Source organism: Ceratotherium simum, chromosome 20, assembly GCF_057802395.1.
Source record: "Ceratotherium simum simum isolate JZ-2026a chromosome 20, ASM5780239v1, whole genome shotgun sequence".
Taxonomy (NCBI): Eukaryota; Metazoa; Chordata; class Mammalia; order Perissodactyla; family Rhinocerotidae; genus Ceratotherium; species Ceratotherium simum.
In genome coordinates this window covers 44,438,947-44,509,713 of record NC_141919.1, presented here as the reverse complement: position 1 = coordinate 44,509,713, position 70,767 = coordinate 44,438,947, and the positions used below count along the sequence as shown (strand labels likewise).

Genomic DNA, 70,767 nt, shown 5'->3' with positions numbered 1-70,767 from the left:
AATATTACTGTTTTGTATTGAAATTTTCATACATGTATATATTATATGCATGCAAAATATATATATGCAATGTGTATTATGTACATGTATATGTTATGCATTTGCATCAGTGGAATAAATCAGTTGTCAGTTTTCACCTGCTTGGACTCTGATTAATTCTGCCTGGAAAGTCTTTGCCCACTCTGGAACCCTATCTGGATGAACCTGGAAAATATCCACTTATCCATCAAGAATCAGCTCACCCAACACGTTTTCTGGGTCATGATCTTGGAGTAACAACTTGGGGCCAGGAAGTGCTCTAGGTGGTACAAGGTGTACAAAGATTGGTAAAACTCTAGTTCTGCTCTCAAGAAGATCACATCACAGGAGTCTATGTGAGTTTTGGCAAGTCACTTATATTTTCCATGCCTCAGTAGCCTCAATTTAAAGTACGAATAACATAATATCCATTTCAGAGGACTGTTTTGGAGACTAGTTAAGAATATATGTAAATCATTTAAAAGAAAGCCTAATACACAATGAGTGCTCAATAAACGTTAGATATTTACAATAATATCATAAAATTAATGCATAAATATCTTTAAGGGAAAATATTAAATATACAAAAAGTATAAAAGAATTGCAATGAGGATTTAAGCATGAGAAAAGACTATAGTAATCATAATCAGTAATTAAAGTTTTTATCTCTGTATATGATAGTCTGAGCTACCCATAATTAGCATTAGTTAATATTAAAAGACTAAATTTCCCTCTTGAATAAATGTTTCAAAGTGACTTCTTCAGATCCTTTATCAAAGCATGCTGGGGTGAGCCAACTCTGTTTGGCAAGCAACATTTGCTCTTCTTGTTTCTTTAACATGTAAAATAACTTACCACGTTCATCATTGCAATAAAGAACTATGTCGGTTCCAGCAACATTCTCATTCCTCATGGCAGCTGATTACAATGTATTCCTAGTTTATTATTCATAAATTTTTCTACATGTTACTGGTCAATTGTGCATTGACTATTGCAAGTAACAAATAATTTATCATCAAACTATGTGTATAGATGCAAAGTCAGACATCTTCTTGAAGCTGCTTGGGTTGAATGACTCACCAGGGTTCAAAGTTGACACCCATTTATTCTTAAGGGTTGCTCTGTGAAGAAAAATTCATGCAGTATTTTGCAAATCGACTCTAAGGCACGTTCGATTTTTGAAAGTTAAATTATTTCTTTTCCCATATTTTCTATTATTATTCAGACAACATTTGAGGAGGAGAACTTTTAAATAATGATAAAGCCAACACCAGATCAAACTTGTGAATTCTTTACTGCAGCCCAGAGCAGTACATGCTTCAGTCCCTGAGAGTTTTCTCTTCTGTTCCTGATCCTGAGCTATGCATCCATTTAAATCTTTCTCAGACTTTACTGAATTAAGGTATTTAAATGGAACTGATGAAAGTGCTAGATGAGAAAAGGACTATAAAGCTAAGGAGCACAATCAAATGAGTTTGCAAAATAAAGACAGGTGGCAACTGTTAGAAAGTCTTTTGCACTCCCTTGAACTACAATGTTCACTCTTAAATTTTGTTTTACAACTGGCTCACTTGCAGATGCACATATGATTTAGGAGGTAAATGTAATATACTACAGTTGCTGTGTATACTTGCACTATGGATTCATATTGTTTCTAGGCCTTTTCAATAATAAAAGCCAGGGCACTTGTACACGTGAGTGCACGCATGCACGCACACACATAGTTGAGATTAAACTGATACAGATTTAGGACAATAAATTTTACTTAACTTCTACATTAGATCTGTATCTACTTTTTTCCCACACTGAGAATTCTCATTTTCTAGGTTAAAAGTATAGTAGAATTAAAATTTCCCATGATTATTCATTTGCTTTCTTCCATGTTATGGGTTGAATTGTGTCTCCCAAAAGATGTTGAAGTCCTAACTTCCAGTATCTGTGAATGTGACTTTATTTGGAAATAAGTCTTTGCAGATGATCAAGCTAAGATGAGGTTATTAGGGTGGGCCATAATCCAAAATGACTGTGTCCTTAAAAAATGGTGAAATTTAGACACAGAGATAGACACACACAGAGGGAAGATAATGTGAAGCCACAGGGAGAACCCCATCTATAAGCCAAGGAGTGCCTGAGGCTACCAGAAGCTAAGACAGAGGCATGGAACAGAATCTCCTTCACAGCCCTCAGAAGAAATCTACCGTGCTGACACCTTGATCTCAGACCGCTAGTCTCCAGAAACGTGAGACAAGAAATTTCTGTTGTTTAAGCCACGCAGATTGTGGTACTTTGTTATGGCAGCTCTGGCAAACTAATACATCCTACAATTGAAAAACACAGATTTGAAATTTTAATATTATGATTACTGTTACTCTCATGATTTCTGAAATAGTTACATTTTTTATACACTCTGCCTGTTCTACCTCCATTTCTTAATAGTAAATGATTTCTACATTATAAAAACACATGACCATTACATGCTATACTCTTTCCCCATTAATTTTCATTGTCTTAGTTTTATAAGTAACTATGTATTTGATATGCATTACCTGATGAAAGTCTATCATTTTGTTTGTCTGAAGCTTCTTATCTAGTAGATTCCTTAGAAAGAGATGATTGAGAAAATATTCCCTGATTTATCTCACTTTGATAATTCTTTGATCCTCTTGTACTTAAAAATAAGTTTTGCTGGATATAAAATCCTTGACTTAAATTTTCTTTCCTTGAATATCTTAAATGTGTTAGTTTCATTTCTTTTGGCATAAAGTGTTGCTATTGACAAGTCTGAATGTTATTTAATTTTTTCCTTATAAGTTACTTTCTATTTTTGCCTAGATGTCCAAAGGGTTTTGTTTCTATGACTTTAAACTCCATGTATTTTACTGGTTATTTACTACAGTATCTCTTGGTGTTGATCACTTGGGGCCAATATTCTCAGGTGTATGATTTGTTTTATCCAATAGGTATGTACATATGTGTGTGTGTATTTATATATATTTTCATATTTTAGGAAAATATTCATAAATAATTTTTAGTTTTTGTTATGGTTTCTTGCTTTAGAGTTCTTCTGATATGCCTATTATGCATACGTTGGATCTTCTTAGCCTGTCTTCGATATTTTCCATTTTCTCTAATCCTTGCCTATTTGTCAAAAATAAAAGGTCAGTTGACCCTATATGTGTGAGTCTATTTCATTTCTAGCTGCTCTTGTATCCTTGAGCCAATACAAACTGTCCAGATTGTCTTACCTTTACAGTAAGTTTTGAAATCAGTTATGGTAAGTTGGCAACTTTGTTCCCCTTACAGAAGTGTTTTGGCTATCCAGGTATCTTTTTTTTTTTTTTTTTTTAAAGATTTTATTTATTTATTTTTTCCCCCCAAAGCCCCAGTAGATAGTTGTATATCATAGCTGCACATCCTTCCAGTTGCTGTATGTGGGACTCGGCCCCAGGATGAACGGAGAAGTGGTGCCTCGGTGCGCACCCGGGATCCGAACCCGGGCCGCCAGCATCGGAGCGCATGCACTTAACCACCAAGCCACGGGGCCGGCCTCCAGGTATCTTATTTTTCCATACAAATTTCAGAATAAGCTCATCAGTAGCTACAAAACGTCTGCTAGGATATTTATTGATATTGTGTTGAATCTATAGGACAAATTGGAGTTGAATGACAGTTTAACAATTTTAAATATTTCAACCTATGAACATGATAACTCTTTCCATTTATTGAGGCCTTCTTTAATTTCTCTCGGCAAAATTTTGTAGTTTTAAGGTCTTCTAAATAATTTGCTAAATTTATTCCTAATTACTTTAGTTTTTATTCTATTAGAACTGATACTTTAAAATTTTAATTTCCAACTATTCATTGTTAGCATAAAGAAATACAGTTGGATTTTTTATATTGACCTGTACCCTGTGATCTTGGTAAATTAATTTTTTAAGTCATGTAGCATTTTTGTAGATTTCATAAGATTCACACGTGCTCGTATCACTTGAAAATTTTTAAAAATTACTGCTTTTTTCAAAACTCTTTCTTAATAAAATAATAAAAATAATATATAAACAAAATACATAAATATATAATATAATATATAATAAATAAATAAATAAAAATAATCTTTTGTTTTTGACTTTTTTCATAGGTTAGGATGTTCAGTACAATGTTCAATAGTAACAGTAATATAATATATGCTTGCATTTCTTATGATCTCAGGAGGAAAGCATTCATTTCCATCTTTAAAGATGATATTAGCTGTAGGTTTTCTACAGATGCTCTTTATCATGTTGAGGAAGTTCTCTAATATTCCTAGTTTGAAGACAGCATTTCTTGTGAATGGATAATGAATTTGCTAAATATTTTTTCTGAATGTATTGAGATATTGATATTGAAATATGTGTTGATCATATGGTTTTTCTCCTTTTTTCAGTTAATATGATAACTTGCATTGATTTATTCTTTAGAGTAAAGCCAACCTTTGATAACGGAGATAAACCCCACTTGATCATGGTGTGCTATTCCTTTTACATATTACTGCATTCATTTCGATATATTTTTTTTTTTTTTGAGGAAGATCAGCCCTGAGCTAACATCCCTTCCAATCCTCCTCTTTTTGCTCAGGAAGACCAGCCCTCAGCTAACATCTATTGCCAATTCTCCTCCTTTTTTTCCCCCTTTTTCTCCCCAAAGCCCAAATAGATAGTTGTATGTCATAGTTGCGCATCCTTCTAGTTGCTGTATGTGAGACGCTACCTCAGCATGGCCGGACAAGCGGCGTGTGGGTGCATACCAGATCCGAACCTGGGCTGCCAGTAGTGGAGCGTGCACTTAACCGCTAAGCCACTGGGCCAGCCCCTCAATAATATCTTATTAAGGATTCTTACTACTATTCTCACTACGAGAGGTAATAGTCTGTGGTTTTCTGTTGATATTTTTACCTGATTTTAGTATCAGAATAATGATGTCTTCATAAAATAACTTGGAAATTGTTTCTTCCTTTTCTATTTTCTGAAAGAGTTCATGGGGAATTAGTATTATTTCTTATACGTTTGGTAGAAATAATTAGTAAAGCTAGAGGACCTGTACTTAACTTTATGGAAAGGCTTTTAACTGCATATACAATTTCTCCACTAGATAAAGAGTTATTCAAGTTTTCTATTATCTGGACTAAGTGTTGGGAGTTTATATCTTTTAAGGAATTTGTTTATTTCATCTAAATTGTGGAATTTATGGCATAGTGTTAATTTCAATAATTCCTCATTGCCTTTTTAATCTACAGGATGGTAATGATGTGCCTGCTTTTATTCCTGATACTTATAATATGTGTCTGCCCTCTGCTTTTCCTCTGTCTGCCTAGAGGTCCATCAAGTTTATCAATCTGTTGCAAAAACCACCGTTTAGTTTTATTGAATCTTTATACTTTCTGTGGTTTTACTTCATTGATTTATGCAATTATCTTTGTTATTTCTTTCATTATGATTAATTTGGTTTCAATTTTATTTTCATTTTCTATTTCTTAAAATAGATGCTTAGGTCACTATTTGATTTGAGACTTTTTCGTTTCTATTGTAAACATGTAATACTAGAAAATTCCTTGAAAAATCTATTTTAGCAGTATTCCACACATTTTGATATGTTTTTCATTCATTTAAAAATATTTTTAATCCTTATTATTTTTCTGTTACTTACAAGTGTGTAGTTTAATTTCCAGATTGTGTTAATTTTCCAGATATTTTACTAGTTTTTATTTCTATTTTAATTCCTTAGTAGCCAGAGAACATACTCTACATGATTTCAAACTTTTAAAATTTATTGAGAATTATTTTAATGGCCTCTCCCATGGTCTAACTTGATAAATGTTCCACGTGTACTTGAAGAGAATATTATTTCTTTGTTTTTGAGTGGACTACTCTGTAAAGGTCTTTGAGGTCAAGTTTGTTGTGATTTTTCAGATTTTTAAAATACTTATTTCATGTCTACTTTTCTATCAATTACTGAGTAAGAAATATCAAAATATCCAACAGTCTAATTTTGGATCTATTTTTCCATTTGTTTTATTTATTTATTTTTTGGCATTATATATTTTAAAGCTCTCTAGATGCACACACATTTGGGATATTATGTCTTCTTGATGAATTGACCCCTTTATCATTATACCACATCCCTCTTTATCCCTGGTAATATTCCTTGTCCTGATATCTACTTTGTCTGATATTAACATTGCCACTGCAGCTTTCTTTTGATTGATGTTTGCATAATATATAGTTTGTTTTTCTATGCCTTAACTTATAGTCAATATCTATCTTGATATTATAAAGTTGGTTCTTGTAGAGAGCATATAGTCGAACCTTAATGTTCACTCTTGGTGTTGTAAATTCTATAGGTTTAGAAAACTGCATGATGACATGTGTTCACCATTATATATCATACAGAGTATCTTCACTCCCCTAAAGATCCTCTGTGTTCTGCCTATTCATCTTTTTCCCCCCACCCCAGCTTCTGCCAAGCACTGATCTTTTTGCACTCTCCATAGTTTTGCCTTTTCCAGAATGTCATATAATTGGAATTATACAGTATATAGTCTTTTCTGATTGGCTTCTTTCACATAGTTATATGCATTTCAGGTTCCTCCATGCTATTTCATGGCTTGATAGCTCACTTCTTTTTATCACTGAATACTATTCTGTTGTCTGGATGTACCACAGTTTATTTATCCATTCACCTCCTGAAGGACATCTTGGTTGCTTCCAATGCTGGCAATTATGAATAAAGCTCCTATAAACATCTGTGTGCAGGTTTTTTTGTGGACATAAGTTTTCAACTCCTTTGTGTAAATTCTGAAGAGCATGATTGCTAGATCGTATAGTAAGAGTATGTTTAGTTTTGTAAGAAACCACCAAATGGTCTTCCAAAGTGGCTGTACCATTTTGCATGCCCATCAGCAATGAATCACAGAGCTTGTTGCTCCACATCCTCATCAGCATTTGCTGTTGCCAGTGTTCTGGATTTTAACCATTCTAATAGATGTGTAGCGGAATCTCATCATTGTTTTAATTTGCATTTACCTGATGACATATGATGTAGAATGTCTTTTCATATGCTTATTTATCACCTGTATATTTTCTTTGGTGAGGTGTCTTTTAAGGTCTTTGGCCCATTTTTTAACTGGATGGTTTTCTTAGTGTTGATTTTTAAGAGTATTTTGTATATTTTGGATAACAGTCCTTTATCAGTTTTATCTTTTGCAAATATTCTCCCAGTCTGTGGCTTGTCTTCTCATACTCTCGACATTGATTTTGCATAGCAGAAGTGTTTAATTTTAACAAAATCCAGCTTATTAGTTATTTCTTTCGTGGCTCATACCTTTGGTGTTCTATCTAAAAAGTCATTGCCATACCCAAGGTCATCTTGGTTTTCTCCTATTTATCTTCTAGGAATTTTATAGTTTTGCATTTTACATTTGGTCTGTAATCCATTTTAAGTTAATTTTTGTGAGGGGTGTAAATCTATGTCTAGGTTCATTTTTTTTACTTATGATGTCCAGTTGTTTCAGCACCATTTGTGGAAAAGACTACCTTTGCTCCATTGCATCGCCTTTGCTCCTTTGTCAGATATCAGCTGACTATCTTGATGTAGGTCTATTTCCAGCCTCTCTGTTCTGTTCCATTGATCTATTTGTTGTTTTGCCAATACCATACCATCTTGATTATTGTAGCTTTATAGTACGTCTGGAAGTCAGGTAGAGTCAGTCCTCCAACTTTGTTCTTCTCCTTCGATATTGTGTTAGCTGCTCAGGGTCTCTTTCCTCTCCACATAAACTTTATTATTACTTTTTTTTGTGAGGAAGATCAGCCCTGAGCTAATGTCCATGCTAACTCTCTCTCTTTTTTTTTTTTTTTTTTGCTGAGGAAGACCAGCTCTGAGCTAACATATATTGCCAATCCTCCTCGTTTTTTTTCTCCCCAAAGCCCCAGTAGATAGTTGTATGTCATAGTTGCACATCCTTCTAGTTGCTGTATGTGGGATGCGGCCTCAGCATAGCCGGACAAGCAGTGCATCGGTGCGCTCCCAGGATTCGAGCCCCGGGCCGCCGTAGCAGAGCGTGCTCACTTAACCGCTAAGCCACGGGGCCGGCCCTCCACATAAACTTTAGAATCAGTTTGTCAGTATCCACAAAATAACTTGCTGGGATTTTGGTTGGGAAGCATTGCATCTATAATCAAGTTGGAAAGAACTGCCATCTTTACACTATTGAGTGTCCCTATCCCTCAACCTGTTGTATCTCTCCATTTTTAGTGCTTCTTTGATTTCATTCCTTTCTCTCTTCTTTTATTGTATGGCGGACATGGATGATACATTTTAGGGAATCTTATCTTCCTCTAAATGGAATGAGTTTTTTTTGGCAGGTACATAAATTATTGGCTGATTACCATGAACTTGTGGAGGTTTGTTTTAGCACTTTGTAGGATGGATTAACTTGTTTTGTCCTTAATCTTCAGGCAAATCCTTAGTCCTTTAATAGAGTACTTACACGTAAAACATGACCCTTTTTGAGTACCAGTGGAAACCCTAAAACATTTTCCAAGCCATTCCAAGTTGGTGATATTCCATTTCCGGACATACTTCTCTCTCATGAACAGCAACTGAAATCTCTGTCCAGATTCTGCTCTGGACCTTGGATTTTCTTCCTATACACAATTCAAGAGTCTTTCAAATATTTGAGGGGCGTTCTATGCAGAGTTAGTCTCCCCTCATCCTGTGGCTCCATCATTTCTGGGATTTCACCCCTCAATTTCCAGCTCCTCTTGTGGCCCTGACCTCTGAACTTTGACCTCTCAAGTCAATAAGACTATAGATGTCTGTTTGAGTTCAAGGAACCCTTGGTTTTGTGGTCTGTTGAATATTTTCAGGAGAAAAGACAAATTAACATCACCTTCACCCTGTGCAATCTACTTCTTGGAAAGCTTGAATTACCTATACTTTCTCCATGCTTTTGTTTGCTCCCCAGTGCCTTTAACAACTTGTTGATGTTTTAATATTTTTCCTGGAGCTTTTAATTGTTATTTGTTAGTAGATTAGCCCAATACTAGTTATGCTGAATTTAGAACCAGTAACCCAAGACATGGAGTTTTAATTATCTTGGCTAAGTAAAAGCCAAAGTCTGAGCTTCCTGATGTTTGCATTACTCGCAGCATCTTATATTGCCCTATTGTGCTAAAGGCATCCATGAATATTGGTTGATTGACAGTTAATTAAATCTGAGCCACTACACAATATCAGAGAAAGTGACACTACAAAGCTGATTGATATCACTATAAATTCATGATCACCAGCTTCAAGTAGGTCCAGAACATTGCCTGACAATTCCACTATATTTTTGTTTTCAACTTATTCTCTCAGTTTATGACTATTTGAAACTTTCTCATACTCCTTAGATTTTGGCAGCCTTGCTCCATCAAGCCTGCTGTTCTCATCACTATTAGCATATGACCTCACTGCTTACTGTAAAGTGAATAATAAAGCCATCAGAAAGAAATTCTTTCCACTTTTTGCTATCAAGTCTACAACCTACCTATATCTGCATCTAATGTATAAAGTGATTGGAATAGTGACTGGCACATAATAAGCACTAAACAATATTGAGTCATCATCACCATCATTATTATTATAATTATCAGTGTGTTTATTATAGTGTATATTAGTGTTTTCTATCTTGATATAAAAGAATTTCTCCCCAATCTCTTCACTTGTCCCCCTAACCATATTCTTTCTTGAGTTCTCAGAAATCTTATGTTATCATAAGAACCCCTGTCCTCTTTCTCCTTTTCAATTGGATTGTTAATAAAATTCCATACTTAAGATCGATTGATGGGTCAGTCAATCATCTCTTTAAACAAGATTTATTTTATCAAAAAACACTTTATTTTCTCCATACAGCTCTTCAAATTCTACCCTTTTTCTCTCTTCTCTGCTTGTTAATGAAATTTCCTCAATGAATTATCTATTCTGGAAATCTCTATTTTTCTCAAAGCCTACTCCTTCCATAATCCAATCTACTAAACTGGGTAGATCAAAACAGCTCTCTTTAGGCTGACACATGACCTAAATTAACCATATTCAATAGTTATTTTATAGTCCTCATCTTATTTGATCTCACAGCAAAATTTGACATACTTGGCCACTCTACCTTCTGAAAACCTAGTTTTTCCTAGGCTTCTAAGGCATCAGACTCTATTCTTTCATGTTTATCTATGAATGCTTCTTATTTATTTTCCTTTCATACTCATTCTCTTCTGGACTATCAGCAAATGTTAAATTCCTCAAGGTTCTCTTCTCTTCTCTCTTTAAACCTGCTGCTTGGGCAGCCTCATCCACAATATATTCTTCAGTCATCATCGACTTCATAATGACTCCCCTACACATATTCCTTTCACAAATGTCTATATCTATATATCTCCAACTCAGGCCTTAGCTATAGTTCCTCCTGATATGGTTACCCAACTACATACTCAACATTTCCATGTAGATGTCTCAAGGTAAACTCAAACTCATCATGTCCAAAGCTGATTTTTTATTTCCCTCAAAATATTTTCCCATCACTCTGACTTCTTTCTCATCCTGATATCCAAAATTAATCCATCATTATCTTCTGTCAAATGTATATCCTAAGTACTTCTCAAGTCTGTATAGAAGTTCTCTCCATTACCACCACTGCCATCATCATAGTTAGTGCTTCTTCATCTCTCACAATAACTATTGCAATAGTCCACGTAACTGAATCTCACATTTCTTACCTCCAACCATCATATATGCTGCAACCAGAGTGAGATGATAAAAATGCACATGCGGTTAAGACACTCACTTTCGGGCCGGTCCCGTGGCTTAGCGGTTAAGTGTGCGTGCTCCGCTGCTGGCGGCCCGGATTCGGATCCTGGGCGCGCACCAACTTCTCCGGCCATGCTGAGGCCTAGTCCCACAGACAGCAACTGGAAGGATGTGCAGCTATGACATACAACTAACTACTGGGGCTTTGGGGGGATAAATAAATAAAGTTTAAAAAAAAAAAAAAAAAAAGACACTCACTTTCTAAAAAACATTCAATACTTTCCCACAACTATTAAGACTATAATAAAAATGCTTAACATGGCTTGCAAGATCCCAGATAGTTTGGTCTCTGCACACCTTTCTTGTCTTCTCAGAGATCCTTCAATTATACTGACTTTCTCTCTCAGTTTCTCACATATACATTTCTCATTACTTTCACTGTCCAAATTGTCTTCTCTCTATTTCAATCTGTTATAAAACATTTAAATATATGAAGGCTAGTTTGATTGTAGGGAGCTAAACTTGGAGGACCACTATTCAGTGGCTCAATTTTTATAAACAGAAGTGTTGTTGCAGCATGCATTAAGTTTAATTCACTCAGTTTATCCTTCAATTTTCAACTTGAGAGTCACTTTCTAAGGGAGGCCATAATTAATCACCCTCACAGTAGGATTGGTTCTTTTATTATGCATTCTCCTGAAACAACGCTTCTTTCTTTTCAGCTTGTAATTTTATATGTAATTGTGATTATTTGATTAATATCTGTCTATCTAAGTAGACTAAAGTCTCCATTAGAATATGAACCACATTTGGTTTTGTTCAAAATTTTATCCATAGCACCTAGCGTAGTCCCTGTTACAAATATGCTCAATAAATATTTTTCAAATGAATGATTCAGTGAATAAAAGAATAAAACTTAATTGAGATATAATCCTGGAATAGAATTAAGGTAGGAATAAGAAAGGGATTAAGTGAGAGAGAAAAAGCTGAGACTGAATAACATACTCTCTTCAATATTGAAATCTGCCCCAGTTGAATGAGAGTTAGAAATTAGGTCTATAATTGGCAATTGCTCTGTAGGTTGAAATTTCTTATCTTTGTCTATTTTTTTTTCTTTTGCTGAGGAAGATTGGCCCTGAGCTAACATCTGTGGCCAATCTTCCTCTATTTTATGTGTGATTGACTGCCACAGCATGGCTGACAAGTGGTGTAGGTCTGTGCCCGGGAACCAAACCTGGGCCGCCAAAGTGGAGCATGCCGAACTTAACCACTAGGCCACTGGGCTGGCCCCTCTTTGTCTATTTTTTGAACTATAAAAAGTCTATTTCATATGATTCAATCTAATAAAATTTACCTGCTCATTTATTTTATTTTATTTTTGGCGAGGAAGTTTCACCCTGAGCTAACATCTGCACCAGTCTTCCTCTATTTTGTATGTGGATAGCTGCCACAGCATGACTGATGAGTGGTGTTGGACCATGCCCAGGACCCGAACCTGTTAACCTGACCTGCCGAAGGGGAGCGTGCTGAACTTAATCACTAGGCCACAGGTACGGCCTGCCTGCTCATTTATTTATTAAATTATTTTATAAATATTTATTAATTACTATTCTCCAGGCATTATACTAAGTACCTGGGGCAAGAGTAAATAAATCATGAGCCCTGGCTTCAAGTTGCTGAGTCTTAGAAGATGATAGACATGGACGGACAGCTGAAGTGTGATGATGGCCATATCGATACAACAGGAACAGAAAAGAAAGTATGCATAAGAAGACAGTGATGACTTCAGAGGTCATATTGACTGGGATTCTTGCACTCCATGTGTCTAAAAGGGAAATGAGGGAACAGGAGTGGCACTCATTATTTGCTCAATTTGAGCTGGCAGGAAAAACCGTGACCTCCTGGCAGATCTAGAAGTAGTAGCTAAATGATTAGTTTGAAACTCTAATTTAGCATTTAATACCAAAGAAGGATATTACTCTATGTTTAGAAATATGTATATTTCTGTATACATCTAAAATGCTATCAAATCCGGTGAGTCTGGGACTGCGGAAGATATGAATGAATGAAAGAGGAATCCTTGGTAGCTCACTTGGCTGATCAGGGCCTTATTTCCTTACCTTCCTTTTTCTTGGGTTTGGTTAGATATGAGATAATTGTTCAAGTCTTATTGAGCTAGAAAATGGTATGATTCTAAGGCAACTGTAACTCATCAACTATCTATCTGTCCCTACAAACTATACAATTTCAGACCTGGACATGGTGTTATAAGCCATCCAGTAGCCAATCTAGTTATGCTACATATGAAGAACTGGAAGCTCAATTGGCAAACCCAAGATTATATAATTAGATAATTCTAAAACTGAGACAAGAATGCAACTCTATTTCTTATTTCACTTGTCCTTTTAAAGACAATACTTGATTTGGATGAGTAAAAAAATGAATACAAATAACTAACACTTACTGAACGCCTATTATGTGCCCGTTACTGTGCTAAGTGCTATACATGTGTTATCTTATTTAATCCTCATAATTATGTGAGGTTAGTACAATTACTATGGGCCTTTGGCACCTTAGGTCACCAAGGTTTATGAATATTAACTACCTCGCCGGAGATCAATCAGCTAGTAAGAGCTGAGAAAAACATAAATTTATCATATGTAAAGCTATCACTTTTATTATCTAATCTCCATATCAGCAAACCTGTTATGGTTTTATCTATAATGTTTTAGGCAAATCCACTTACAAGCATGGAATCTTTTCTTTTATCACTTATATAGTGTTCATAATTTCATGGGGTGCAAGCTGTGCATGTGCAATGAATCTGCCTTTGGAAACTGTATCCTGATCAATGTAGTGCAAACGATCTTCCCTTGTCAAAATAAAAATGATAGGTACTGCCAGAGTAAAAGCAACCGGGTTTGATTATAGTCTTTCCTTCTGTGATACACACTTTAGAGTCTCCAAGATTCCTGCAAAATTATAGCTCTCCACATTTCAGTGTTTCAGTCTAATATGTTCTTTATTTTTACATTGGCAGCATGTCCTACAAAAGACCGTTTTTGTATTGATGTAGCTTTGCCAGTATGTCCCAGAGAGTTTTTCCACCTTCATTATATAGGTAACACATATAAATCAACACATATAAGTCTCAGATCACAAATTAAGGTTGGCAAGAAATGTCACTTTCTTTGTTTCCTCAAAGACATGACAATTTTTTCTTGAGCCTCTCATATCATCTTGTGGGAAAATATTTAATTTTAATCAATCTGAGGTAAATTCATTCATTCAATTCAATGCTTTTCAGTCAATTCAAAGTTTTTCCCCTTCCAATTTATCTTCAGGGTACATCTAAGATCTACTTTCCAGAAGGCCTCAAGTAACATCAAGGCAACAATGGATGCAGAGTAGAGTCGGACATTGTAATTCTCAGTCTTCTACCCATCCTGAGGTCCTTTTAAGTTTACATCATCCCATCTGATTGTGGGCCTCAATATTTGTATGCTTCTATTGAAATCCATGTGCTCAAATGGTCTCTGGGCACATAAGGCAGTCGCATACACTTTATCCTGGTAATAAGTCCTCTCCAGTTCCAGACCTCTCTCTCACCACTTCCATATCATATCACTCTTTGGGAGTATGAAAATAATTGGTTGGTCTCAAGTTTCCCTCTGAGCTACCAAAAGCTCTCTGTGGTTGTCTGAGAACTTTTGTGTAGATGTTTCAGGCAACAATTTTTATTCTCTGGCCGTCTCTGGGCTGAATTGTGTCCCCACAAAAGACATGTTGATGTCCCCCAACCTGGTACCTGCGAAAGTGATCTTCTTTGGAAATAGGGTCTTTGATTTGTAATCAAATTAAGATGAGGTCAGTAGGGTGGGTCCTAATTTAATATTACCTCTGTCTTTAAAAGAAGATGATGTGAAGACAGAGACACATGGGGAGACGACAGCCAAGTGACTACAGAGGCAGATGTTGGAGTGATACATCTACGAAGCCAGGGAACACCAAGGATTGCTGGCCACCACCAGACACTAGGAAGAGGAAAGGAAGGATTCTACTCAGAGTCTCAGAGAGAGAAAAGCCCTTGATTTTGGATTTCTAGCCTTCAGAACTGTGAGGTAATATATTTCTGTTATTTTAAGTTGCTCAGTTGTGGTACTTCGTTACAGCAGTGCTAGGAACTTATGTCAGTCCTTATGCCATGCTGGCAAAAGGATGTTTATCAAGACTTCACAAGTCCCAGGAATTTGCCCAGGTTGAGTTGAAGAAGTTCCTTGTGTTCTTGGATCATAAAACTCATTTAGGACTCTCATTACATACCTGACCCTGGGAATTAGTCTGAGAAAGAAGTGATTAGAAAGATGTGGTACAGGTCCCTTTCTTGGCATGTGCTAAGTTCTAATTCTCTTCTCTTTGGCTTTATCTTAATTCCAATTCTAGGTCTTCACTTAGTACGAATTCATGGAAAACACATTATCAAACTGATCACTTATATCTAGTGTCTTATGTCTGTGATCACTCTGTCTAGTGTTTTTGTATAGACTTTATTCCTTGACCTGTCAGGATTTGGATCTTGTTATTCAAAGCCAAGTTTCCTATAGCTTAAAAGTTTTTTCCTTCAAAAATTTGTCTCTGCCATGTTCAAGAGCATATTTTGAAACTGAAAGGCTGATAATTTACCGTTTCATTCTGTGTTCTTCTGCTTAAGCATCCCCCTCCCAAGTGGCATGAACTGAATGGAGGAATACACAGAGTAACAGAAATTACCAGATAAAGAATCACTTTGATTAATTTTGTAAAACATTATGTCACCATTTGGAAAATCTTTGGAAGTTAGATCATCAGATCTGGTGGTTTGGTGTATTAAAAGTGTACACGATTTCACCAGCCTCCTCTCTCTGGTGCTATTATAACTGAGAATATCCACCCAGCCAGTAGTACTCCTTGAACAGTGACATTGCACTTGGCTCTGTATGAAGATGTTAAAGGAAATTAAAATGTATCACTTTCTTCCTTATAAAGAGAACTGAGAGAGGGTAAGGGAAGGTGTGGGTTTAGGAGTGAAGTTTTAAGTTGTGCTTTACATTTCACAAGGGGTTTCTATGTATGTTTGTTCTACTTAGGACTTTAAGTTGGTATTAGCCCTAGGATCAAAGACTATCTGATTCTTGATATTGACCCATTTCAACATGGGCCCTGAAGGAGAGATATGCATATAAGAGAGAAATCAACCCAAATGAACATTACTACTCAAAGCTTTTGACCCCAAGCCACAAGCGGAATTGTAATGAGCGAGGCTGAATCATGTGGGGGAGTCTGCGTGTATGACTTACATTCTTTGGCATTTATGCTGTCTTTCTGTTGGCTTCTTGGCACAACTCCACCTCTCTTCCATGCTATTGTCTGTCCTGCAGGGGATGGAGTTGTAGATACTGTATTTCAGACTTCTTGACAGTTCACCTTTTACCAAGGAGAGATAAGCTGGCTCAGGCAGCCCGTCCTGAGCTTTTATTTTTGGGGTGGCCAAGGGAACTTCAACTCTCTCTTCCTTACCTACACCTGGGAGAAGATTGTCTTTAAACATATCAAGTGATATGTGATAGGGCTCCAATCTTAGAGTCAAGAGAGCGAGGATTCAATCTTAACCTTCGCATTAATTTATTACATTGGGTATATTACATACCCTTTCGGGGCCTCACTATCTTTTTCTGTAAAATGAGAGAGTCAAGACAGTTGACTTAGAATTTACCCAGATTACTCCTTAAACTCTCCCAAAGGTTCTTATAGCTAGAAGAAGATACTTTGTATAGACATCTTATTTCAATAGGGAGACTCCATACTTCAGAGTGATCAGATCCTGATTAGAAGCTGCAACATTCATGGGCATTAATCTGATCAATCCTTGAGAAGTGCCACCTGCTAAGATTGAGCCCTGAAATGACTTCCTGGTTTGGATCAATCCAGATGAGCATTCCTTATTGAGGAGGAGCTGGCAAGGAAAGGAGGAACCATGAGTCCCCATCACCACTCCATCGTGTCAAGATGTATGTATTCTCATTTAATCATTTCCACATGCTATAAAGTGAGTACTGTTATTTCCAATTCATAGATAATGTAGATAATATAAGTAACTTGCCCAAGTTTTTTGGTCTTTATGAGTTGGAAAGCTACACTTAAATCTAAATTTTTTGGTTTCACATCCAACTTTCTGTCTACCATACTCCAGCCAATTTGCCTATTTATTGGCATTTCTACATGCAAAGAAAAGGGCACTGTCTACTCATCACCTTCTGGGTCTGTTCTTAAGTGTCACTGATTTGATTATACACTTAAACTGCCTCACCTCTCAGACACTGTGTTCCTTTATTCACAAAATGGGGATTATTACTGCTGGCTCCTAGATACTTCACAGGAATAGTTTCAGGTTTAATTAGAAAATGAGCAATAGTTGAGAAACCTCAGTGCATCCTTGGTTATTAATGGACTGAACTATTTTCAGCCAATTAATAAGACAGTCTTTTTCTGTTCTAATTCAAATCTTTAATCATATCTCTAATTGTATATCTCACACCACTCCCTTTTCAGGAACCCTATATAGACTCTCCTCTTTCCCTTATATAAACTTGTTCTTTGCAAGAGAACTAAAGTTAATTATTTCCACCTTTATCCTTTATTTTAGTTTCTCAGTGAGCCAGCTCCACTGAGATCTTCTCTATTTCTTATAAAACTATAAGACTATTAAATTTATCCATTAAAAGGAATTAAAATGTTAGTGAGGAAACATTTGGAGAAGTAAAATGGTCTTCTTCGTGCCCTGGAAATTAGGCATGTTTCTAAAAATAGTCATCTATACTTCGTCTTTTTACAATTCACCACATAAAAAAGAGAAAAGTATTCAAGAGCAAACACAAATATTTTACATCCATGCTTCACCCCAATTATAATTTCCAAATTATAATAAGGAGATAGCAGAGTATGATTCTTATAAGTAAATCTATTATTTGATTCAAGTTAAGCTGGGTTTCCCTTAAGTCCATAGCTGGGATTGCAATTAGTCACTCCCAGCATATGCAAGAACACCTGTCAGTTTCGTTTGTCCTAAACATTTTACCCTGCCTGTTTTGGTAACAGACTGCCCTACACTTGCTATAGGGGATGTGTACATCAGGTTGAGCCTATTATTAGATCACAGCTCTGACTTCTGTGATTGGTCCAGAGAGTAAACATGTGATCAAAGTAGGCCAATCAGAATATTTCCTTGCATTATTTTTTTAAATACTGAAGCTAGTAGAGAGAAATTCTATTTCTGCTCTCATTGAGTGGTCATAAGAATATAGCAGGATTTGCCAGCAACCATGTCCTCTGCCATGCAGAGAGAGCTGCACGTAAGAAGCCACTGCCACAGGGAAGTAAAGGAATGAGAGAGAAAAAGAGGGAAAGAGATTAAAACGATGGGTCCTGGAAATCTAAGTTCCTATAGATTTTCCTTTGTCAGGCCGCTGCAATGTCATTCCAGTAAATACATCCCCTCCCCCTTTTAAGGTAATTTAAGTTGCAGCCATGAATGATAAACTTAACACTGTGGAATAACATTGTAAAATAAACTAATGTTTTAAATTATAATCAGAGGATAGATAGGGAAATGAGAAAATTCAATTTACAATGGTAAAACCCAAGATCCACTAAAAAAAAAGAATTAAATGTGTAATAAAAATGTATTTATTGTAATGTTGTTTTTATATACATTTTAGATACTTGAAAATACAAGATTATAAGGGAATCATGGCAAAGAGATTTACTATCTCTTAAAAAATTAGTTGTCTCCAAGTACATTTTAATGTCATCTAATGTAATCTTTCACCCTATGGAAAAGTTATGATTGTCTCCATCTTACAGTGAAAAAATCTGAAACTTAAGGAGAATAAATGTTTTGCCTAAGACCGCACACCTAGGAAGTGCTGTGGCAGAGCAAGAACTAGATTGTAGGTATATTTGACAAAACCAAGTTTTGTCCGATATGCCACACAATTTACAGGGAATTAATGGGGGAGAAGATCAATAATGGCCCTAAATGAAATTATTCTGAATGTAATCTTGTTTAGAGTTGTGTAATCAGAAAATTTTAAAGATGGAAGGGAGATTTACAGCAATTTATCCTGGTCCTCTCCTGTCGTAGTCAAGAAATACAGACTCAGAAAGGCTAGTGGACTTGCCTCGAGTTCAATAACCCTCTATTTGGAGTGGGTTCATGCATAGACGGCCTCTCAAGGTCTCTGCCAATCTGTTGACTCTCTGTGTTCTGATTTCACAGTGTGAGAATGCCTTATGATTTCCCACATATAGCAGTGCCAGTGAAACTGCAGGAAGGGATACTTTCAAATGAACCTTTTCAATTTCACCCTTTAGTATTTGTATGAGCAGAATGCAAATGGTGTCAATTCCATTATCTTCTGCACAAAATGTTCCCTCTCAGGGCCAAATCAAGGGTAGGAAATATGGAACTATGCCCCAAGTACCTCGGGGGCAGCTGGCCACTTCTATTTCTAGATTCCGAACACCTGCATTTCTCAAAAGCTGGGGCCGTTTCAGAAGAGACGTTTTTGGAAGTCATCAATATACTGCTTACTTACTGTGGATTTGAGAACCTTGAAATGTCAAGTTTTAGCTTGAGGCCAAGTTGGATTCGTGAGCCCTCATATTGATGGGTGATGAGATCATTTACATTGGATTATACCTCTGGTGTGTGAGCAATTCGGTAAATGATGAATACAGTGGGAATTACTGCAGTACATCTGCTGGACACTTTTATAAAATAGCTCTCTCTTCTCACCTCCTAGGTGTGCAATCTTCAATCAGGAAACATATTTGAAGCACAAAATCCGTTCTCAAGCCTAGGGCTGTATCATCTGCTCCTGTCTCTTTTGCAGAGTGTAATTTTGTCCACTGCCACATGGCAAAGTAGACAACCATGCGGCAATGATTCAAGGCCAGAAAATAATGCACGCCAAAAAATGCCTCCAAAGTTACAGCAGACCATTTGCTGACTACCATTAGGAAATTATGATTAACACATTGTGAGAGAGAGAGAAACAGATTTTTTTAATACCTAAGAATTCAGGCACTGTGCTAGATTCTGGGAATTCAGTCACTTGTAATATAAACATGTCTTTGGTCCGCACGGAGCCTTCAAACTGGCTGTGATGATAGACAATTTTAATAGGCAATTTTAATGTGATGTTCTGCAACAAGTTCAATAAGGAGTTAAAGTAATGAGTAGTAAAATAATTTAACTAAGTGAAGATACCTTTGCAACTTGCCCCTGCAGAAGCTATATTTAAGTGGACACTTGAATCAGTCAGGTGAATACTGGGGGTGGTCAGATGGAATATTTCCAAAGAAAAATGCATATGTGTAGGATTAGGATTGAAATAAAACCAGAACGGCAAGGAATATCCAAACAGGACAGTAAAAACAGGAGTGTTCATTCAGGCAACAGTCATACTGAGTCCTATGCTCTTCCCTTCACTTGCTGTGTAATGTGGGCTATTTTGGGTGGCTTCTACTCATTGTTTATTAATTAATTTATTGCTTCATGCATTTAGCAATCCTGTATTCAGTGCATCACATGTTGCTAGCACTGTTCCTATAAGCTGAAAGCCAGCTTTTATCTAAATTTTTTGATATTTTAAAGTCAACCATTGTGTCAACTACGAGTTGTTTTTTGGTGTTAGTAACAGAAATGTGATTACAGTGGCTTAAACACATAAAGGTTTATTCTCTCTTGTAGAAGTCTAGACGTAGCCTGTGGTAAAGAAATAAAAGTTTTCTGTGGTTTCCAGTAGTCTCGTAAAAAGCTCTAGCCTCCCCAGTCGCAGACATGCATATAATATAAAGACAGGAAACGTTTGCTGTCACTTTCCCTAGGAACACTTTATTCTTTACTTAACGTGAGAATTAGACTTGTCGTCATTTTTCTACTTAATTGCTCTGATCTGAGAGAACGAAATGGGTACAGCCTGGACTAGGTCCCTAAGTTAAGACCCAAGGTGTCGGGAAAACTAGAGCAATATCTCCATAGGCATTTCCATTTTAAAAGAGATGAAACTCAGACCTTGGAGACATCTTTATGTCTTTGAAGTCATAAAAGATACCCAGTGGTTCATCTGGCCTCTGGAATGATGTATTTATATTCCAAAAGGTTAGAGTGAGAACTCAGGAGGCTTGCCATCCCATCTCAAAGGGATTATCATCCCATCAGCAAAATTTTTTTCCTTTCCTTTCTGGAGGAGTGATGACTTTCTTTTTCCAGGATATAAAGGAAGAAAATCTATTGTCTGTTCCTCATCTATGGAGTGTATAGCTGCTAGCATGGGACACTTGACCTGGCTTTCACCAGGTCACTCCAGAGGTAGGGCTGGGGCAAGAGGAAGTGGAGTGACAGACTTAATTATTCCGAGGTAATTAATAAGAAATCAGTCTCTGATCCAGAGAACCTCATGTTCACATTCAAGGTAAAATTAATAAACGTCAATACTAAAAACTCAACATCAGTTCAGGACTGGCATGATCACATCAGGAAGCTGTTAAGAACCAAGGGTTCTATCATCAATCCTTAGCTGAGATTCCTACCCTCAGGATCATGATATGGCTTCTGGAGCTCCAGCCATTATAATCACATTCCAGGCAAGAAATAAGAGAGAGTGTAGAGTGATAAAGTGAGATTTTCTGGAAGTCCCTTCCCAAAACTACTTAGATTTAGTTGACCATCCCAATCTGCAAAAGAGGCTAAAGAAAATAGTAGTATTTTCATTTGAATACAAATAGAGGTTCTACTAATAAAGAGAAAGGTAAACATGGATAACATCAGTCTCTCCTTCAAACATATACTTCAAGAAAGAAGAAAGCTTATGGAAAATTAGAATTCTTTTAGAACAAACACTTTATTTTCCTGGGGAATCTAAGGCCACAAGTAGGTACAGTGACTTGATTGGGGACATAGATAATTCAACAATGAATGACTGCCATCTCAACTGACTCCTTCTACAGTGATCTTCCTGCTTCACCTGGAAACCTCTATATTTTCAAGTATTTGATAATTTAGGAGAAAAGGTAATTTTTCCACAAGACTATCTGTGAGCACACTCTGTGTGCATGTAATTCAATATGCCAATACACATCAGAGTAAATAAAAAAATAGGGGAATTGGTAGGTATGTCTGGTTTTCACTGTTTCCAGAAAAGTTATTATTCCTAACATAGTTTCTTCTGGATCTCTTGTTATTACAATATTGGCAAATGTATTAAGAATGGCATTTTGACATCTTTGAAGTATGTGTTTGGCAAGGTTGCAGATGAAGTCAGAAGTCCCACTTATCAGGTCTTTTGGAACTATATTCATTAATTCTTTCATTCAGTGAATATTTTCTTTGGAACCTACTCTGCCAGGCATTGTAGTAGACATCCACTTTATACCAGGTAACTTGTAACTGTTGTCAATGAGGGCAATGACAGATGCTCACGAGCACTTTGTTCTTCAGACAGGTAGGGTTTATTGACTTAAGTTTCAACCATCTCCAAAAGAACTGTCTAAGTTATGGATGAAATCTCAGATAGAGAGTTGTTTGCAGTATGCGTCCACAAGCCAGGTACCCTTAATACTGTACTGCTGTTTCTAGTCCAGCATTTGAATTAGGATTTTGGTAAAGTGTTAATTTGATAACCTTGCTAGATATTTAAAAGTGAAAATAAGATGACCTGGCTTGGTTGTGGGTTACACAGATTATTATTAACAGTCTATTCTTCATTCCTTCTACTAAAATCATGACTATTGATCTAAATACAAGCTCAGTACTAAGTGTATAGAAAGAAAAGCATAGTGGGACAAAACTGATTTCAAATTCCCTCTACCACTTTCAAGTATGCAATAATTGGGTGTTACTTGATCTTTCTGATCTTTTGTTCCTCAACAGGGAGAGAGAGACAGAGAGAGAGACAGAGAGAAGGAGAATCTCTTTCTCATGGAGTATTATTGAGAAGTAATATGGAGTTATTTGAGAATTAGAAATAATATGTAGAAAATGCCTCTTAGAATGTGTAGCAAATAGTTGACCCTCAATAAATGGTAGCAATTCTTCCAACACATTCTCTCTGTCCTTCCTCCTTCTTTACTTCCTTCTTTCCTCCCTTTCTCCTTCCTTTCTCCCCTCCTTCTTTTCTTTCTTTCTTTCTTTTCTTTCTTTCTTTTCTTCCTTCCTTCCTTCCTCCCTCCCTCCCTCTCTCTCTTTCTTTCTTTCTTCTCTTCTTCCTCCTTTAAAGAAATACTACAAATGTCATTTTATCACCTCTTTCATCTCTTAATGGAGTTATGGATGTGTAATGTCAAAATCTAAACCAAAAGGGCGTGTAAAAAGACCGGAGAGATTTGTAAATTACGGAGTCGAACTTCTACAACAATGCCAAAATGTAGAATGAGACTCCTTTCTCTTCCATCTTTGTGCATATGTAGTCAATCATCTGTAGGTGTTCTCAGTTCTTTCTTTCATTTCTCTGCTCTATCTCTTTTTTCCTGTCTCTCTTCCACTTCATTTTTCTTAGCTGCACCAACTATTTCTTTCAAGGTATGTCATTCATCATTGCCTTATTGGTGGAAAAGATATTAACAAAGGAAGCAGTAAAAGTTGGGTAGTTTGTATGTATTACATTGAAAATCTTTGTACTTCTGCCAAGGCTGAACAATCCTAACTGATTGTAATCTGGAAATCAAATTGCCTCCCATTCCTACTGCTTGCACAGAAGTGTTGTCTTTGGCATGGTTTGTAGTCTTACTAAAGTCTTTAGGACCAAATAAAAGTCACTTCAGGCAGACAATTATCTATTATCTTTGTCTCTTTCAGACCCTATCTTGTTTCTTTGCTTAAGACTACACAGTCAGAAGATTAGTCAGGTATCTTTATGGCAAATAATGATATGATTTTGAGCTCTCTTGGAAGCAAGACCATAAAACAAATTAGGGACTTGGCTGTATGCTTAGCTTGCCCTGCCCTGCCCTATTTTGCCATGTGACCTCAGCGAAGGCATTTAACTGTTCTGTCTTCACTTTTCCTTATCAGTAGAGAGTGAATAACAAAAGCTCACAGGGTTGTTAAAAGGAATATATCACTTTATTTTTGATAAGTGTTTTAAACTCTTAATGAGAGCAAGCGAGAGAATTGAGTTTACTGACTTTTACAGTTGCACTGGGATAAAAGTTCATTACTCCCAGTGATACATTTGAGCTACTAGGATGCATATTTCAAATGATTCTCCTGAGCTGCCTAAGTCTTTTAAAATAGGCTACTTGTTACATATTCTTTATGGAAGAGAATTTTTAAATGATTAATAATTCTACCTCCTCTTTCTGAAAAAATTTGAATTTGATAACAAAGATAAACCTTATAACTTGCTGTTTTGTGGGCAGAGATATTCTTAGACTGGAATAATCCCCTCAGATCCAAATTCTGCTTGCTTTGCACAGGGCCCATGTTCAGGTAGAAATACCTTGGAAAAAATGGATAAAATATCTTCCTTTCTTTGTCTGTATGGGCAAAGGGAAGGTGGAAAGTAAAATAAAAATATGGACTATTTTGCCTAAGAATGTTTTTATTCAAAAAAAAAAAAAAAAAGGTGTTAATTTGCCTCTCTGTTTTAGATAACTTTTTTATATTGACCGAGTTCAGTTGGTAACTTCTCTATCTTGTATACTATGCAAGAACTTTTTCACTTAACTGGTCTAAAATAATTTAAAGGTCTTTACATTGGTGGTGGAAAAGGGATTGAGGAGGAAATGGTCAAACCTGAATTCAGTTTTTACATATATGATGAATTTAACCTTTGAACCTCTTGTTTCCACTCATAGATATTTCTTGGCCCTTTAAACTGAACTAAATGTATTGAAATGTTTCGCAAGATAATAATGATATAATTTTGACAAGCCAAGGACTTGCATTTGATGCCTCAGGCTTACTAAATTAATGAGGAAGTGTCCCCTAAAGCCATTAACTTTGTCTCAATTCCTGGGGCCTTTTGTAGATCTTTCTCTGCAACTCTGCAAAGAGGAGACTCATTTGCTTTTTTTTTAAGCCTCTCAGGGTTGACAGTCTATTTAAGGAGGTGTCTCTTAAGTAACAACTCTCCCATCATAATACTCCAATCATGCATTAGAGGGTGATTTCTCTAATAATGTATTACTCAAAATACGATGCCAGCCAGGGTATCGGCAAGGGAGATCATAAACTTTTATTTAACCTTTTGTTAATTTAAAGGCTCCAATACTTCTAATTTATTTATTATGTGTGGGAAGGGGGAAATGACAGTAACCTCAAAGGCTGTAAGACCCGCATGCTATTTTATTCACTGTGTTCAGAAAATATATGTCACCAATGGGGCAAGGAAAAGATTTAAAACCCCCAATTAAAAATGCTTATAAGACTCACAAGAGCAAAAGTACTGAATAGAAATCATGTGGAATGTATCTGAGAGGCAAACAAAACCTGCTGGTCTACAGAAAAGAGAAGAAAAATTCAACAATACTATTTTAGTCTTCTTAATGAAAGAATTTTAGAGTAGTATTATGGTTTTTCACCTACATACCAAGGAAAATAATCATTTCTTAATTCCAGAATGATTCCAAGGTGCTATTTTGCCAATCACCCATGGGCTCTATCATGGGCCCATCATGGAATGATGAGCAACAAACTCCAGGCTGCATTGCATCCAGATATTTCTGAGGCATGGAGAGATCACATTGTGACACCTCCATTATCGTGGTTTACGTGTACGCAATAATCCACATGAAGCTTTTAGCACAATGCCTGGCACATAGTAGTCATTCCTCAATAAATGTTAGCTATTAGTTTTTGTTAATTGCCGTTTAGTGTTAAGTTAAATCATGAATGGCATTTTATAATAATAACACATTTATGAAACTAAACACTACTTTTAAACTTCAGTTCAGCTTTAATTCAAAGCGAGTAAGTCACTTCATATTAGTAAGAGTTCTTTTACATTATCTATCTGTAAAATTTAAATGGAAGCTTGTGACACTCAATTATTCCAAAAATTCGATACTAAAATGTTATTCATGCCTAAATTATCTGGCTTCATCTGACAGGAATGTATTTTATCTGAATTATCAGATCAATTATCTTGATTTCTACATTCAACTTTGGAAGCACATACATACTCTGCGTCCTCTGTAAGGTGCAATTGGATTTCTTCAGGTTGACCCAGTTAGCTTCCTACCAGGCACGTAAGGCCTGTTCAGAGATGATGCCTTTGAAGCCCAATGTGCATTCCTAAAACGGTTCTAGCATTTGCAGAGATGTGACAATTAGTGATTGCAGAGACAGAACTCAATTATTTAAATCTGCTTGGAAAACTTTCCTCTGAACCACAGAAATGTGTACTCACAGTGCTAACATTTGTGAGTTAATTTGCAAACCCTGTTTTGTAACTTTCATAGTTTGAAATTTTAGTTCTTTTTTTAAAATTCTTTTTTTCACCCAAGCAGCAGTATTTATTTACATGTTTTCTAGCTGATAGCTCAAGTAGAAATGAATTAACCATTCAATCCAATGTGAGCAGTGAGCCAGAGTTTGAAAGTATGGCGCATATTTTAGGGTAGACTCAAGGAGCGAAGAACATAATAAGCACATCTTCTCAGTATGAATTTAAATATTCATGATTTGCTTATTAAAATATTTTAAAAATTGAGTCTCTGAGCACCAGGTTCTTAATATGCAAAACAGAAAGAACAAAGGACTGAAAAACAACAAGCATATTGTCATGGAATTTGCTTAAAATATCCCAAAGCTAAAGCTTAGTGTTTTCACTATGTACGTATGATATAGTAAAGCTTTCCTCAGAAGCTAGGATATCAAAAAAAAAAATCAATTACCTTTTGAGAGTTAATCTTTAAAGATAACACATAATGGAATAGAGAAGTGGCATGCAAATTGCAATAACAATGGATAAAGGTGCGCAGGTGGTAACCTCATGGTGATGGTTAATTTTGTGTGAACGTGACTGGCCACAGGGTGTCCAGATTAAATATTATTTCTGGCTGTGTTTGTGAGGGTGTTTCTGGAAGAAATTAGCATCTGAATTGCTGGACTCAGTAACATAGGTTGCCCTCCCCCAAATGGGTGGATATCATCTAATCCACCAACGGCCTAAATAGAATAAAAGGCAGAGGAAGGAGGAATTTGCCCCTCTTTTCCTGCCTCATTGCTTGAGCTGAGGCACATCTCATCTCATTTTCTCTGGCCCTCCAACTGAGATTGCTCCATTGGCTCCCCTGGTTCTCAGATCTTCAGGTTTAGACTGAATTACACCACAGCATTCCTGGGTCTCCAGCTTGCAGATGGCAGATCATGGGACTTCTCAGCCTCCATAATGAGGTGAACCAATTCCTATATATATCTTTATTCGTTCCGTTTCTCTGGAAAACTCTGACTAATACACGGTTTACTATATTAACGTATAATTATAGAGTCAATTAGAAGAGGTTAGTCAACCATGGGAAAGAAGATGGCTAAGAGAATAAAGGCAAACCTTGATAACGTCCATCCAAGCTTGATTCTCAATATTCTATTTCCATTAGTAAAGCCATTTACAATATAGGGTAGATATATTTAGTTAACTCAGGTTAATACCTGTGATCATGGTGTATTGAATAGACCTCAGCAGAAAGAAGCTAGAAGTAAATAACAGAAGGCTGCCTGAGGATTCAAATGCAGCCAGCTGTATTTACCCATGTCAAGGGAAGAGAAGACCCTCAATTCTGGTGGGGCCAGTGGGTGTCTCTGCAGAACACGAAGGTGATAAGGGAGGAACAGTCCATTTTAAATACTTGACAGTCTCAGAGATGCCAATGCTTGCTCATCACAGATATCCAGTAAAAATTTCCTGCCCTTCTTCCCATCTCTTTCTCCACCTTGCTTCTACTCTAGAGACACAAAGCAAAACAAAACTGTGGTTAGGAAGATGGGGAATGAGGGGTTGAAATGGTTGGAATTGGTAGACAATAAAGTCTGTTTTCTTGACTGCAGTCTTCCTACCTTTAGCAGTAAGAAGGAGAAATTTGGAGTGTTGATTATTACCTGAGACTGAGCATTTCAGTTACAGAAATGCAGGTAACTTTTGCAACCTAAAAGAGCCATAGAACTTTTTATCATCTTAGAATGACCAAAGACGTCAGGAAGTTAGTTGGATTTTTGTTTTTCAGGGCCACAGAAAAAATACTTTATAAATAAACAAATTTAAAGGGCTAGTAGAAGGCAAATTCAAGTTGCTTTCTGTTTGACTGACTTATATACACATCAAGTAATGCAAGTTTATTGGAAGGAAATGATGATGAGGGGAGATAGGAAGCTTATTCGTAAGCTACATTGCCAGGCCTCATGGATAACTGAAATGACATTTTAGACTATATTGCAGCTTTGCTGGCCAAATGACATTTTGAGTAGTCTGCTGTTATCATGGTTCAACTTCTCTTGGTCTAGATGTCTGTCCACATTTGGTGCTACTGTTGTTACTATTGACCGCTTCTCTGTGTTTGCCTGTCTGCCTGATGGCTTCTGCTGATTCGTAGTTTTGACTCCCTACCTTCTTCCTGTATGTCTCTTGATCTTTATTAACCTTTCTGCCTATGTCCCACTTTTTTTTTGTCTGGAAACTCCAGAAAAGATACTAGAATGGCCTTATTTATCAGTGCGCAGCATTCTTTTTGAGCAAAGTTCTTGTGATAGAGGACTTCATAGACCACTGTCAATATTATAGAGCTGCACTGTTCAATACGGCAGCCACTAGCCACATGCGTCCACTGAGCAGTGGAAATGTCGTGAGTCTGGACTGAGATGTGCCAGAAGTGTAAAACACAGATGATATTGAAGACTTAGAATGGAAAGAATACTATAAAATATCTGCATAAATAAATTTTATATTGACTACATGAAAGCTTATATTTGATTACATAAAATCGTATTTTGAAATTATGTTATTCTGAACCAAAATATATCATTAAAATTAATTTCACTTTTTTTTTTTACTTTTTTTAATGTGGCTTCTAGAAATTCTATAATGACATACAAGGCTTGCATTTGTGGCTTCCATTACATTTCTGTGGTATAGTGATGTCCTCCTTCTTAATCCTAGACCAGTCACCAGAGTGTGACATTTGTGGTACAGAACAAGGCACATTTTGATTAAGCAATTGCTTCTGGACACATTTTTTGAAAAGGCCATAGGTATGGCAGGCACTTAGTATTTCATGGATTATTAACAAAAGATGGAGTAAAGTTTTGTTTTTACTATTACTATATATATGTAACATATTTTTATATTAGATATTATTTTACAGCATTTTATAGAGATTTTTAAAGATATAATCATTTTAACTTCATGAGTGATCTGTTGGGTATGAACTCTGATTGTTCTTTTACAGATGAGAGAAGTGGAACTCAGAGAGGAAAAGGGCACTACCCCAATTACAGATCCTATATATAGGATATCAAAAATACATCCCGAGGGCTGGCCCGGTGGTGCAAGCGGTTAAGTGCGTGAGCTCTGCTGCGGCGGTTCGGATCCCGGGCGCGCACCGACGCACCACTTGGCAAGCCATGCTGTGGTGACGTCCCATATAAAGTGGAGGAAGATGGGCACGGATGTTAGCCCGAGGCCAGTCTTCCTCAGCAAAAAACAAAGAGGAGGATTGGCAGATGTTAGCTCAGGGCCGATCCTCCTCACAAAAAACAAACAAACAAACAAACAACAACAACAATGACAAAAATACATGCTGAATTCTCTCACAATATGGAGCCCGTCTTTGGAGTCTGGCCAACCTGAGGTTGTGTTCTGTTTCTGCTGTTTACTGGCCTGTGACCTTGAGGAGGTTACTTAATTTTTTTACCACTTAGGAGTAGTGGAAGGAGTGAAAAATCCTGGCATATAGTTGTGCCCAATATGTTAATTCACATCCAGTTCCAAATCCTGTGCTTCTCGACAGGGATAGCTACCCAAAAATTGTTAGATAACAGGAATAAAAACTTATTAGAGATAAAAGTATTAGATTTTTTTATGTATATATTTCTATTTAATGGCTTAACACCTGTTAGAGGAAACTCTCTCCTATTCAACTTTTTAAAACCCTAGTTTCTACTACAAAAACACTTTAAAAAGTAAATCAGCAGTTTTGAAAATGTGTAATAATTTAAAAATAGGTATTCAAAAAGTCTTCTTTCATATTTTTTGTCTATATTAATGATGTGACATTAATGCCTGGGGGAAAGGGAAATATTTTCATGAAAATGTAAACTATCTTCAAAAGAGGCAAAATTCTCTATTACCTAATCTGAACCAGTTTGTCCAACCTGTATGATCCTCTGCCTGACCATCACCACTGTTTCCTCTACTGTTAAAATTTCTTAGGACTTGCCTTATTTCGGTGAATGGTACCATAATTGTGCTGGTCACTCAGGTTCAAAATGTCAGTCATCCTCTCCTTTTTTTCTTCCATTGGATTTAATTATATGTCAGGTTCTGTAGTCTCTATCTCAACAATGTCCACCAAACTTGTCCTACTGCATTAACTCTTAGACAATGTTTGATCTGCCTCAATTCAGGCTTCCATCATTGCTCATCTGGATTATGGCAATAGTTTCCCTGAATCTACTTTCGGCTTCCATTCACACCCACCTCTGAATCTCCCTTACCCTGAGGCCACTGCAATATTACTCAAACCCAATGCTAATTATGGAAAATATAATTCCCTTCTTCAAATACTTTCTCAAGCATTCATCATGACCTATAAGATTAAGTCCAAATTGCTTAGGATGTCAGAGATCCAGCATGATTTGATCCTTCCCTGCATTTCCCAGCCTCATCCTCCACCATATCCTGACATGCAGCTTCTGCTTCTGCTCTAGTTGTTCCGTTTATTTGGAGTCATTTTCTCACTCTCTCCGTCTCTCACTCCTGCCTTGTGCAACTCTGTTTTAACAATGTTTATTCTCTAATCATTTGATTTTCTTGTCTTCTTAATTCTTTGAGTTTTTAACCCACCAAACCAAGTTTTAACTCATTGAATTTTAGATTATTCAAGTACATCTACAGTACCTAGCAAATGCCTGCCGTAGAATAAAAGTTCAATAATTTTTTTAAAGTGGATAAATGAAAGAATGAATAAATGAATGAATACCGGAGTTGCTGGTGCTTAAAACTGACTTCTTTAGCAAGTGACTCCAAAATAGTATGTTCTCTTTAAATACCTATAGGAAATCCATCAAAACAATTATCTTGGTCCCTTAATTAATTTACTCGAGTTTTGTAAAACATGTCTAACTCATAGGAATTTAGAATGTCTTAACTCTTAGATGATATTTTGTTTTTTTTTAAATCATTGCAGAGAGTGATTTTAGAGATTTATACTGTGATACTAATGGGAGGTTATATTAGCTATTCTCCTCTCAGCCATGTGATAGGAAAACGCTAGAAAAGAACAATGTGTGTACTTGGCATCTTATAGATAAGAAAAAATTCTTTTTAATCTTTGCATAATGAATTTGTCACTGTCTAGAAGACTCCCAGATGATTAGAGGAATAATATAAAAGATCCCTCTGTAATAGGAAACAAGATTTATGAAGGTCTGAGTGGTCTAGAAGATTCTTCTAGATTGTGATAAGCCACATGAGCAATTGGGGATTCTGGTTGCTGCCTTTGCCATGATCTAGTTCAAGTGGAGAACTAAGCCTTACACGCTAATCCTAGCATTCTAGGGGGCTACAAGAATTCACAATGATTCATTGCTCTGTGTTGAGCAGCTCATGACAATGTGCCTTGGCCTCTTCAGGATACCACCCCACAGCTCAAGCAGTCAACTCATGTTTACTCCTCTAGCTTTAAAAGTACCCTATTCTGCCTTTCTTCCTATCCCACCAAACCAAATTTAGCATTCATTAAACCAAAATTCTTAAAGCAGAGGCTCCTGAAAAATATTACCCCGAGGCCTGTGGACAAAAAGAAGAACTGGCACTTGTGCTACATCCCTTTTAAGTTCCTTTTCTTGATCAGAAGATGGGATGTGATCATAGGATGTGCATTTTCCATCAGGATGGCTATGGTAGGGATGGAAATATGTTTGGTAAGCCTTGGACCGTAGCGTTACTTGAATTGTAGTGTTTCTGCTGTTGAGCACATTTATGCAATACATGATTCAAGAAACAAACAAACAAAAAAGCCAGTGAGGTTTGTCAGGTCTCAAAGTATCATCTAAAAAAGCAGCAAGAATATTTCAATGCTTCCAATCCAGAAACAACCTTAGCCTGCTTCATTGATATGGGTTCTTCTGAGTGGAAGTGGAATGAAACATACTCAATTCTAAAACTGACTTGTTTGCAGTGGAGGCCTCTTTCTTACTAGCTCAATTGCTTTAACTATTTTAGGAAAATAAAGATTAGCAAAATGAAAATAACAAGATATACTACTGATTATATGAGTTTAGGTAGCTCCTTTATTCAGAAGATGACATTCTAAACATAAATATTCTTCATCCTCTCACAATCTTCACTTTCCCTATGCCTCATGTGAGACTGTCTAAGCAACGTTCTTTAAGAAACTTTATTTTCAATCAAAGTTAAATATCAGCCAGATTCTAGTTTTGGTTATGCCTTTAACTGATTAGAAGAGCCTGGGCCAGTCATTTGCTCTCTCTCTCTCTGCCTCTGTTTAAACATTTGTAAAATAAAGGAATCCCCAAAATGTTGAGATCCCCGATGTTGAGAGCAAGGTCCTGCATCACATCCAGCGTAATCCGACAGTTCAGTTTGATGGGGGTGTAGGGTCTGGAGTGTAGCTGAGAGACCTGAGAGGCAGCAAGTTTTGGAAGAATTAGTTTCCCTCCAGCACTAAGTAAATCCCAGTGATATGATCAGACTCATCGTCTTCGAAAGGCCCACGGTGTTGTACTGGGTTCTTGAGCAAGGCTTTTCCAGTTTATAAAGAACCTAATCTAAGACCAGTCTTTCCTGGTTAGATCTGAAATTCAGGCAACTGACCTTTGGTGCTGCTAAAGTCCTAGCTTTCCCAATGCAGAGAACTAATTTTGTTTTATATAAACCAAGGCTCTCTGGCTGGAACAACACACGTCATGGTTTGCCCAGCAGTGCCCTAGACACTGATGCTCCTTGGACAGCCATATTAGCAGAAGCTTTTTCTGAAGAAGAGTTCAGTCTGGGAGGTTGGTGTAACCAGCTGGTCCTTTCAATATCACAGCTCAGATTCCCATTCCTACGCAAGTTTTATTTAAACAAATGTATTTCCTCTCCTGTGGACACTGAAGTAAGAGTTAATGTGAAATCAATCTAATATTTGATTAGATTTGCTTTGATTAATCAACTACTTAATCAACTGCTTTGATTAATCGTGGCTATTATTTGGAATTTAGAGTTTATTATAATGCAAGACTAAAGCACATTTTAAAAGTGATAATAAAAATAAAGCTTCCACATGGCTGAGATTTAAATGAAAAACTCTTGATTTGTATTTGTGGGAAATATCTCAACCTAACTTAAGATAATTTAACAGAAGCAATGCCTCCCATCGTGGGGAAATTCAAGAGTTAATGCTTAAAAGTTTGAGTAATTAGGCTCCTGATTTTTCTCAATCGTTTCCCCATTCTTTTTGCTGTTTTTGAAACTTTGCAACACCGTGAAAAATTACTTTGCCCACTACCCCCACATTCTTTTTCGCTTCACACAAAAATAAGATCTTTATCTCTATATTAGAAATAGCAAGATACCTATCTCTCTTGGCTTGGCTGTTTCATCTTCTTGGAGGAAAAGCAACCACCCAATTATACACAGCCATAAATTAACTTGACAAGCCTCATGCTGGAACCGCCACCCTAGCCCGAGCTGTTTAAATTGCTCCTGAGTTCAGTCTCTTCTTTGGGAAGGAGCATTACATGCCCCAGCGGAAATTGTTTTCTCTTTGTTTTCAGTCTTACCGAGACGCTCTATGCAGCAGGTTCAGCAGTTACATCCTTTCCTTTCTCGGTGGACTCATTGTGCAAAAGACACCTCCTCTGCTCCTTCTCATAAATGTATCCCCAGCAAGGAGGCTGAGTTCACCGGTGGCCCATTCATCATCCACTGCAGAAGGGTTTGGGCACTCAAGTCTGAGAGCTGACAAACTTCACAGGATTATAACTTGGAAATATCTCCCTCCTTCTCTCACATCTCTACACTACCCTTGCATTGTGGAAATTATTCTGAACTCGGTTGTGATATCCAGAGAGGTTATTCAGGAAATGTAACATATAAATTAAGTGATAAACCAATATATCTGCGGAAAAATGAAAACGTGATTGCTTTTGAGCATGCCTCTAGCTGTGTTATGCTTATTGGGTTACTTGCTCTCCTAATTAAAGGAAAATGCAGCATGTAATGTATTTACATTTACTTTACAGTGAGAATTTGATTTCACATGTTATATAGATAGTGATATAGATTTTAAAATAAGCTGAAGTGGATTTTTATGCTTATCCTGTGGTTAGTAATGCCAATTCGTTTACCCACCAACTCCTCTCACTTCAACATATTCCTTGATGTTCATTCTAGTGGCTACAAAACCTTGAAACGGGAGAGTCCAGAAGACAAGCCATCATGTGATGCCTTGAAGGACTTAATTCCGTTTCTCCCATTCTCCACCCAGACTCTGTAATTATAGATAGCATTTCAGTTCTTCTCCCATTTAGATAGGCTTTAAAGAGGATGGAGGGAGAATTTTCCTTTCTAGCTCCCCTGAGTCTGCTTTAATGGTGAGAATTGCCCTCTGGAACCATTTGCTCTGCTATGAGAGCCCAGCAACCATGTCCAACACGCCTTCCTCTTTTCTTCCTCTTCCTTCTCCTGCTCAATTGCAAATACTTCCTTCTTGCCTGACACACCAATTCTTCAGCATTGCCTCTTACTTTTCATTTTTCTCCTTGCTACCTAATTCTCAATTCCATAACCTTTTTTTGGAAACTTATTATACTCCCCTGTTGTCGTGGTACAAATAAAAATGTCAAGGTTGTTAGCAATGTTCTGAGTGGTAAAGCCCCGTACAATAAAGGTCCATGGTCTATGGCAAGCATCCCACTCCACATCGCATGAATATGAAATAACCTAGAAATGACTATGAGAGAGACTAGTTTGAAACCATATATCAGTATGAATGCATTTTACCTGAAGGGAGCTTTGATAAATTCTCTGGGAACGCTTGGTTCTTGGCTTCCTGATACTGAAAAAATTTAGTAATTCTTAGCCTTCTTCCTTTTCTAAATTAAGATCTTCTGTTGTGTCAAGGTGTCCCAGAATACCTCCTCTGACTCATCTCCGTTCTCACTCCTAGTTTTTTTCTTTCTTAAATATTTGTTGTGTGGAGGAAAAAGTTTGTTTCTTGGTAGGTTGGAACTTCCTGGATTACTAAAGTATAGTTGATATTAAACTCTTGGTTATTCTCCAACTTTGAGTCCAATAATAAACAGATGTGCACCTGTCCAAGTTCAAACCACAGCTGTAATTCAATTAATATTTCTTCAGAGTAGTTAATTATACCTTAAAATAAAACCATGAAAGAACCAGCAAGTAGCTTTCTTAGGGTTGGTCTGCCTGCTGTTCCAGACATAGGTCAAAACAGCCCCACGTGTGGCCTCTGCGGGTCCTCACCTAGTTGGAAGCACACAGATCCAGCTCAGGTGAATGTGGTCCACCCTTTAAAGGGCTCCTCCTCACCTTTATTGTCCTAGGTCACCTGCTAGTCTACGATCCTGCTGTTCTCCCCACTCCCCACTCCTCTTTCAAAACAGGAAAATGACTAATACCATTCATTTACACTTGATTGATTACATTCTATTTGAAACTTATTCTCACTAAAATTTTTACCTTCCAGACATATGCATAATTTTTTTAGACTCTTCTCTCTAATTTTGGACCACAGGCTGCCCCAGCCCCTCCTTCCTGTCCAAGGAATTTCAAGCATCAGCAAACAGATTTTTTTTCCTCACTCAGAGACAGTGCAGAGGAGTCCCTGACATTACCTAACAGCTGGCTCTGCAGAAACATCTCATTTTGTCTTTGTAGGGTTTTCTAGGTAGTGCTGGATAGTTAGAGGAGCTGGTCCATGGTCTCTCACATCGGGTATCCTCAGAAACCTTGGGGGAAGGCGTGATGACTCAGCAGGAGTGGTTGTGCTGGGGCAGATAGATAGAAAAACTGACGTTGAACATCACCCAAAAAGTTTCCCTCCCTGATCCCCTGCTAGATATTTGTTGTTAATCAGTAGTTGTAGGAGTCACAGACCTACAGCTTCATTTCTCCTCTCAGCAGATTCAGACCCTCCCTCTCCCCTCTCTTTCTTAATCCTATCCTTTATCATCTTGGTCTTCCTCTCTGAGTAAAAACAATATATATTAACTGCGGTTCTGAAATACATCAGTATCCATTCTCTATAATTTCTACCTGTGGTAAAAATACTTCCAACAAAGATAGGCATTATTATAACATTGACTAACATTTAAAATAATAATAATTATTTTAGTTACTCTTTACTGAAACCTTATTATAGGTCAGGTATTCTGATAAGTAGTTAATAGGTACTATTCCTACCTCACAGGTAATTGTATGAAATGAAATATATGTAAAATACTTGAGCCTAATAGGGGGCACGTAGTAGTACTAAAAAAGTTAGTTTATAAATTATCATTACAATCATCATGATAAAGTTATTAATTATAATTATTAGTATTGTTTCCCCATTTGGCCTTTAAACCATCCCTATGCAGTAGGAATTATTATTACCCTCTTTTAAAGATGAGGATATAGCAGTGTCCATCAGTGAAGTGAGCTAAAAATAACTCTGCACACTCTGACCTCAAAGCCCATGTTTTCACAAATTTCTTGGTTAAAATCTTATGCATGTAATTTCCAGATACCCTGGCTTTTACATAATATTTATTTATTTATTTATTTTTGAACATCATTAACTTAACTTTTTTCTGCTTTATTGGTGTATAATTGGTATACCACAAACTGCACATATTTAGTGTATACAATATGGTGAGTTAAAATACGTAAATGCTTGTGGTACCATTGCCATGACCGAGGTCGTAAACATTCCCATCATATCCAAATGTGTCCTTGTGTCCCTTTGTTTTTTGTTGTTTTTGTTTTTTGTGGTAAGAACATTTAACTTGAGATCTACCCTCTTAACAAATTTTGAAGTACACATACTATATTGTTAACTCTGGGCACGCTGTTGTGTAGCAGATCTCCAGAACTTCTGCATCTTGTGTAACTGTAACTTTATACCCATTGTACAACAACTCCCCATCCCCAATCCCCTGGGAACCACCATTCTATTTTCTGCGTCTCTAAGTTTGACTATTTTACAGGCCTCATATAAGTGGAATCATGCAGTGTTTGTCCTTCTGTGACTGACTTAGTTCATGTAGCATAATGTCTTCCAGGTCCATCTATGTTACTAAATATCATCCTTATCTATGCTTCTTTATTTCTGCCTCCAAGAAGTGAAGCTTCTGAAAAGGATAAGATGTTATTGGACTGCTATTAAAAAATAATAAAAATGTTCCACTATAATTGTGCTCAGTTCAAGGCAGAGGTCACTTTACACTGACATTGCCAGAAATTTTCCTACTGAACATACCACAGTGTAAAATTTGTAGTCTTGTGTTCCCCTTTCCTCTGCCCAGTTCCCTTTACCTTGTTTTCTCTCCAACAAAGGATGGCCATAGAAGCAACGAAGGCAAATACTCTCCAGAAAGCAATCAGAGTAGAAAAAGCCCAGGGGTGTTTTCATGGCAAAGAGAGTTGACATGTGGGGAGCAGGTTATAAAAGACTAAGTAAACTGGCCCAGAAAAGAAGAGGCCACGGGACCGAAATGGGAGAGGGTATGAGAGGTCCATTACAGCTGAGGAGCTCTTGGGAGTTGGGGGGACAAGTGAATTCTTAAGGACTAACTTTATTTTTGTATTACTTAAATGTTTGAGGGAGTTTTAGGAAGAGCATATAATCCTGTTTGAGCCATATTCCTTTAAGTGTGGCATAGCCTGAAACAGGAATAGGTTTGTAATGAGTATGTAAGTGGGTGAGTTTTAGGAGGTGTCATGGATTTATAAGCATTAAAGATAGAAAAACAAAACACAGCATGTACAGGTAATGTGGATGTAAAATAATTCAGGAGTATTCTAAATCCACTGTCCTGTCTTGAAAAACTGTAGGTAGATCAGTTATATTATCTTGATGCTTATAATATAATGTTAGAGGGGGAGCGGTTGGCTTGGTGTGAGGCTTAAAGAATTAATGTCTACAAAGTACCTAACCCAGTGCCTGGCATGTAGTAAGTGCTAAAGAGACGTTAACTTCTGTTGTTTATTGGTATATAAATGCGTAATAGACATGCAATACATATTTGTGGAAATTGAAACTTAAAGATTGTTACGACATTATATTTATTAGTGACATTCAACTAATACTTTATTTCCCACCAGTTATGCAGGGTCCTCTGAGTGTCTGTCCTCTACACATTTAACTCTGGCAGTCCAGACTAATAGCACTATTTACATGTATTTAATATTTTAGAGTTTACAGAACACTTCCCATAGAAATATTTTTTTTAAGGTAGAGTGCCAAAAGTTTCACCCTAGGAATTTTTTTGAGATTGAGAGGACTCTGTGGAAAGAAATAAAAGGCATAGGTTCAGAGATGCTTATCCAGTATCTTGTCTTATTAATCACCTTAAGAAACACCTATGGAAAGTTACTATCTGAGAGACTGAGGCAGGCAGGCAGCTCTTCCCCAGCCCCTGACTTTCTCCAGGGATGGAGGAAACATGGGAAATCAAATATAAGTATTTGATTCTGTAGAGAAAGGACATTCACAATGAATTTAATCTAACATAAAAGGAAAATTTCTTTATTCATAATATGTTACATCAACAATGTCTCAGCCACATTTATGTAAATTGCAAGTAAGAAAACCACATCAAAGCAGCTTAAGAATGAGAGACCTGGATGAGGAATACAGAAACGCAATTAGGCCTCACAAGGAGTAAAAGCCATCATGACCTCACATGGTATTCTCTTTCACTCTCTCTAAACCTTTTTTTTTTTTTTACAAAGTCTTTCTCTCACTCTCCTCTCACTCTCTCATTTTTTCTCTCTGTTGATTGGCTTAGCTTATATAGGCACTCAGTAGCTTTGCCATTTACATTCCTCTGTTTATGAGAAGAGCCTAGAGGGATCCTATCTTATCCTCACATAAATTTTCAAGAAAGAGTACTAGTTGTTCCAAAGTAGTGAAGTGTCCACTCTGATCCCAGAGCTGATCCCAGCTCTGCAGGGCCCTGCCATTGCACAGCCCCAAGAACACTGTTCCCAGTGGAGTCACTGTGATCTACGTGAAGGATACCCTCTAGAGCACAGCAAAGCCTGTGGTGGGAATGGCTCCCTGGGGTTCTGCAAAGTGAAGGCCCCACAACTGTGGCCATGGGCACAGGGTCATATAGAAGAAATGTGGAAACACGGGACCCATTTCTGGCTTAGGAAAAAAGTGGTAGCAAGAGACCCTAACCTTTGTGTCCTACAGCAAACAATGAAGGGAAAAAAAAAAAGAACCCAAAGATTCTGTTCTAACTTTAGAGAGCATGGGGATATATAAATAGGTTTGAACAATTTTAAAAGGCAATCTAGCTCATATCCTGATAACTAAGTTGGACATTTTGCATTTATAAAAAAGAATCATAAATCACAGCCCATTAGAGGTGGATGGAGACTTAAAAATATTCTTGTCTAATTCCCTCATTTGACAAAAGAGGGAAGTAAGACTCAATTAGAGGGAGAACATGCCCAAGTTTACACAGCTCATTAGTTGCAAAACTAGAATTAGAAGGTGGTTCTCCTGAATTCTGAAGAATATGAGTGGACTGCTGCCTTGGAACATTGTCCCAGAAGTCTGGTATCATTTACTTAGTTTGCTTTTGGGAGATAATCCAGACCTAGTTATAAGCAAGAATTGCTCTTTAATTGGAATGTTCTGGTTTAAGCCTGTTGCTTTTAAAATTAGTCTGCCTTTCAGGGTTCCCTGGCAATCTCTTGGTGAGAAATACCCTTCTTTTCACATCCTCTGTGTTTGATATCTCCTTATGTACTGAGTTGAATAGTGTCCCCCCTAAGTTCATGTCTACCCAGAACCTGTGAATGTGACCTAATTTGGAAATAGAATCTTTGCAAATGTAATCAAGTTTAAGATGAAGTCATACTAGATAAGAGTGGGCTCTAAATCCAATATGACTGTTGTCATGATAAGAAGAGAGAGATTTGTACAAAGACATAGATATACAGGAAAAACCCCACGTGGCCATGGGAGTAGAGATTGAAATGATGCGTCTGTAAAACAAGGAGCAGATGCCAAGGATTATAGGCAACCATCAGAAGCCAGGAGAGAGGCGTGGTACAGATTCTTTCACAGAGCCCCTGGAAGGAATCAACCCTGCCAACACTGATTTCAGATTTCTAGTCTCCAGAATTGTGAGAGAATGAATTTTTGTTGTTTTAACCACGTTGTTTGTGGTCATTTGTTGTGGCCACCCTAGGAAATTAATGCACTGTGTTATACATGCATATGCTTAATTTTCTCATAGATTGATATTAGGAATTTGGGCAAAATAAACAACAACTGGATAATTTAATGGTAAATATTATACAAGGTAGCCCTCTGAGTTTCTTAAGCAGCAGTTTTAAACAAGATGTGGGCAGATCTTCTTTACCCCTTTTCAGCATTTTGTTCAGAATGACAGAAAAAATTGTGAAAAATGACAGGACCAAAAAGATTCCTGAGTGTCTTCACTAGAAAACTAGGCTTTGTCTAGGGCACCTTTCCAAGTTATCATGGCCTTTCATTTTACGACTCTGTGAGTTGTAGAAAATTATGACTGATGAAGATGATTCTTGTGCCTAGAAATGCAAATGAATTGTATTCAGGGGAGTACAGTTATCTAGTTTTTCATCACCTATTTGTAAAGTCATTTAGCATTCCTGATTGCTTGTATATGTGTGGTTCTTTAATCCTCCTTTGAACTGGTTGTAACATCTTACTGATTCCCTCCTTAATTGAGTTAGTTAAATAAAATCTTTGACATATGCTCATTTTATATCTTCGTAAGAGTCGTGGTTTTATTCTTTGTAAAAATCCATCCTTTAACAGGAATCTGGTCAGAATTCACCATATAATTCTTAATTTTGATAACCTCCTTCAGAACTTAAGAGAAACAATCATAAGGACAAAATTTCCATTTCTTCCCATCCTATGTTGAAAGCCTATCTAAATTTCTAAAAGCATTTTTACAAGTTCCAACTTCGTGACTACTTTAACAACTGGTGTCCGTTATAGATGACAAAAAGAATAGAAAAAATCTTAAGAGACATTTTGTGGAAAATTAGTCAAAGCAATGCCCTTGGTCTCTTGAGCAGTGCCAATCCACAGAACAAAGTTCAAAGTTATTCTTTGCTTCCCGTCGTACCTCGGCTAAAACCCAGCTTCTACGACCTAACATAACCTCCGGATAAGTTGACAACAGGAACTGAAATCTAATTTTCAAAGCTTCTCCAGTGATGTGAAACAGCTTTGAAAGGATAATTGATGCTGCCCTTTAAATTCTTAAAAACTGAGATGAGGATCATACTAGCATGAAAAGTGATGTAGTGATGAAGTTGCATCTGTGTGACAATTTCATGTCCAACGGGGACAAGAGAAATAAGACTATTCAGAGGGCTGAGGGGAGAAAGGCAGCACGCCAGATGTGTCCTGGGCAGAATGGAGTCGATTTTGCGGAACATAAGGAGAAGTAATGACCCATAAAAACTCCTGGTTACAGCTCTAACACAAAAGGGGACTGGGAAAAAGCACATTTCCTTGCAGCCCGGGCTACCCCAGAGTTTTTGGGGTTTTTATATAGGTTCTTTACATGCTGAGCTGCAGCATCAAGAGTCTGGCTTGGAAATTGACTCAATTATTAGGCCCTGAATATGTTTGATACTTAAGTTTCTTTTTCTCGTCCTCATGTAATTTGTGTTCTTTTGACCCGCAGCCTGATGGCTTAGGATGGCTAATGTCCTAACCTGGTATGGTCATTTTTCTAACATGATTGAGTTTATTTTCACTTATGTTTTTCAGTCCCTGCTGACTTTGTTACTCAGTTCAGAGTGCACGGTTTCTTGGCTGACAGGAGGGCCTAGGATATTTGCAGCTCCTCTGGAGACTCCTGCCTCCCCCCATCTCCTCGGCTAGGCTAACACCATCTTTGTCTTTCACAGCTCCTCAGGTGGCTGAAATTTTCACAGCTTGTTAGGTGGCTCTGGCTTTCACAGTTTGTGGCCCTGAATGACTGCTAGGGGAACGGCATTTTCACTCCCTCCCGAAGCCAAGCTTCACAGTGGAAATGTGCGAGTTGTGCCAATAGCCTCCCAGAAATCCTGTGGTTGTGGCAGATGCGAGCTAACTCAGCATGGAGATGAGATTTCTTCCAGATTGGGAATTGATGTCCCAAACAGAAAGTGAATCATACGGACTTCGTTCTCAAGTAAGTTGTGACAAGTGAGCATGAGAGCAATACCACATCAAATGGCTGGCAAATTAAACAGCAGACAGCATTTTATTTGGAATATTGGTCCCTGTATATCTTTTTTCTTTTAATAGTTGTTAATATAGCCAAGACAAAATGTATTTAAGAGAGTTTTCCCTTGATATAACACTCTTTCCAGGAGCCAGGGAAAAGTAGTGTTTTATCAGGAAGAAGGTAATAAGCAGGAATTGAATGTTTTCATTTGGATCCTAAGTGGTGCCTGAGGTAAAATTGCACAATGTTAAAGCAACAATAATTGGTTCCTCCTGGCTTTCTCCATCGAAGGAAATTGAAATTCAATTGACTTTCAATGGAATAGTCATGGAGTTCCAATTGTCATTGCTCTGACTTTGTGTTTGCCTATCCCAAGAATGGTATTGGAGCCAGAAAAGCAAAGGTTCTGAAGCAGCGGGGAAAACAGTGCAATTATTTTAGGGCAGATTCAAGGGGAATGGGATATTACAAATATATGAATAAATCTCAGTGTACCTCAGAGCCCATAATTGGTATGTTGCCAATGTTGCTATTAATTTGGAAATGGTAGGAAGTGGGGTACAATTGTTGTAATTATTATTAATGGTAAAGCAAAGTTTAATAAAAAGAGGCTAAATTATGGCAACAGTCTAGGCTTGGAGGCAAAATGAGAGATCTACATTGAGTCTATTTGTTTTCTGGGTTTAGATAATTTTAAGTGGTGTTGCAAGGTGCCACCAGAAAACAGTAACAGTAGCTGATACTTATTTTTTGATACTATGCCAGGTTATCTTGTTTAGTCCTTACAAAAACTTGGTGGGGCTAGTACTGGGCCTTTTTTATGGATGAGGCATTTCAGACCCGGGAAAAGTCAGGTGCCCTTCTCAAGATTCATAAAGCTAGAAAATTGTTGCATCAGAATTTAGCCTAAGGTGTGACTAATTCTTAGCTTCTATAAGGCCCTGAAAGGATATTTAGAAGGAAAGAAAAAAAAAAAAACTATTGAGACTACAGATATACTATTAATATAAGGCACTAGAATTGTTAATGTGATGGTTGAACAAGCTAATTGGAGAAATACAGTGGAAAAGAGCCATTAATTATTTGATAAAAAATCCTACTAAAATGGCTTTGTTTTGTTTAATGTACCATATTTAACATGCATTGAGACATATTTTTTAACTTTTTATTGTGGAACATTTCAAACAAATTCAAAAGTAAAGAGAATACTATTAGGAAACCTTATACCCATCACTTATCTTAAACAATGATCAAGTCGTGGCAAATCATGTTTCACCTGTACCCCCAACTACTTCTCCACTACTAACAATCTTATAAAACAAATCACAAACAACAAATCCCGTTACTTCATTCGCAAGTATGTCAATGTGTATTTCTAATATATGACTCTTTATTTTAAAAATAATCACAATATTATCTTATATATCATAACTCTTTAGTATTCAAATATTGTCATTGTTCAATTTCCTAAAAGAGAGAAGAATTTTTAAAAATCAACTTTATTAAGGAATAGTTTACAAAAAATAAAATCACCTATTTTACGTGTAAAGAGATTTTTAACAAATATGTACGGTTGTGTAATCACTACCAAAATCAAGATAGAGAATATTTTCTTCACCCCCAGTGTCCCTTCTTGCTGTTCCTCAATTTCCCCTCCACTTAACCCCAGCTCCAGGAAACCGGCAGTCTGCTTTCTGTCATGATAAATTATTGTTTTCTAATTGATGTCTGTTTTTATCTTTAATATTTGTTTTCTTTTACTCATTTTAGCTTTATTTTCTCTTCCATCTCTAGCTTCTTATGGGAAAACGTTGATAACTGAATTGAATCTTTTTTTCCAAATACAGTCATGCGTCACGTAGTGACAGGGATACGTTCTGAGAAATGTATCACATGATTTCATTGCTGTGCTAACATCATGTGTACTTACACAAACCTAGATGGTATAGCCTACTGCACACCTAGGCCGTATGGTACTAATCTTATGGGACCACTGTTGTACATGTGTTCCATTGTTAACTGAAATGTCATTATGCTGCACATGACTATATTAATATTTAAAACTATGAATTTCCTTCTAAGCACTACTTTAGTTGCATCCCATAAACTTTGATACATTGGTTTTTTATTTTTATTTTGTTCAAAATATTTTCTAATTTCCTTTTGATTTTTTTCTTTAATCCATAGGTTATTTAGAAGTTTGTTGTTTGATTTCCAAATATGGAGTTTTCCATAAATCTTTCTGTAACTTATTTCTAATTTAATCCTGTTTTGCTCAGAGGATATACTGTCTGTGATTTCAATCATTTTAGCTTAATTGTGACTCATTTTGTTGCCCAGCAAATAGTGTATCTTGGTGAATGTTCCATGAGCCCTTGAAAAGATGATTGATTCTGCCGTGTTGAGTGGTGTGTTCTAATAAATGTCAATTGGGTTAAGTAGGTTGTAATGTTGTTCTGCATTGTTACAGATTTCCTTTCTATTTGTTCTATCAGTTAATGAGAGAGTAAAATAAAATATCCAGTTATATTTGTGGATTTGTTTCTATTTCTGTCAATCATTGCTTCATGTATTATGAAGCTCTTTTACTGTGTGCATATCTTTTAAAATTGCTATGTCCTCTTGAGGGATTGATATATGTATCTTTTAGTCTTTTATGATTTGCATTTTACCTCATATTTGTACAGTTATTCCAGATTTTTTACCTTTGTTGTTTGCATGATATATCTTTTTCCATTCTTCAATTTTCAGCAAACTACCTTTGGATTATAGTGGTTGTTTTAAAGAGAATTTACAGTTGGGTCCTGTTTATATTCAATTTGACACTTTCTGCTTCTTAACTGAAGTGTTTAGAACATTTACATTTAATGTAATTACTGATATGGTTGAATTTAAATTTACTACCTTCTTTTGTGTATTCTATTTTTCACATCTGTTTTGTGTCTATTTTCTCTTTTTTAGCCCTGTGCATTATTTTTTAATAGTTTAACTTATATGTTCATTTTATTCTTTCTAGTTGTTGCTCTAGGATTTACAATATGTGACTTTAATTTATTATGCTCTACATTCAAATAATAGTATACCACTTTACATATAAGACCTTTACGACTCTATACTTCAATTTCTCCATTTTTCTCTTTTGTACTTCTGTTGTCATACATTTTACTACTACATATCTTGTAACCCACAAGATGATACATTATTAATATTTTTCTTTAAACTCTCAATTATCTTTGAAGAAAGTTTAAATTAAGGAAAATAGTTATAATTATACATATGTAAGTTTGTCCCAAAGTCATAATCAGTAATTTTTCTAAGGAACACTTGTTTTAATGAGAAATTAATAATCTGCAATCTGGGTGCTAGGGTGCTCATTGCTACTGTCTGGGTCATGTCACAGTTGTTCACATAATGAATTGTTTTAATTTTCTAATCTTTCATAATGATTATCACAACCTTAGCAGGTTAAAACAATACACATTTCATGTATACAATTTCCATTACTCTTAATTCCTTTGCAAGGATACAATTTGTCAATCTTGTGTTTTTTTCTTTCTCTTTGAAGAACTTCTGTTACAATTTATTGTAATGTAGCTTTTATGGTGGTGAATTCTGAAAGCTTCTGTTTGTCCCAGAAAAGTCTTTACTGTTTCCATTTTTGAAGGATATATTCATTGGATAAAGAATTTTATGTTGCATTTTTTTCTTTTAGCACATAAAAAATATCATTCCATTTTTTTTTTTAGCTTGCATGATTTCAGAAAAGAAGTCTTCACTAGTCTTACCTTTGCTCCTCTGTGTGCAATGTGTTGTTTCTCTGGCTACTTTTAAGAGTTTCTTTTTTTCACTGGTTTTCAACAATTTGTTTGTTAGTATACAATGTCTTGATGTTGTTTTCTTTGGGTTTATCCTTTTTAATGTTTGATGTGCTTCTCATATTTGTGGGTGTATGATTTCATCAAATTTGGAAAAATCTTGTCAGTCATTTCTTAAAAACTGATTTCTGTTTGTATTTTGGGGATTCCAATTACATGTATATTAGACCATTTGATGTTAGCTCACATGTAACCAAGGCTCTGTTCACATTTTTCAGTCTTCTATTTCCCTCTGCTTCATGTAGCTGGGTTCTACTGTATGTCTTAAAGTTCATTGATCTTTTCTTCTGCAGTTCCTAATCTGCTGTTAAGCCCATATATTGGATTTTTTCATTTTAGGTATAATATTTTTCATCTCTCTTAATTCTCTTTGGTTCCTTTGATACCTTCCATTTTTCTTCTTATCACATTTACCTTTTCTTTTATGTAGACCTAAGACTAAGGTATGAATATTCTGAGGTGTCTACTGAATGCCTGGCTATAATCATACATTGCCTGTTCCTAATGTATAATCTGCCATTTCTTTAGGAAGCATTAGCTTATTTAGGGAAAAATTAAGAGTCTGCAACTGGATGTTAGGGTGCTCATTACTACTGAGTTAGTCATTGTAAGTTTTTAAAATAGTGAGATGTGTTAGTTTTCTATTTCTGCTTAATAAATTATCACAAACTTAGGAGCTTAAAACAATATATATTTCTTATTTCAGAGTTTCTTCAGCTCGGTTTCTGGACGTGGCTTGGCTTCTTTTTGCTCAGGGTCTCATAGGCCACAGTGAAAGCACTGACCAGACTATATTGTCATCCAGATGCTCCACTGGGGAGGAATATACTTCCAAGCCAACAGCATATTCATATTGTTGGAATTCACTTTTTGCATTTGTATGACTGAAGGCCCAGCTTTTTGCTGGCTGTTTGCTGGAAGCTGCTTTCATGTTCCAGCGAGCGTCATAGTTCCTTGCCATGAGAACTTTTCCATCATGGCCACCATTTCATCAAGCCAGCAAGAAGAATCTCTCTGTTAAGATGGAGTCTGATGTAACATAGCATAAACATGGGAGTAACCTCAGCATATGTGCCATATAACAGAATCTAATCAAGGCGGTAACATCAAATAAACTTTGTCATATTCTATTAATGAGAAACAACATAGATCCCACTCACACTCAAGGGGAGGGATTACATAAAGGTGTAAACACCAGAAGTGAGAAATCATTGGGGGGTCTGACTACTAAATGAAAGCTAGGATTTTTTTGAAATAAAATAGATCTTGAGTTCATACTCGTCTTTCTTAATCAAATTCAGGAGTACAAGATTTTTACTTTACTCACATATCTTATATTTTTACCTCCTCTCTCCCATATCCAAAATCCTAGTTCTCAAAAACAACATAATTTTCAGTTACCTTTATATCAAAATCCACATGCAACAATATGAGAATAACAATATCATCAATGTGATGTTTGAAAATAGCTTAAGAAGTTTTTTTCCGCATTGCTTTACTCTTAGGATATGCCACTAAGTATATTTGTCAAATCATTGTCTTTTTTTATTCAGATATAATTGACATATAAAATTACATTAGTTTCAGGTATAATGATTCAATATATGTATATAATGTGAAATGTGTCACCACAATATGTCTAGTTAACATCCATCACAATAGTGGTTACAATTGTTTTTCTTGTGACAAGAACTTTTAAAATCTACTCTCTTAGCAACTTTCAAAAATACAATACACTATTATTAGTTATAGTCACAAATCATTGTCTTTTAAACACATTAGAGTAGTTCCAACAAATGAGTTTACAATAAAGACTTTTTGTTTCATTTTCACTTTTAGGGTATATTTTTAAATGTTTATTTTATTTTATAAATATATAAAATCTGCGTGACTCCAATGCCAAATCTATAAAACATGATACATTGAATAATCAGTCTAGATTCTATCTCTTGCACCTCGACTCTTAGCCGTTACCCACCATTTCCCTCCAGTCCTCCAGCTCTAGTTAACCACTAGTATACTTTCTGCCTCTATAGATTTGTCTATTTTGGACATTTCATATAAATGGAATTATATCATATGTGGCCTTTTGTGTCTGACTTTTTTCACTTAGCATAACGTTTTCAAGGTGCATCCATGTTGTAACATGGTTTAGTACTTTGCCGATTTTTATGGCTGCATAATATTCACTGTATGGTGATTACACACTCTATTTTTCCACTTTGCAGTTGATGGACTTCAGATTATTTTTAGTTCTTTCACTATTTGAATAATGCTATAAACATTTCTATATAATATTTTTACATAGACATATGTTTTCATTTCTCTTAGAGATATATGCCTCAGAGTGAAATTGCTGGGTCATATGGTACCTCTAGGTTCAACCTTTTGAGGGCCTGACAGACTATTTTCCAAAGTGATTGTAGCATTTTACATTCCCACCAACACAGCAGTATATGAGTGTTTCGATTTCTCCACATCCTTTCCCATACTTGTAATTATCTGTCTTTTTGATTACAGCCATCCTAGAGGTTGTGAAATGCTATCTTATTGTGGTTTTGGTTTTCATTTCCTTGACGGCTAAGGATGATGAGCGTTTTTTTCATGAGCTGATTGGCCATCTGTACATCTTCTTGAAAGAAATGTTTATTCAGATTCTTTGCCCACTCTTTACTCTATTTCGTTTACCCATTCCATATAACCATTTTTAAAAGTCTCATTATTATCTTCTATTATTATTATTATTATTTGTTCTGAGGAAGATTCACCCTGAACTAACAACAGCTGCCACTCTTCCTCTTTTTTGCTTAGGGAAGATTAGCCCTGAACTAACATCTGTGCCAGTCTTCCTCTATTTTGTATGTGGGTAGCCACCACAGCACGGCTGACAAGTGATGTAGGTCCACGCCCGTGATCCGAACCTGCAAACCCAGGCCACCGAATTAGAGTGCATGGAACTTTAACCACTAGGCCACGGGGTCAGCCCCTATCTTCTATTATTTTTAACATAAGCAAATGCATATACATAAATATGTCTTCTCCCTTTCATAGATAAATGGTGGTTTGTGATATATAGTGCACTCCACCTTGCTTTCTTTACTTAATACACATTATGTTGATCGTTCCATAAATACATATAGAGATATTCCTCATTCCTTTTGAAAGCTGCGTACTACTGCCTTGTGAGAGCAAGCCATATTTCATAGGGTGCTCTTGTTATACTTTATTTAGTCCCCTATTTTTTGAACATATGGGCTTCCAATTTGTGTGTTATTTCAAATAATTCTGCATAAAATAAACTTGTGTATACATCTTCATGTTTTTTTCAATATGTCTCTGTAATAGATTCCTAAAAGTAGTAATTATAGATCAGAATATAAATAAATATATACTTTTTATTGATATTTCTAAATCTTTTTCCATAAGGGTTATGGCATTTTTAATTACCATCAATAAAATATGAGAATTCTTGTGTTTCAACAACTTCATCCAAAATTATGTTGTCAAATTTTGGATTTTTCCACTCTGACAGGAGAGAAATGGCATGTCGGTGCAATTTTAATTTGCATTTTGTTATGGTTAAAAGCCATATGTTATTAATTTTCTATGAAAGGGCTATTCATATTTCTATCTTATTTTTTCTTTTGGTGTGAGACACAGAGACATAGTTTTTTTTTTTTAACAAAATGCATCACACACAAAGGCATTTTTGTTTACTGTTGTGTGTATAAACCCTTCCATACAGAGCTCTTTCATGTCCAGTTACTATTCTAAGGGGAGAGCTTTATGAAAAAATTACTTATGTTTTTTCACATTACAAGTGGTGGCATCAGTACCTGTGAGAAATAATCTCTGGCCTTCTTTTAGGTCCCTGGAAGTAAGTAGGGATGTTTATTGATTAAAATCAGTTTGCTCTTTGAGTCCTACTGTTAAGTCCTTTGAAATTGATATTTGCTTTTTCTAGCTCTATCTTCATGGTTCTTTTTTGGCTGAAAGTTTTTTTAACATGGGAAAGGACATAATAGTACCACCTGGGAAGTATGTCTTTCTGGAGAATTGGAAGGCTACTCCAAACATATGGAAATGTATAAAAACACAGCCTAGAGTTTTGTTACTGTCAGTAGCACAAAAGTATTGGTTGCTCGTTATTTCTCGTACTTGAATTGGTCTAGATAACATATGCAGACAGGTAGAAAGTAACTATAAATTTCATTAATGCGCAATGTAATTTTTTTCTGAAACTTTATGAGATGATAAGAATGCTCTTTATTAACAAAACTTTATTAATAATGATAAAGGTATTTTAAAAGATGGTTGCAGTTTGAATTCACTGCTGTAGGATAATTTCTCTTAGGGAGCTTCGTTTTTTCACAACATCAAGTAAATGGACATTTCTGTATGTGAGTATTGGAGTCTTTTCCAAAGGGCTAATCTCAGGACAGAATTGTATTAGTAAGAAAAAGGTCAACTAAAAACTTCAAATCTCAGTAGTTTAATACAATGTTTATTGCTTCCACAACATCTAGTGCACGTGTGTTGCCTTTCTAAATTTTGTAATCTAAATCTGGAATAAGTGTCCTCAAGCTCAGCTTGAGAGGGGGAGATAAAGACAGAGGAGGCACACTGGCTCTTAAATCCTTTGGCCCTAAAGTGAAACTCATCATTTCGGGTCACAACCAATTGGCCAGAAGTAGTCACATGGCCTTAATCTAACTGCAAAAGAGGTTGGGAAATATAGAGGAGTACATGGATATTTGATGTGTCCATAGGGAGGAATCAGAAGAAAAGCTTTTTTTGCACTGAAGGACAGGAATCTGAGAATCATCTCATGGCAATTTGACAAGAAATAAGTTTGGAGGCCTGAAGAAGAAAAGAAGAAGGAAGTTCTGGAAAAAAAGAGCGAGTCCCACCAACATGGCAGCAGGCCAGTTCATATTGAAGTCACAAAACAAATAGGAAATTCCCTATTACGATGATTCAGTGATACATTTCTAGAAACAGTTATGCCTGGCATTCATTTTAAAGTTGTATTTTGCTTTATGCTACAATTACTTTTTGTTGCCCACAAATATTCAGTGAAGATACTACAGAGAACAACCTTGTGTTGTTGGCAGATGATCATTTGGGGGAGACACATGGAGAAAGATATTCTTTCAAGTGTGGCATAAAATGGGGTGGGGAGAAAAAATTCTCAGAAAAGCTATGAAAGATAATTCAAATCAAGCTTTCAGCAGAATACAGAGTGAGAGATTTCAAGAGATTGTAAACCAGCTCCTCCCCAACTCCATAACCCAAGAAGAAAAGTGGGCACTGGGACTTCACCCCACAGCAGACATAATATGGTTCTAACCATTTATAGGAGAGAGTGACCCTGTAAGGTTGGAGGATTCAGAATCTTTGTGGTTAAACTAATAATACTCCATTTATTGACTTGTTAGTATTTAGTAGAAATTATGTTCTATAATTTACATGTTATTTCATTTAAGTATAACAAAATAGATATTAGCTTTCCTATTTTATAGATTAGATAATTGGGGCTCTGAGAGTTTAAATAACTTGCCCAGAATATTTATCTAGGAAGAGGAAGAGGCAAGATTGAAATCAGGATGAATGCCTTAGGCTCTATTCTTTTCTTATTTCAAAGTATATACTGATTTGCAGGATTTTTACCATCAATAGAGTCTGCACTTACTGGAACTTGGTATTTGTAAATAACAGATACCAAAGGCACTCACTTATTTGATTAAGAAATGCAAAGGAATACTACTATACTGTCCAAAGTGTTGATCAGATCATTTTTAGATTTATAGAGAATGAGTGGAGGTTTGAGACGGTATTTTCTTTGCTAAATAAGTTGTAACTGCAGCTAAACACATTCCAGGTATGTGATGCATCTAATTAGACCAAGATACATCCAGCTGTTGAAGGGGAAGAATTAAATGTTATATTAAAAGATATTTAATGGCTGAAGTTAGGATAACATAGAATGCTTGTTCCAAGGCTTTAGGAGCCATATTGTCCTAATTCTTCACCTAAAGAATTCATGCTTGAAAAGCTAATCTATGGAGAACTCCTTTTACAAATTGCTTGATTCCTACCAGCTACCACTGGAATAAGCAATCTGTTCCTGCATTAATGGGCTGCTACCTAGAGGAAACACTTAGGCAAGATTGCAAACTGTCTTAAAATTCCGTAAGGCAAAAATATCACAAAGGCCTGATTTTACCAAGCTGGCCTTTGAATCCTAAACTGCTTATTAAGACTTGCATGTTTGGAACATATGTGGAGCAAGCAACCAATTTATTTTGTGTGGGACAATTAGGCAAAACCAAAAGCACTAACTATTTGGTCCTTTGGTTAGGAAGCAGAATTTCATATGTTGCCTTATCATCTAGTGAACTATGATAAAGATCTATTATGCTTGAACTAGCAATTTTTTGTTTTCTTTTGTTACTTACTTTCCTACGTCAAATGCTAGTCTCCTTTTTAAGGAAGAATGCTTCTAAAAATATATATAGGTTTACATACCAAAATACACTTGCTGAAATCATGGTTGGCTCCATTCTGTCTTAGAGCTCATCACTTGGTGCTGTCCCAACCTTGCACTTCTAAACTACATTATATGTTTTAGTACCTATATATTCAGTTCAAAAATATATACTGGGGGGCCAGCCGTGTGGCATACTGGTTAAGTTTGCGCACTCCACTTCTGGCGGCCCAGGGTTTCCAGGTTCAGATCCTGGGCGCGGACCTATGCACCACTTATCAAGCCATGCTGTGGCAGGCGTCCCACATAAAGTAGAGGAAGATGGGCACAGATGTTAGCCCAGGGCCAATCTTCCTCAGCAAAAAAAGAGGAGGATTGGCAACAGGTGTTAGCTCAGGGCTAATCTTCCTCACACACACACAAAATATATATATATATATGTGTAAATATATATATGTGTAAATATATATATATGTGTAAATATATATTATTTTGGAATAATTCAATTCCAAAAACACATATAGTTATCTTACCTTTCCAGTGAGGTATGCTCTCTAACACATAAGGAAAAGTGATTACTTTACAGAAACCACACAATGCTCTCCTAAGTTATGTCATTTTCTTGAGGTAAAACTATCTTTTTTCTTCCCTGAGCAGAAATAAAAGCTCTATGTAAGCAATATTAAGTGTGTTGCTAAATGTTAGTAAAAAAAAATTCAATTGAAAAAAAAAGATAGGGCTGAACAATCAATTTATATCTGGTTCAGAGCATGTTACAAATATCAAGAGATTTCAGAGTGTTGAAAATGAATCACAGCAGCATTCATGACTGAACAGCAACGGGTAATGATACAAAATAAGTTCCCAGCTTGGGGTTTTCTGTAGGTTTCTCCCTTTGCCGTGCAATCAATCATGTGCAGTATTGCATTCTTTCCATTTCCGCATTCATCACTGTACTGGCAGTTGCACTGGGGAAATTGAACAGAGCAGAGGAGGAGAGGCATCTTGCTGGACCGCTTAGTGACATAGGTGACAGGTCTTTTCCTTTGAACTTGAGGTTGGGGCTTCCATTTAGCTTAGACGTGCATTTATAGGCACAGAAACTTTATCATGTGCTTTGGAAAATTCAAACATTGTTGGTGAAAAGCAGAGGACAAACATTTAATACGGGGATTCTGGTATGATAAAGCAAATTTTGATCGAAATGGATTTTTAAGAACATTCGTGTTTAGGGTCTAAATGAATCCTAGGATCATCAACGTACAGACATAGTAGATCCAATTTATTTAGCATTTACCGTGTGCAAAGCTCTGTTCTGGATGTTTGGAAGGATATAAAACATCTCTTTTCAGGAGTGGGAAATCTTTAAGACATACATGAAAAGTTATTTTGTGATTCAATTGAGTATATACCAAGGGCTAGATAAAGGCTCCAGGAAAATCGCTGTCATAGGTCTTTGAAAGAAGAATTTAGAATAGAGAAGACTGGGAATGTTTAATGAAAGGCATAAGAAAAGTGGCTGGAAAATGAGCACAGAGGAAAGAAGTAGAGGTGGGAGTAGAAGGTCTGAGCCGACCTATCTAGAATGGTGGCCTTGTCACAGCCATGCTTTGTGAGTGTCTTATAGGTCACAAGGACCAGAAGAAGACAATTGCATGTAACACAGAGGAGTTTCTTCTGAGAAAGTGTCAAGAAAAATGGTAAAAGTTTTTTTCAAGAAAACTTTGAAAATATGAAACCTAAGAAATAGTCACATATCCAGACTAGTAATGCTGAACATATGATGTGGGGCCAGAGAGAGCCTAGACTTAGGTCTATTATTTACTTGAAAATGAGTTATTTGCTTATGTTTATTTTGCAGGTGAGAAATTGATCCATCAATTAATTTTGATGTATTCTAGCCATTCAGCTTGGCAGCAATTTAATGTTCACTCTTGGATGACAGATTGTATTTTATGAAAGTTGTTGGTACAAGGGATTATTTTTCTTTGAAAGACATTTGGAGATTCAGTGGCTCAAGGATATGTCTCTAAAATCTGCTCATTTAGAGTGGGATTATAAACTTCCATTACGGGGCCAGTAGACTCTTACTACTAACTCTGATTCAAGTAAGGTCTGGAGTCTCCACTATGAATTCTGTTCCCAGATTTTAATCTGATCTCTGTTGGAAGTACCTGGATATGTGGTTCTTGATACAGTTGAAAGGAGCCCACTTAGATTCTGGTTTCTGAGAGAAGAAATTTATACTCCTCCAAATAACTCAAAACCATGAAGTCCTAGAAATATTTTCTGTCATCTTGTTTTTAGGATTGGGACAACTTGAACAGAAGTAGGGAACAAAGATGTCATGTCTGGGTTTTGGAGTTCCTGAGTTTCTCATTAAGTACATCGTAAGGGACTCACTTACTTTAGACAGACTTTCTAGATCAATCTGATATCAAGGAACTTTCCTTCATGTCCCATTAGTCAAGAAAAGAAGGTACAGGCCAGAGAAGTAGTCAGTTGGCTTTATGCGTGCTATTGCCTGGTAGACGTATGATCCCTAATTGTTATTCAGTTTTTCTAATGAATATTATACAAGCAAATTTTTCTTTACATTACAAAACATCTTGGGGCTGGCCCCGTGGTCTATGGTTAAGTTCGGCACACTCCACTTTGGCAGACCAGGTTCGGTTGGAGGGCACAGACCTACACCACTCATCGGTCGCCATGCTGTGGTGGTGACCCACATACAAAATAGAGGAAGATGAGCACAGATGTTAGCTCAGCAACAATATTCCTGAAGCAAAAAGAGGAAGATTGGCAATAGATGTTAGCTCAGGGCCAATCTTCCTCAGCAAAAAAAAAAAAAAAAAAAAAATCTAATTTATTTGGTTCCTCTATGACTAAAAGACCCATTTCATATTTGAAAAATAAACTAACACTTAATGTTAAATACATTACTTTCATAATCTCAGATAAATAGGAAGAAGTCTATGTTCAGTTCTATGTTATTTTTGAATGTATCTAAAATGATACATTTGTCATACATGATGTCATACATATGTCATACAATGATATGACATAACTGTGATACAGACATACATCTTCAAGAAAAGTGATAAAAATGCCATCCAAGTTGAGATTTTGGGTAGCACAGGAAACTTGAACTTCTACATGAAATTACCAATTTGTGGTATTCATATATTATTCCTTTCAGTTAATTTCAATTCAGATAATTCCTGTAGCAAGAGAGCTTATTCTGGCTTTCAGAGAGACTCAGGAGTAATGGGAGAGATAGAGTATTGTGACATAATAATACTCCACGAAATAAATGTTCTTTGGAATTTGTGTAAGTGTTCTATATGTGAACTGATGTCGAGGCATTTAGATTATTAATGTTCTATAGATTTTTGTCTGTGGTTTAAGATGAGATATTTAACAAGAAATAAAAAGTATATAAGTAATCTTTAAAGTCTTAAGTGTTTTGATTTCCTCATGATATAATTAATCTTGAGGAAGATTCCTAGGACAAATATATATAAAGGTTAGAAGTGAAATATATTATTAAGGAAATCAACTATTTGAGCAACATTTTGACTGAGTGAAATTTTTGTTCCCAGTGTCATTGGTTTAAGTGAAATCTATGCCTGTAGAGTGAAGTGGAGAATTGGGCAGTTTTGCAGGCAGTTTGGATCAAACTGTTACTTTTTTCTAGATTATATAGACAATGGTTTATATTCACAACATCATTCTAGAGCAGAAGTTCCCAAATAATGTCTCTGGGTTACCCATTTCATGGGATATTCATAACAATTTAAGAAATACCTAAAAAAAATCCCATGTTTAAATAACTTTCAGAACACAGCTTTACATAGTTAAGAGCTTTATTTTCTTTAAAACTTCTCCGATATTTTAATATATACAAGTACTTTGGGATTCTGAATAGGACACAGTATATATTAGAAGTAATAGTGGGTTTTGATACCATTAGGAAAGTTTATGGCCAAGAGCATCCTAACTTGCCTTGTACTAATCGCATTTTCTCTCTGTGAAGTCCCCAGAGGAAGCTGTGTACAGAATAAGCAATAACAATAATAAATAGGAACTCAAAGTGCCACCTTAATATTTATATATGAGTACATGATACTCCAATGAAATCTCTTGAGTATACTGATAAGATACACAAGAATAAATGATTTCTATTCATTTGTCCAAACTTACCAATGTGATTCTATTCATTCTAAGACCAATATGGCCAGCTGAGCCAGGCTGGAAGTCAGTTTACCATCCACTTAAATGAAAATAGGAAGTGGATGAGAGAACATGGTGGACCTGCTCGGAATGAACGCTAACCTATTTCCTAACACATTCTGTGAAGGGAATATATAAAAGAAAGAAAAGGAGGAAAGCAAGAGAGCTAGGTTGCAGTTCCGAGACAACCTACTCACCAAACTGCATAGTAGGAAGTGCTGGAAGAAAAAGAGGCACAGAAAGAGAAAGAAAAGCAGGGAGGCTGGGTCCAGAGAAGAGGCCCAGGTCAGCGAACCCGCTCAGCGGCACCAGAACAGGTGTTAATGAGGGCGGTACCACAGGTCCATGCTGGAAAGCATCATTACCTCAGCCGGTAATACAATAGGTTCCAAGAGTGCTCTGAAATCTGTCCAGACAGAACAATAAATCCTCATCTTTGGAGGAACAGTGAGGGATAAGAGAAATTAAGAAAGAGGAGCATCCCTCAGCCCTACAGAGGCCTAGTTGGCCAAATTTATAGACCACAGAGTCTTTTATTTTTTTAAGGAGAATCTCATAAGGATCAGCTTTTAGAGAAAATACTTTAGAAAATGATGCATTACTCTATGCACATATCCTTAAAGACATTGCCTAGAATGAGTAAGTCTGAGTGGTAAAATACAGAAAAATCTGCCTTCCTTTCTCTTAGTAGTATAACAATAATATATTTTGATTAACTGTGGGACTTTTGAGACCTGAAATTTGAAATCTTTTAGATCAGGAAAAGCTCACATCTTTCTAGGAAAGGGTACTGGTAGAGCCTTTCCTGAATCAGTTCCTTTGGTGCTGGTTATATGGAGGATATATGGAGCTGGACTTAGGGAGGAGCACTTAAATCCAGAAGAGCATCTAAGCACTTCTACTGCTTGTTGAAGTTAACTTTGAATAGGAGAGGTTGTGCGTGTTGCATGGTTTGGTCCGATGACTTTGTACATGACCTTCAGTCTGGGAGTCGGTTTTTTTGAGGACAGTTGCTTGTAATGTGACAGCCTACAACTGCTTTTGTAATTGATTTAGGATCCTGTTTTGGGTGTTACTATTAGGGTAAAGAAAAATCTTCAGCCTCTTCAAGCCATCGTCACTCCCTTTGTTATTTATTTACTGTTTTTACTATTTATAGTAAAGAATATCAAATCAATTTTCTAATAATTCTTAACTTTCTTGAAGAATTGAAAAATAGCTACAGTGGACATACTACTTTTTTTAGACACCCAAAAGCAAGTTCACCTTGTGGGTACTTTGTTTGCATAGTTTTCCATTTCCTTGCACTTCTGGATAACCTTCCATCAGCATATTCCTTGAAATGAGCTTGAAGTATTTGTTCTATATTTTATATTGAACTTAGGCTCCTGTCTTTTGCAGACAAATGACTTGTTAACATATTGTTTTTGAAGCACAATTTGCATTTCTGTGAACCAGGGATTAGGCATTGTGTGTAGATTAGGAATAATTTATGTCTAATTAATAATTGATGTTTTTCCCTATTCTGACTGAGATTTTGTTCTGCATAATGTGAGAAGAGCAGAGGACTCCCTAGCGATGACAAGAGAAAGCATTTTTCAAGTGTAAATAACACTAAAATGTTGAAATCAGCTGCAGTGAGGTTTTTAACCACTTCACTGCTAAATAATTGAAACTCTTGGATCCCAGAATTTTGCTTTTGCTTGTCTTTTCTTCTGAAATTAGAAAATATGTGCATACGATAATGCCCTATGTATCCAAAACTGAAAGGCTTGCTAATCTCACATATCTAGAGGACACTGATAAACTCTAAAGGACACTGAGAAGACCTCCAGGTAATCAGAAAAAAGCCACAAAGCTCCTACGGTTTCACTCACTAATTTTTGTCAGGAGAAAGTCCTTCAGGTGCTCACTTATAGCAGTTAATCTACATGTAATTTTTAATAGGCTTTTTAAATTTAAAAGGAATTATAGATTTATTGTAATAATTCTAATAATACAGAAGTATTTACAGTAAAAAGTAACTCTACTGCCTTCCCCACTCTGATTCAACTTCCCAGCAGCGATAAGTATCAGTTATTTCCAGTCTCTTTAAAATTCAACAAACCTGACCATTTTACTTCTTAGATTAAAACAGCCGATTAGAAGAGCTGATAAAGGCACCTGGAAGGAGTTAGAAGCCATAACTGTCTGTCTGTGAAAATAGAAACAAAAAAAAGAAGCAAAAAACAAACACACCAAAAAAACATTAACACAGTCACAAACACTCCAAAATTGTGAAGATCCAGAACATTGAATTTACACCACGTTTCAAGCAGTACTTTTTTTTTTTAATTGAGGTAACATTGCTTTATAACGTTATATAAATTTCAGGTGTACATCATTATATTTCAACTTCTGTATAGCCTACATTGTGTTTACCATCAAAAGTCTAGTTACCATCTGTCACCATACAAATGTGCCCCTTTACTCTTTTTGCCCTCACCCACCCCCCTTTCCCTCTGGCAACCACCAATCTGTTTTCTGTATCTATATGGTTTTTTTGGTTTTGGTTTTGGTATTTTTTGCTGAGGAAGATTCACCCTGAGCTAACATCTGCTGCCAATCTTGATCTTTTTGTATGTGAGCCACCGCCACAGCATGGCCACTGACAGAAGAGTGGTGTAGGTCTGGGCCCAGGAACTGAACCCAGGTTGCTGAAGTGGAGAGTGCCGAACTTAACCACTAGGCCGCTGGGGCTGGCCCTTGTTGTTGTTTCTTTTTTTTAATCTTCCACACATGAGTGAAATCATACAGTATTTGGCTTTCTCCTTTGACTTATTTCACTGAGCTATTATAATACCCTCAAAGTCCGTCCATGTTGTCGCAAATGGCAAGATTTTATCTTTTTTTATGGCTGAGTAGTATTCCACTATATGTATATGTATATACATATATATATATACACACACCAATATATATATACTAATCTTCTTTATCCGTTCATCTGTCAGTGGAAGTTTAGGTTGTTTCCAAGTCTTGGCCATTGTGAATAACACTGCAATGAACATAAGGGTGCATATATCTTTTTGAATTAGTGTTTTCATCTTTTTTGGATAAGTACTCAGAAATGGAATAGCTGATTCCAAAGTACACTATAAGGCTATAGTAATCAAAACAGCATGATACTGGCAGAAAAACAGACACACAGATCAGTGGAACAGAATTGAGAGCCCAGAAATAAACCCACACATTTATGGACAGATAATTTTTGAGAAAGGAGCCAAGAACATACAATGGATGAGGGAAAATCTCTTCAATAAATAGCGTTGGGAAAACTGGACAGCCACATGCAAAAGAATGAAAGTAGACCACTAACTTAACCATACACAAAAATTAACTTAAAATGGATCAAGCAGTACTTTTCAATGAAGCATTGCAAGAGTGTGTTCAAATGAGAGAAAAGACATTTTGTGGCATTTTCCAAAATGTGAGGATTAGAGCTGGTTGCATGCAATATATTTAGTACAAAGAATACTCCAAAAATTTCCTATTACTGTTATAATAGATCAACCTAGCCTCTGTTTTTCTTCTTTGGTTTTAATACTTTCACCCACCCATCATATCAGGAACTCATATTCTTGGCGATGTGGAAGGAGTCTTATCCCAAAATTTTAAATTGCAACATAGAAATATATCTATACTTACTGCCATCTCCTGTACATTCACTCCCTATACTTTGTTCTTAGAACTCATAAAAACACCCAATTTCTTGATGATTTCATTACCTCACAATCCCCACCTGTCAGATGGTTTCCCGTTTCCACCATTTAGGTTTGACTCCACGTGTAACATTTTAGTCAGTCTCTTCCCATTGACCAAGAGGACCTTAACATTCCTCCCATCTTGTTAGACAGGCTTCTTCTGACTTTATGTCACTGACCTTCTTTTTCTTAGAGCACTTACATAAGAAAACTTGTATTCTTTCTGTGCCCCTTTGAGATATAAATCTTTTTAAATGCCTCTTGCCTGTTTTACTACCCAGGAATGTCTTTCTCTGTGACTTGGGAGCCATCCCTTTGATATGTAATCTTCAAGGAAGATAGTGCACCTATCACCCAGTCTGTGGGAGGGAAGATCCTAACTTCAGTGGGTTGTAAATCTATCTCCTGTCATGAAAATATGCAAAAGTATAGTCTTTCTCTGGCTACAGCTAATTAGCATACCGTATGGCCTAGGATCCCCCTTGCCTCAGAGGAGTTGAGTTCACACTAAGCTCTGTTCTCTCTCTCTTATTGCAGTAGCCTTGAATAAAGTCTTCCTTGCCTGTTTCACTTTGTCTAGTGCAATTTTTGCTTTGACACCGTCAATGTGTTGATCTACCTTATCTTCTGCTTTTCCAATTCTAACCCTCATATCAAGTTAACATTTCACCTTCTCTACTGTTACGTCAAGGCTGCGTCGTATGACTATTGGGAGTTAGGCAATATTTTTCCCTTTTGTCTGGATGTTTTCCAGGAGTTTCACCACTCTCCTCAATCAATTAGTTGTCAACTGTGCTAATACTAGATATTTCCACTCATATAACTTTATCAATTTGATAGCTTAAATGGTATTTCAAGTCAATTTCATTTGTTTCTTCCTTACACATTGCTGCCATTGTGACCTCAAAAAAATATACCTATGATACCCTTTTGTTAAGACTTTTAAATTATTCCCATTGCCTTCAGAGTTAATTCTAATCTAGAAGAGGTGTTCTACCATTCGACCCTGCCTATATCACAATCTTTACCTTTCACCGTGTCCCACAGTATAATCTGTGCTCCAGCAGCCATGCTGAATTGGTTGAAGACTTATTAATGTTTCAGAGTATTTTCTATGTCCCTGACTTTAGTGACACAACTCCATTCCCTCATGCGTACACTCATGCATTCAAAAGTTTCTTTGAAACTTTGTTAAGCATGCATTATAGACACACCAGTAAATTTTCCTTCTTGTATGTACTTGTGCCTGATGACACTGTCTCCTTTTTCAAGATTCAGCTTAGTGCCTATTCCATAAAGCATTTTAACCCTCGCTATCATGTAGAATTAACCTCTCTTTCACTTTTCCCCACCTCTACTCTGTTGCATTCTTCTATCGCAGAATATCTAATAGTTCTGGCAAGTGTTTACATATTTAAGGACTAAAGGACCAGAAACCATTTTGATTCTGGCAAACAATATTTTAGTGGGTGGAGGAACAACAGTGTCCATTTTGACTGAATTTGAGTGATTTTTGTCCTCTTTTGATTTAAATCCATTAGTTTGAATGTCTCTACCTATTGGTTTAGTGCTGCATACACAGCATCTCTGACATGTAATGCTCTCATATACTTGGCTTTGGTCCTTGGTTAGTGACCTTATTGAATGAATGATCTGTTCCTTATAAAAAGACATGACACATGCACTTCATAAGATAGTCCATTGAAAAAAATGCCCTTGAACCTGTTTACTGTTTGAAACAATCATACTTTACAAAAATAATTACAGAAACATCTTGTCTAGCAAAAGCCCTCCATGCATGAATCACTCTGGATAAATAAGTTTTCCTAATAGTTTAACACTTTAAATACCCAAAGTTTAGAATGTTCTAGTGAAAGAAAATCTTTTTAGTATTTATTATATATGCCATTGATTTTTAATTAGACTATATGAGACAGAATTTAATATCTTTTAATATTTTCATTACCATATAAGGTCATCACTTTGAACAGCCCATGATGTAAAGTTCTAGTGCTCTCAGGAGTAGCTCAGTGTTTTAGAAGTGGGGGACCTCTGGCTGCTGTGTGCATATCCTACCTTTCATAGATCTTTGTTTACATAATACCCTGCTTTTTGGAAGCTTGAAAACCACACACTCTAATTTGTAATAGTTTTATATAAAACCATAGCAAGGGCACACAGAGTCTGGGTCTGAGGGGCTTGTTTTTACACTTGATCTTAGCCAAAAGGCTGAGCAGCGATGAAGGGCTTATTTTTAAAAGACATAGTTAACACTTGGGGCCGGCCTGGTGACGTAGTGGTTAAGTTCACGCACTCCACTTTGGCGGCCTGGGGTTCATGGGTTCAGACCCCAGGTGCAAACCTGTACACTGTTCATCAAGCCATGCTGTGGTGGCATCTCACATACAAAATAGAGGAAGATTGGCACAGATGTTAGCTCGGCAACAATCTTCCTCAAGCAAAAAGAGGAAGATCGGCAACAGATGTTAGCTCAGCGCCAATCTCCTTCACCAAAAAAAATAAAAATAAAATAAAATAAAAGACATAATTAGCACTTTATCCAGTAGAATTTCTGATAGTGATGTTGCCTATTCAGAAGCCAGAAAGGAAAAAAAGAGCTTATGATTCTAGGTAGGCAAATTTCATTTTACTGGGTTCCGATATTAACAACAAAAACAATTCCTTACTACATAGTAGTGTTTCATGATAGCCAATTAAGATTAGACACCCCTTTTAGGGCATTTTGAATCAAACCAGGAATACTATGTATTTAGATTAGGGATTAGGTATTAGGTATGCAATTGGGATGATCAGAAAGAGATATTTAAAAAGGGTCCCCGTGCTTAACCTCCCCTATGCTTGTTAACAATCTACAATTGAAGGCTGAACCTCAGTTTCCTTATTGCACATGGGTCTTGTCAAACTTGACAGTATCCCTAATTTGATATTTTAAAAAATATTTACAATTTTTTGTCTCAATAAAACTGCATTGGTTTGGAAAGTTGGAAACTTTACACTGGCACAATCTCTTATCAACTGTCACGTATTCAACATATCTGAGTTGGTGAGGAAGGTGGTACAGTGGGTAGTATGGTCAATTTTATCAATCCCCAAATCTAAAATAAGCATAAAAAAGAATTACTTGTTTCCTGCCTCTTCATGAACGAATTATGTATGATGCTAAGAAGGACATCCAACAAGCCAGCATTTCCTTAGGGATGCAGTTACCCAGTGAGATGGTGTCTTGAGAGGATGTATCTGGGGAGGGGGAGAGTGGTATGGGTGCTGGAGGCTTGGGGACCTTCTGCAGAAGCTCCGATAGACAGATGCTGTGCTTGTCATGAACACCTTCTAAAATTGGAGGAGCGCACTTGAGAGGAGGCATCTTGCTGTGTGAGGTAGTTAACTGACAGGGGTCCCTAGGGACAAACAGCCTTCTGACTTGCTATTATTGCAAAGAAAAGAATATTTGAATTTAAAAATCAGGTGTGAATCAGTGGAGGGATTGGATCAAAAAGGCAGGCAAGATCACTCATCTTTATCCTCTGCCCAACTCAAACGCTATAAATGACAAATGATATTGATATAATTATAGATATAAAAATATACGTATAAGCATAAAGATGTAGATATAGAAATAAATGTCCGCATTGGAAAACAAGTATACTATCAATGGAGACCCCCTAAAAGAAACCCCATACTCATCTGATACTCCCTATTCTCCCCCGTATCCTGCCTGCCTCTAGACCTAAGCTACCACTAATCTACTTTCTGTCTGGTTTGATTTACCTGTTCTGAACATTTCATATAATCTCTGAACTATTTTTCTAACTCTTTTGGGAGTTATAAAAGTTTTTCAAAATGAAAAAACAATATTCACTTTTCTATCATCTGTTTGAATATATGTTTTGTGACAGTTTGTTCTTATATATAACAGAACATTAGATATGTTGCATAACTAATATGAAAATAGAAGATGCAGAGATATAGACCAATATCTAATTTGCCTCTGGATATAAAAAGCCCAAATTTTCAGACTCAGGAGCCAGCATTTTAAGCACTATGCTGCACTGCCATATAATGCACAAACCTTGTCTTATTCATCTCTACATCTGCTCTCGTGTGTAGCAGAGTTTCTGGCATACATTAGGTAATTAATGAATCCTTGTTGAATGAATACCAGCATATATGCATACATAAATAAACGAATAAGTAAATCAATCATTTCACATTATATAAGTGTAACATTGGTTTAATTGAATGGGCTTTCAAAATCAGTTCATTTTATGGTCTTTTTAGAATCATTTCAAAATCATTCATCCTTTATATTGTTCGTAATCAGAGCATTTTACATTTTAATCCTGGCTCTGCCCTTTACTGTCTTGATCAAATGATCCAATCTTATAGATAAGCCTCAGTTAGTTTCTCTAAAAAGGACAGAGATAATATATTCCCATACCACCTCACCTCATTGTTGTGCAGGTCTTTTGTAATGATGCACGTTTTAAAGAATCATACAAGGAATCATTATAATATATGAAGAGCTATAAATTGGGAGATATGTTTTCATAGGATGATATGAAATGTTTTTAAACATGTTAATGCATGCCTATATGAATCTGCTCAGAATACCTAGCAGTAATAAACAGTTGAATTTTCTTGAGTAATATAAAGCCATTCTCAGACTTATCTGGCTGACCCAGATGGGACCTAAAGAATTCTTTCCATAGAAGAGTTTTCATTTACACATGTGAGTCCCATTGATGTCAAAGCAAATATCAACCAAGAAAAGAAGCTCTTAAACTGTCTAACTACTCAGATGTCTGATACAGGGATTCACAGGGAAGAAGGATATAATAAAATATAAAAATATAAAATGGCATAACAGTAAAAGCCCTAAAATTATTATGGGCCTAACATAGTCTTGGTGTATCCTGAATGAGAACCTGGATGAGGCAACAAGAGAGAATAAAAAAAGGAAGTGATTTTTTTTTTTTTAGTATTGTATAAGGTTATTATATAACATTGTTAAACCATATACTGAAGCTTGAAAACCTCTTGGGTACTTCGGACCTGTTTTTCTCATTGAGAAAGTTGATGTTGGTCATAAATCATGTATTTACAAATTCACATTGATTTGCTTGAAAAGCACGAAAGGGAATTACAGGTTTTTATTTAATTGAATATTTCAGGTAATTCTGAGCTCCTATGAAGATAAAACTCTTTGGCTGTTTAGCATCACGAGGCACAGAGGAAGAGAAATCAATTTCCACTAGTGGTGACTTCAAAATATCTGTATAGAAGTGGCTTGGAGGAGGCAGCCTTCTGGTTGGAAATATTTGTTTAGGGAGGAGGTTAGGGACTTTGTCTTGAAACCACGTTTGCATAGTAATCACAATGTTTTTATTTAGATTGAATGTTTATTCTGAGTGACTCTGGCTACCTGATTTAGACATAGGGGCTGCAGACTCTCACCACTGCCAAGACAATCGTTGTTTGCAGTACAATAAGTTGGGAAGAAATAGTCACAGAAAATAATAAGCTAACTGTATAAGACTGTATGAAGGTGTGATGGATCATTGAAAATGAACTTTCTTTGCTAAAAAGGAATTGAGAGATACGAGATACCTATGTGGATTAGAGAAATCTAGGGGCATAACAAAGGAGGTAAGAAAGGCTTCAATTAGGCATTGAAACTTGGGTTGAATTGGAAAAAGACAGAAGAGGAGGACTTTTTAGGTGTCAACATTTGGAGAAATACTATTTTGAGAGAAGGTCTCCATAAACTTTGCCGAGTGGTAGGGAATGTACCACCTATCCAGATACGGGGCTCTGTTCAAGTCTTTGATTTCCAAAGATATGCATCCATGGTGTTTGAATATTGCTTTGATGTTCTGCCAGATGGAGGACCTTTCAGACCTCTTTTAAAGTTTAAAAACACAAATGTGTGTGTATGTGCATTATTATCTAGCGTGTATAGTTTAGTGCAGAAATGACAGATTTTATCTTACTTATTAGATCCAGTCGAGGAGATTGTTGGTGACTTACTAGAGTATTCTCTGGGCCATGGCTTAGTCCAGCAAGAGAAACATGCCTAGATGTTATTAATTTCCACCCTGAGGATAGACAGAGACAAGGGACAATAACACTATATACCCCAAAACCCAGCTGTAATGCAGAGAGCATGGCATTTTAAATCGAAGTACTTAATTGTAAATGCTAACTCCAGCACTTTTACCTATGTGGCCTGGGTAAGTTATTCATTTTCAACCAAAGATTCTGCATCAGTGAAATGAGATTACTATTTGCATTATAGAATTTTGGTAAAAATTAAATGAGTTCGCAAGTACTGAGCCTCAAGTAGCACCTGAAATACAGTAGCATTCAAATGTATTAGCTTTCTTTCTAATATTTACCAAATACTTTACAGAGGCTGTTAAAGAGAACATGAAACTCTGTATTACAGCATGTGATGTATACAAACAGTATAAACATCAGGGTAAATTCTAATCTTTTTATATAAGCATAATGGGAAATAGCTACTATTGTCTCCTACAAAATTTCGTTTTGTATTTATCAGAAATAAATCACTAGGCTGGTATATCATTCATCTGACCAACTATGATATTTTTTATGATCTATAGAAGACTTACAGATCAATTTCAGGGCTGGTCAATTTACCGTAAGTCTTTTGCGATATTGTAAAAATGTCACAGCATGTTTTTATTTGGACGTATTCAATATTTCCTGCTTTTTCTTCACCTTGTTGAAGTTCTAAGATTCATCAAATATGATCAATTTTCTCAGTCTCCTGAAGAACGGTTTAGTTTTTAAGTTAAGGGGTCAGTCTTAAGTTGAAACTCTGCTCTTCATGATTTAAGGGTTGACTTCGGGCAACACGTTTAAGACCCATATGCTTGATTTCCCTGTCTATAACATAGTGTCCGTGTTTGCCCACCATCACATCAGACTTGTAAAAGATTAATAGCCTAAAATATCTTCAGAATATCATGGGCTGCTCCTTCGTCATTGACATAATCCTCTTTGGAGGACTTCACATTTTCATTTTGGTAGCTAGATCTCAGTGCCGATTATTAACAAAGATCCAGTCAGTTAAAAATGTAAAAATAAATAAGCAAACATCTGAAATAAAATCTTGAAATGTCTGGAATACTGTTGTATGTCTATAGTGATTAAAATAGAGAAAACCAATTTGTTTTTGTTTCTAGTTTGTCTTTTTTTTTTTTCAAGTGAACTGCAAATGTATGATTGCTTTTGTTCCTTTGGAACTTGGAATTGTAACAATACGACTATAAGCCTTCTAATCTTGGGTAGGGAGTATTTTGAATGTTCCTCAGTTTTACCCATATTCTCTGGAGGAACTAAGTGAATGCTCAGCAATTATGACTAAATAGTTAAAAGCCTAAAGTCAGTGGAAAAGCCAGGATATTATGTGGAGAGCCAGAGGAAGGGAGAGAGCTATAGATTGATTTAACCATAAAAACATCATAATTCTGTTGTAAAATGGGAGATAGACCATACTCCCCTAGCTTGTATTACCTCTTATATCTAAAAAGAGGGAGAAAATTTTCTCTGGTGGCTGAGGTGACTGTTTCTGGAAGAAAAACAATGGTTAAGAGGTATTTTGGTAGAGGAAAAAAGTTGCTATGTAGTAGAAATTGGAAGCGAGTTTCCTCTTTGGTAAAATGAAAGTGCTGCTGTTTACCATCTGGGAATCACAGTAAAGTATGCGAGTTTTTGAGAAGTCAGCCTTTTCTGAGAGACCTGCAGATAATAGAAGAGCTGATAGTAGAAGATACAAACACCTTGAAGGGTTGAAGCCAAAGCATCTAGAAATCTTATGACTTGCGGATAAACTCACATGGAAAGCTCCTGAACGTCAGCTATTTTGAGAAGAAGATATAGGATATTCAGTGAAGAAATTACCAATTTAATTTACCAACCATTGAATTTACATCCTATTAATTATGTTTCCTAATATAACTTGGTGCCCAAAACCAAGTGTAACTCAAACCACACAAAGTGGAATGTTACTAATATACTTTATTTATTTATTTATTTATTTAGTGACTTCAAAAGTCATTAAAGATGTTACATTTTAATAGGATTCTCTGGTATTTTTAGAGGTAATTTTTTTTCTGGGTGCTAGAGCATTGATTTTTAGAAGATATGAACCATGATTCACATGCTTCTACGTTCTCTGTGATGCCTTAACTGCTGGGTACGTCATGGTTGATGGTTAATAAATACTTAGTAATTGATGGATTAGTTCTTCGTTCTCTGTAATCTTTTCCTCTATTTTCCTCCTCATTTTGATTCAGATACTGAATTCTTGCTATCTCCTTGGGACATTCCATTTGACTTTACCTGGGAATGGAGGAGCGTTTCTTAAGAGGAAAAGCTCTTTACTTTTGTGTTGACTTTGTGGGAGCTGAATGGGTTAACAATAACATGGGACACATAATACTTGAATATTTGAATGGAGGTATCCACCAGATCATAAGGTATTCCTTCCTGATAAGGAAACTGAGGCTGGAGAGAGTAGAGGATTTGTGGTACTGGGCATAAATGCTTCAGTGATTTATTTTAGCACTTATTTTTCCTTTGGGAATTCTGTCTTCAATTCTGGAGCAATTTTAGACTCTTAAGATCATAATTAGTCAAAATTTAAATTGTAATGTAATAATTATGTATGTTATTTAAGGTACTTAAGCTTTGTCAGCACTCTTACATCCTATCTGTAAAATGGGAGAGATCGTTTTAGTCCTTTAACCAGTTGGAACCATTAGTTGAAGATGTGAAACGTCCTTATTATTCCAAAAGGAAAGCATGGGGCGCTTTCTACTAAGTGTTAAAAGCAGACTTTGGAGGGGGTGGTCATTCTTCAAACCAAGAGTATGTCTTTGTAAATAGGCCTCCTACTGAATCAAAGATTGTGCGGGTGCAGTATGATGAGAGCCTCTTTCAGCTTCCCCCTGTGCTGCCAACTATTTAGTCAGAGGCTGTTTACACTTCCTTGGAAATAAATGATTTTATCTCCATTGCTGACAATGTTGAATTCAATGTCCCTCTTTTTGATGCAGTATTTGCTGAAGAAATTGTATTGATTTACAGAATCTCTCTTCTGTAATTCCCCTAACATCTCAAGGCCTTTTAGGTTAACCAGTTTCTTTCAAACACTCTTCAAGACAAAAACATATTGGTTTTCAAAATCTCAGCAGGATCTGGCAATATAGGAATCAGTGTTGGCTCTAGTAATTAATAATTTAAGTTTATATAGCTATCTTTACAAATTCAGTTCTAGCAGCATTTAACTTTTTATACCTCAATTTTTTTTAAACCACCAATAGTTCTGCTTTTTTCATGATGTATTTTCTTCAGATGTATAGGTGAAAGCAATGATTTATTTGTGTGAAGTAAGGAAGAAGCAAGGGAAATTAACTCCCTCTACCCACTCCCCATTTAGACAATCAATAATTCCTGTTCTCATCCAGGGTTTAATCATTGCCTGTCTGGATTATTGCAGACTTCTTCTTGGTCTTCCTATCTCTGACCTCCCTTCTCACCAGAGAGTTCAAAAACTTTGGCTAAATTCATCTTCCTCTCCCTGAAACCATATTACTAGTCTTCAAGTGTCTCTCTCGCTTTTGGCGTTAAGTTTGAATTTCTTGATTGTGGTCAACCTAGTGGAAACCAATTTAATTTTCTTCTACCCTGAAGTCAGAGTGCTTTTTAGTTCATCCATTTTCTTTAAGTCACCAAAGATCTTTAAGCGAGTTTTCTAGATGGGTTGTGGAAAGTGAGAAGTGACTTTTCAATCATATTCTGTTGGTAAAATGTGAATCTTAAGTGTGAGTTTAG

General features: G+C 36.3%; 1 long non-coding RNA gene across 1 annotated transcript; it reads left to right on the top strand.

The window, feature by feature from the left end:
- Positions 1–12,232: 12,232 nt before the first annotated feature.
- On the top strand, positions 12,233–47,204 carry LOC147914447 (uncharacterized). Its single transcript, XR_015555327.1, has 5 exons — positions 12,233–12,386; positions 14,750–14,957; positions 16,667–16,883; positions 42,246–42,511; positions 47,129–47,204. It is a non-coding gene; the product is annotated as an uncharacterized LOC147914447 (long non-coding RNA).
- The last annotated feature ends 23,563 nt before the right edge of the window (positions 47,205–70,767 follow it).